This window comes from Leucoraja erinacea, unplaced genomic scaffold (genome assembly GCF_028641065.1).
Source record: "Leucoraja erinacea ecotype New England unplaced genomic scaffold, Leri_hhj_1 Leri_226S, whole genome shotgun sequence".
NCBI classification, from domain to species: Eukaryota; Metazoa; Chordata; class Chondrichthyes; order Rajiformes; family Rajidae; genus Leucoraja; species Leucoraja erinaceus.
Window position 1 is genome coordinate 48 of NW_026576127.1, and position 72,089 is coordinate 72,136.

At 49.1% G+C, this 72,089-nt stretch overlaps 1 protein-coding gene across 1 annotated transcript; it reads left to right on the forward strand.

Moving 5' to 3' along the window:
• Positions 1–1,212: 1,212 nt before the first annotated feature.
• Positions 1,213–54,836, forward strand: LOC129716394 (ubiquitin carboxyl-terminal hydrolase 25-like; the record flags this gene model as incomplete). Its single annotated transcript, XM_055666269.1, has 9 exons — positions 1,213–1,352; positions 11,747–11,860; positions 17,724–17,819; positions 31,838–32,016; positions 34,129–34,207; positions 35,471–35,550; positions 50,935–51,058; positions 52,156–52,351; positions 53,722–54,836. Coding segments are annotated over 9 exons (1,181 nt in total), but the record flags the coding sequence as incomplete, so codon positions are not given.
• Between the last annotated feature and the right edge of the window lie 17,253 nt (positions 54,837–72,089).

Here is a 72,089-nt window from a genome sequence, read left to right on the forward strand (position 1 = left end):
TTTGTGCCACCAAAATGGTAACTGTGGCTGACCTAATTTGTAACCCCTCTCAGTTTCTTATTTGCCTCTGTACTCCCAATGTGAATTTAGTAATTTTTAAAAATCAATGTAGTTAAGTGCACATCGTCGATTTATTAAGGCCTTTTATACTTTTGGTGTTCACCGGGTAAATTACCTCTGTGTTTATAAATATTTCCCTCTTTTTCTCTGGTTGCTCAGGTTTCCCCTCCCGCTACTCCAGCGATGTAAGGATTGTAACTTCATTGTACTCTCTAGAAATTTAGGAGATTGAGAAGGGGATCTCTATAGGGAAACGTACAAAATTCTTAAGGATTGGACAGGCTAGATGCAGGAAGATTGTTCCGATGTTAGGGAAGTCCAGGACAAGGGGTCACAGCTTAAGGATAAGGGGGAAATCCTTTAAAACCGAGATGAGAAGAACTTTTTTCACACAGAGAGTGGTGAATCTCTGGAACTCTCTGCCACAGAGGGTAGTTGAGGCCAGTTCATTGGCTATATTTAAGAGGGAGTTAGATGTGGCCCTTGTGGCTAAGGGGATTAGGGGGTATGGAGAGAAGGCAGGTACGGGATACTGAGTTGGATGATCAGCCATGATCATATTGAATGGCGGTACAGGCTCGAAGGGCCGAATGGCCTACTCCTGCACCTAATTTCTATGTTTCTATGTTTCTATGTAAGTTACTTGGCTTCTGTAAATTGTTAATCGTCCCTGGTGTGTGTAGGACCAGGCTAGTGAACGGGGTGATAGGGGGAATAAGACCATAAGATCATAAGACGGTGGACAAAAATGCTGGAGAAACTCAGCAGGTGAGGCAGCATCTATGGAGCGAAGGAATAGGTGACGTTTTCGACCCGAAACGTCACCTATTCCTTCGCTCCATAGATGCTGCCTCACCCGCTGAGTTTCTCCAGCATTGTCTACCTTCTGTTTTTCCAGTTCGTTCTTAACCACACATAGGTCAGCCACCATCGAATGGCAGAGCAAACCCGATGGGCCAAATGGCCTAATTCTGCTCCGATGTCTTACGACATCGGAGCAGAATTAGGCCATTTGGCCCATCGGGTTTGGTCCGCCATTCGATGGTGGCTGACCTATTTGCAACCCCGTTCTCCCGCCTTCTCCCCGTAACCTTTCGCCGCCGCTACTAAACCAGAACGCACGTTGTCTACATGACTGGTCTTGTGTTACAGCGCACGCAAAGGAGCTGAAATACCTGGAGCAGCCCACGGCACACCATCCCTCCAAACTCTGTGAGGAGGACACGGCAAGAAGCGTCTCCAAAGCCGCCACGGAGTGCGAGGAGCAGGGTCCAGAGGCCGCTCTGCAAGCGGTATGACTTGCACCAAGACAACCTTTTTTTTCTTTTTTTTTTTTTTTTAAATAATAATTTCTTGCTACCAAAATAAATGAATGTCACCCAGATGATGCCAAGCCATCCCTCGATTATCATTTGCAAAGGGAAAGCCAGCCCTTCTCTCTCCTACCCACGGCCACTAACATTTCGAAAAACTCAAGGCGTATTTATACTATATACAGGAGTATGGTACTATTTACAAAATATACTATATCGAGCCCAGCAGAAAAAGCAGCGTTGGTTTCCCTTCCCTCCCCGGTCAAATGACCACTCTGTGATGTTAGAGTTGAACTTCGAAGATGATTCATTCCGTGGGACTTGCGTTTTAAATTGTACAAAGCGTTTGGGTGATACGGGCAAGGTCAGCGTGCGTTGTTCATCTGTAAGTGCCCTCCATCTTAATGGTTCATTGATCCATATCAATGGACGGTTCAGAATAACCACATTGCTATCCGACTGGGGTTACGAACAGGCAAGACTAGGTAAGGGCAGCCTGTTGTCTTTTCTCCGCCATAAGTGATCGGTGCAGAACTGGGCCATTCGGCCCATCAAGTCTACTCCGCCATTCAATCATGGCTGATCTATCTCTCCCTCCTAACTAACCCCATTCTCCTGCCTTCTCCCCATAACCCTTGACACCCGTACTTATCAAGAATCTACCTTATCTCTACCAGAAATAAATATCCACTGACTTGGCTTCCACAGCCTTCTGTGGCAAAGAATCCCACAGATTCACCACCCTCTTGACGAAATAAATTTCTCCTCATCTCCTTCCTAAAAGAACGTTCTTTAATTCTGAGGCTATGACTTCCTATTCCTAGACTCTCCCACTAGTTGAAACATCCTCTCCACATCCATAATAATTACGGATGAGGTGTTTCATGGGCCTGTCCCGCTTACGGGACTATTTTGGCGACTGCCGGCACCCGTCATAGATCGTTGCAGGTCGCCGAAAACTTTCCAACGTGTTGAAAACCCAGCGGCAACCAGAAAGACGCTACGACTCTTTGGGCGACTGCTCACCACCGTACAGGCGACATGTCGCGGGATGAAGCCTGTACGGTCGTGAGTAGTCGCCCGAAGAGTCGTACCTTGTTCTGGATTTTCATGTTGAACATTTTCAGCGACCTGCTACGACTATGCCGGGTGCCGGCAAGTTGCCGAAAAAGTCGCGTCAGTGGGACGGGCCCATTACTCAGCGTGTAGATTCAAGATCACAATTACTGGTGTAAACTTTATTTTAAATTCTGGATTTTACTAACAGTTTAACTTCCTTATTAGTTATCATGTTTGAAGTAGTTTTACAAATCATTGGGTCTGTACTGTGTGGTATAGACCGGTAATTAATGACTGTGCACCCCATCTTGTGAATGCTACATAAAGGTCCTTTACACATGATGCTGTTACTTGTCTTCTTTCTCCTCTGTGCTAGTTCCCCCCCCCCCTCAGTTCCCATCCCAGATTCCCCTTCTCCCAGAAGATGCCAAATTCCCCTCCTCCCTCAGGGGTCCTGCCTGTGTCAGCCGTAACCACCCGGTGGTTTTACCCAGAGCGGCTCTTCAGTGTGAAGAAGGGTCCCCTTTCCGAAACGTCACCTGTCCATGCTCTCCAGAGATGTTGCCTCACCCCACTGACAAAGACTTTGTGTCCATTTTTTTTTTTTTTTTTTTTTTTTTTTTTGCAAAGCCAACTTCTGTGGCCCCTTGCATCCAAACTCTCTTCAGGGAGGGGAGCTACATAGGGCTCTTAAAGATAGCGGAGTCGGGGGATATGGGGAGAAGGCAGGAACGGGGTACTGATTGGGGATGATCAGCCATGATCACATTGAATGGTGGTGCAGGCTCGAAGGGCCGAATGGCCTACTCCTGCACCTATTGTCTATTGTCTAATACATACAGTTGTCACCGCATACAATGACTGCCAGCCGACGGCCAAACCCGTGTTTCTGTTCCTGTATGTCAACGGGGCATCATAGTGGCGCAGCGGTAGAGTTGCTGCCTCACAGCACCAGAGGCCCCCGGTGTTCGATCCTGACTGCGGGTGCTGTCTGTGTGTGCAGTTTGTATGTTCTCCCTTTGACCGTGTGGGATCCTTCCCGCTGTCCCGCTTCCCTCCCACACTCCAAAGATGTGCAGGTTTGTAGGTTAATTGGCCCGAGTGTGCAGGGTAGAACTAGTGCGTGGGGTGGTCGCTGGTCGGGGAGAACGTACAAACTCCGTACAGACAGCAGCCGTGGTCAGGATCAAGCCCAGGTGTCTGGTGGTGCAAGGCAGCAGCTCTACCCGCTGCGCAACCGTACCGCCCTGTGTCATTCCCGTGCTTTTGATGTCCTTGATTTTTTTTTTAGACTATAGACTTATGCCAAAGGTAGGATTTTAAATTACCATGGAATTGAAACCAGTTTCAGTAAAAAGTCACCCCTGCCCTTTGATGACCCCGATCAGGAATCTGAATGTTCCCTGGTGTCTAGGGAGTAGATGAGATAGTGGGATAATGTGCGTGGAGTATGTGTGAGCGGGCGGTCAATGGTTTGCATGGAATCGGTGGGCCGAATGGCCTGTCTCCATGCTGATTCATGGGATGTCAGGACTTTCATATGAAGAAAGACTGGATAGACTCGGCTTGTACTCGCTAGCATTTAGAAGATTGAGAAGGGATCTTATAGAAACTTACAAAATTCTTCAGGGGTTGGACAGGCTAGATGCAGGAAGATTGCTCCCGATGTTGGGGAAGTCCAGGACAAGGGGTCACACAGTTTAAGGATAAGGGGGAAATCTTTTAGGACCGAGATGAGGAAAACATTTTTCACCCAGAGAGAGTGGTGAATCTCTGGAATTCTCTGCCACAGAAGGTAGTTGAGGCCACAGTTCATTGGCTATATTTAAGATGGAGTTAGATGTGGCCCTTGTGGCAAAAGGGATCAGGGGGTATGGAGAGAAGGCAGGTACAGGATACCGAGTTGGATGATCAGCCATGATCATATTGAATGGCGGTGCAGGCTCGAAGGGCCGAATGGCCTACTCCCGCACCTATTTTCCTATGTTTCTATGTATGTTTGAACAGGTGAAGCAGCTATTGAGGACTTTCCACACCTGAGCCTGGAAGACCGGATGTGGGCGAGAACCAAACTGGAATCGTACAGAATAGTGAAAGGCTTGGCTAGCGTGGATGTGGAGAGGATGTTTCCACTAGTGGGAGAGTCTAGGACGAGAGGTCACAGCCACAGAATTAAAGGACGCTCTTTTGGGAAGGAGATGGGGAGGAATTTCTTTAAATCAGAGGGTGGTGAATCTGTGGAATTCTTTGCCACAGAAGGCTGTGGAGGCCACGTCAGTGGGTAATAATACGGCAGAGATAGATAGATGTCAGGGGTTATGGGACGAAGGAGGGAGAATGGAGTTCTTCTTCTTGCGTTTGTGGACGCAGAAGCATGCAGCAGGGTGATGCCATCCGGCTCAACATCCGTAGGTGCCCGCCCTAAAATGCCTCTGTTTGTCGTCGTTCACCTGACTGAGGCCAATTGACAGGGGCTCACCACGGGGAGGTCGACATCACGAGCCCCAGAATGGGATTGAGAGGGGGGGGGGGGGGGGGGGATAGGTCAGCCGCGATTGAATGGCGAGGTAGATCTCATGGGCCGAATGGCCTCATTCTGCTCCCATCATTCCCGATGTTGGGGGAGTCCAGAACCAGGGGCCACACACAGTTTAAGAATAAGGGGTAAGCCATTTAGAACAGAGACGAGGAAACACTTCTTCTCACAGAGAGTGGTGAGTCTGTGGAATTCTCTGCCTCAGAGGGCGGTGGAGGCAGGTTCTCTGGATGCTTTCAAGAGAGAGCTAGATAGGGCTCTTAAAAATAGCGGAGTCGGGGGATATGGGGAGAAGGCAGGAACGGGGTACTGATTGGAGATGATCAGCCATGATCACATTGAATGGCAGTGCTTGCTCGAAGGGCCGAATGGCCTACTCCTGGACCTATTGTCTATTGTCTATTATCACTCATGAGCTTATTTATACACTGAATGAACTTGCTGAGGCGTTATTTATTAATTTACCAAAATGTAAAGTAGCAGCATTGCAGCTTAGAGTGGTGCAGTACTCCTGTATATAATATGCAGACGTATATAACATGTGGCTAAATCTTTAACATCACCCTTATCGCATGTTTCATGTTGAGTTCCAACCTGCAGTTCTGGTATCACTCATTCCAACTGCATTCTCCAAAAGTGGGCTTCAAATATTGGAACACCGTGGAACACCGACATTAAGGAGTTCGACGTTAATTTTCCACCACCAAAGAAGTGTCCAATATACATGCGGCAGGGCCCAAAACGACGTGTGTTTCAAAGAGGGCGGGGAGAGACAGGCGGACTTAGCAATTGTGCCGTTGATCTGATTTTTACCCCCACCGCATCCAACTAACCATGAGAAAAAGACAAAAAAAGTGCTGGCTTGGCTAGACAATACACAATAGGTGCAGGAGTAGGCCATTCGGCCCTTCGAGCCAGCACCGCCATTCAATGTGATCATGGCTGATCATCCCCAATCAGTACCCCGTTCCTGCTTTCTCCCCACATCCCCTGACTCTGCTATCTTTAAGAGCCCTATCCAGCTCTCTCTTGAAAGCATCCAGAGAACCGGCCTCCACCGCCCTCTGAGGCAGAGAATTCCACAGACTCACCACTCTCTCTCGGGTGATGGTGGATTGTGGGGTGAGGGATAGGGTGGATGTGTTTCTGCTAGTGGGAGAGTCTAGGACTAGAGGCCACAGCCTCAGAATTAAAGGATGTTCTTTTAGGAAGGAGATGAGGAAGAATTTATTTAGTCAGAGGGTGTTGAATACTTTGTCACAGGCTGTGGAGGCCCAGTCGGTAGATATTTTTAAGGCAGTGACCGATAGATTCTTGATCAGTACGGGCGTCAGGGGTTATGGAGAGAAGGCAGGAGGGTGGGGTTAGGAGGAAGAGATAGATCAGCTATGATTGATGGGCAGGGCAGGCTTGATGGGCCGAATGGCCTTATTCTGCTCCTGGCACTTACGACATGAATCTAATGTGCAGCATGCTCTTTGTGACTTTTTTTTTGTAAACCAGCATCTGCAGTTGCTTGTGTCTCCATTTGGCTATGACTGTTAGGGGGTGCTGAACAGCGCAGAAAGCACGTCAACTAGTCCCCGAATTTGAGGAAGGACATCCTTGCTATTGAGGGAGTGCAGCTTAGGTTTACAAGGTTAATTCCCGGGATGGCGGGACTGTCATATGCTGAGAGAAAGGAGCAGCTGGGCTTGTACACTCTGGAGTTTAGAAGGATGAGAGGTGATCTCATTGAAAACATATGAGATTGTTAAGGGTTTGGACACACTAGAGGCAGGAAACATGTTCCCGATGTTGGGGGAGTCCAGAACCAGGGGCCACACAGTTTAAGAATAAGGAGTAAGCCATTTAGAACGGAGACGAGGAAACACTTTTTCTCACCCAGAGTTGTGAATCTGTGGAATTCTCTGCCTCAGAGGGCCGTGGAGGCAGGTTCTCTGGATCCTTTCAAGAGAGAGCTAGATAGGGCTCTTAAAGATAGTGGAGTCAGGGGATATGGGGAGAAGGCAGGAACGGGGTACTGATTGGGGATGATCAGCCATGATCACATTGAATGGCGGTGCTGGCTCGAAGAGCCAAATGGCCTACTCCTGCACCTATTGTCTATTGTCTATAAACTTGCAATGAACTTGCATTTCATTCATGACTGTGTTTTGTTTTGTTCTGCTTTGTTCTTCACATAAATGGTGTAAAAGATCTATTGGTTGTTCTTATGTTTGTGTTCCAATCTCACTCATGAGCTTGTGGAGATCTGTGGAACAGCCTTCCCTCGGAAGAAACATTTCTCGCCAACATTGGTCAAGGAGGCTTTTGGCACATTGGCCTTCACCAGTCAAGAGTATTGAGTACAGGTATCAAAGTTGGGAGGTCAGGCTGCAGTGTGGCCGCATCTAGAGCATTGTTCCTGGTTTTTGGCCACCATGTTATGGGAAAGATATGGTCAAATTAGAAAGGGCGCAGAGAAGATTTGCGAGGACATTGCCTGGACTTGCCTGGAGGGCCTGAGCTACAGGGAGAGGTTGAGCAGACGAGGACTCTATTCCCTGGAGCGCAGTCTGATGAGGGGTGATCTCATAGAGGTGTATAAAAATCGTGAGAGGCTTCGACCGGTTAAACGCACAGAGTCTCTTGCCCAGAGTAGGGGAATCGAGAACCAGAGGACATAGTTTTAATGTGAAGGGGAAAGATTTAATAGGAGCGCGATGGGTAACTTTTTTTGCACAGAGGATGGTTGGTGTACGGAACGAGCTGCCGGAGGAGGCAGTTGAGTCAAATGCTATCGCAACATTTAAGAAACATTTGGACAGAAATATGGATAGGACAGGTTTAGAGGGATGTGGGCCAAATCCAAGCAGATGGGACTAATGTAGATGGGGCTTGTTGGTCGGTGTGGGCCAGTTGGCGGAAGGGCCTGTTTCCATGCTTTATGACTCTATATCTCTCATGTATTAATGTAGTTTAAATAGATCCCATCAGTGGATGGAGAATGGATTCAACCTTGTCTTTGGGAACTTTGGGCTTTGGGCTTATATCCAAGGTTAATTCCCGGGATGGCGGGACTGTCATCTGCTGAGAGAATGGAGCGGCTGGGCTTGTATACTCTGGAGTTTAAAAGGATGAGAAGGGATCTTATTGAAACATAGAAAATTATTAAAGGTTTGGGCACGCTAGCGGTAGGAAACATGTTCCCGATGTTGGGGGAGTCCAGAACCAGGGGCCACAGTTTAAGAAAAAGGGGTAAGCCATTTAGATGGGAGATGAGGAAACACTTTTTCACACAGAGAGTTGTGAGTCTGTGGAATTCTCTGCCTCTGTGGTCGGTTCTCTGGATACTTTCAAGGGAGAGCTAGATAGGGCTCTTAATGATAGCGGAGTCAGGGGATATTGTGAGAAGGCAGGAACAGGGTACTGATTGTGGATGATCAGCCATGATCACATTGAATGGCGGCGCTGGCTCGAAGGGCCGAATGGCCTACTCCTGCACCTATTGTCTATTGTCTAAACCAGTTTAGCGATATAGGGATGCAGATAATAGGGAATAAAGGATTGTTCTCCTACGCATGATTGCGAGGAACTCAATGAATGATATTCCAGCAAAGAGTTTGAGTTCAAGTTTAGTTTATTGTCAAAGCTTTTTGTTGCGTGCTACACAGTCAGCGGAAAGGCAATACATGATTACAATCGAGCCGTCCACAGTGTACAGATACATGATAGTAGGAATAACGTTTAGTGCAAGGTGAAGTCCGATCAAAGATGGTGCGAGGGTCTCCATTTAGGTTGATGGTATCTCAGGACCGCTCTCTAGTTGTTGGTCAGATGGTTCAGCTGTCTGATCAATACCGTGAATGTTTAGAGTGCCCAGGTATCGCGTTAGTCCCAGAGGTTGTGGAGGTACGCAGGGTTGTAGGTAGACGCAAGATGCTGGAGTAACTCAGCGGGTGAGGCAGCATCTATGGAGAGGAGGAATGGACGGCGTTTCGGGTCGACCCATCTTGTTTTTTGCAGCATTTGTCTTTTGGCTTTTCAATCCCCTTCCTTTCCCCTGCTCTTTCAGCCGAGGTTGGTTTCACTAGTGATGGGTCTCGACCCGAAAACGTCACCCCCGATAGACCTAACAATGACCTATTCTACTGATCCTGGTCGCCATCTCCTTTGATGTTTCATTTTCACACCTTACACCTCCTTGTCTCCTTGACTCCCTCTTCCCTGACCCTTGGTCCTGAAGGAGGATCTCGACCCGAAACTTCACCCGTTCCTTCTCTCCAGAGATGCTGCCTGTCCCGCTGAGTTACTCCAGCATGACAGCTTGAGCTGCAGTATTTTCTCCGTGCCACGGGGTGGCGCCGAGCTGCAAGCCATCAACCGTGCAGCATGTCGCATTTCTCTGCTCTTCCCTCTGCGCTGTGGGACGGGTTTATATCAGTGCCATGAATCTTAGTCGTAAAGTCACGCAGCAAGGAAACAGACCCCCTCAGCCCAACTCATCCATGTTGGGATAGAAACTTACAAAATTCTTAAGGGGTTGGACAGGCTAGATGCAGGAAGATTGTTCCCGATGTTGGGGAAGTCCAGAACAAGGGGTCACACAGTTTAAGGATAAGAGGGAAATCTTTTAGGACCGAGATGAGAAAATCATTTCTTACACAGAGAGTGGTGAATCTGTGGAATTCTCTGCCACAGAAGGTAGTTGAGGCACAGTTCATTGGCTATATTTAAGAGGTAGTTAGATGTGGCCCTTGTGGCTAAAGGGATCAGGGGGTATGGAGAGAAAGCAGGGATGGGATACTGAGTTGTATGATCAGCCATGATCATATCAAATGGCGGTGCAGGCTCGAAGGGCCGAATGGCCTACTCCTGCACCTATTTTCTATGTCTATGTTTTATGTGCCCATTTAAAAGCCCCTTAAACGTTCTTTCATAGAGTCAGTCGTACAGCGTGGAAACTGGCCTATCTTGCCCACGCCAGCCAACGTATCCCAGCTATTGTATCTGCCTTCATCTCCATCACCATCACCTCACTGAAACTTGCCGAATAGTGAAAGGCTTGGATAGAGTGAATGTGGAGAGGATGTTTCCACTAGTGGGAGAGTCTAGGACCAAAGATCAAGGCCTCATAATTAGAAGTTCCTTTAGGAAGGAGATGAGAAGGAATGTCTTTAGTCAGAGGGTGGTGAATCCGTGGAATTCTTTGCCACAGGCGCCTTTGGAGGCCAAGGCAGGGATTGACAGATTCTTGATTAGTACGGGGAGAAGGCAGGAGAATGGGGTCAGGAGGGAGAGATAGATCAGCCATGATTGAATGGCAGAATAGACCTGATGGACCGAATGGCCTAATTCTGATCCTATCACTTATGACATTATGGCCATCCCTGGCAGCGCATTCCTGGCACCCCCCCCCCCCCCCCCCTCTTGTCCAAACCAAATCTTGCCGCATACGTCGTCAAATTTTGCCTATCTCATCTTAAAACTTTGCGTGCCCTCTAGCGTTCCACCCTGGGAGAAAGGTTCTGTCCTGTATCTGCCTGTTATAATTTTATATATTCATTTCAGGTCTCCCCCGTTAACGTCTGATGCACCAGGGAAAATAATCCAAGTTTGTCTAACCTCTCCTTTAAGCTAAGGTAGACAAAAATGTTGGAGAAATTCAGCGTGTGAGGCAGGATCTATGGAGCGATGGGATAGGCGACGTTTTGGGTTGAGACCCTTCTTCAGACATTCTTCAAACGCCGTCTGTCCTTTCCCTCCACAGATGCAGCCTGACCCGCTGAGCTCCTCCAGCACTTTGTCTTTCAGCTGGGTAGAAAGTTACAAAACTGGGACACGTTGGGGGAGTGGGCAGATGCATGGCAGATGAAGTTTAATGCGGATAAATGTGAGGTTATCCACTTTGGTAGCAAAAACAGGAAGGCAGATTACTATCGAAATGGTGTCAAGTTGGGGAAAAGGGGAAGTACAACGAGATCTGGGGGTCCTTGTTCATCAGTCAATGAAAGTAAGCATGCAGGTACAGCAGGCAGTGAAGAAAGCTAATGGCATGTTGGGCTTTATAACAAGAGGAGTTGAGTATAGGAGCAAAGAGGTCCTTCTGCAGTTGAACAGGGTCCTAGTTAGACCACACCTGGAGTATTGTGTGCAGTTGTGGTCCCCTAATTTGAGGAAGGACATTCTTGCAATTGAGGGAGTGCAGTGTAGGTTCACAAGGTTAATTCTTGGGATGGCGGGACTGTCATATGCTGAGAGAATGGAGTGGCTGGGCTTGTATACTCTGGAGTTGAGAAGGATGAGAGGGAGGATCTCATTGTAACATATAAGATTGTTAAGGGCTTGGACACGCTAGAGGCAGGAAACATGTTCCCGATGTTGGGGGAATCCAGAACCAGGGGCCACAGTTTAAGAATAAGGAGTAAGAGATTAGATGCACTGTAGAAAGTTTACTATCAGGTTATCTCTGCCTCAGAGGGCGGTGGAGGCCGGTTCTCTGGGTACTTTCAAGAGAGAGCTAGATAGGGCTCTTAAAAATAGCGGAGTCAGGGGATATGGGGAGAAGGCAGGAACGGGGTACTGATTGGGGATGATCAGCGATGATCACATTGAATGGCGGTGCTGGCTCGAAGGGCCGAATGGCCTACTCCTGCACCTATTGTCTAAAGCTATGATGCGAACCCTTTGCTGGCCGACGGTTGTTCTTTTGCGACCCTCGGTCCCCACCCCACCCCTTGACCTGCGCTGTCCGCCCCTCTCACCTCCTTGTGTGTCCTTGGCCTTTCTCCTGTAGGGCCGTGACGCAGATCCCCTCAAGCCCGTCCCCAGCCAGCGTGTGGTTGAGGTGGAGATCCCCCACATAGGAAGGCTGGTGATTGAGTCAGAGGAAGGCGGGTATGACGACGAGGTACCGACCCAGTGCCTGGCCCCGTGCGTGCGCGCGTGTGTAACCGGAATGTGCAGCATGTGGCAGAGTCCGTGCATGGCACTCCCTCGCGGGCATGTCCTACCCACCGCCGCGCCAGAGTGCGGAACGAGCCTTGCGCTGGCCGACTTCCCAATGGCAATGTGCAGAGCGTGCGTTGTGCGTAATGCGGGGGGGGGGGGGGGCCGTGGATGTAGAGGGTGGGATAGTGCATGCAGGTTGGGCCATGCATAGGAGATACAATGCAGGCTGGACCATGCATAGGAGATACAATGCAGGCTGGACCATGCATAGGAGATACAATGCAGGCTGGGCCATGCATAGGAGATACAATGCAGGCTGGACCATGCATAGGAGATACAATGCAGGCTAGACCATGCATAGGAGATACAATGCAGGCTGGACCATGCATAGGAGATACAATGCAGGCTAGACCATGCATAGGAGATACAATGCAGGCTGGACCATGCATAGGAGATACAATGCAGGCTGGGCCATGCATAGGAGATACAATGCAGGCTGGACCATGCATAGGAGATACAATGCAGGCTGGGCCATGCATAGAAGATACAATACAGGCTGAACTGTCTATAGGTGGAACTACAGGTTTGACTGCGTTTACACTACATAAGGCAGGCTAGACTGTATAGGCCAAACAATACAGTCTGGACTGTGTATCAGCTATATTACAGGCTGGAATGTGTTTAAACTCCACAAGGCAGGCTGGACTGTCTAAAGGCCAAACAATGCATGCTGGAGCTGGAATAGAAGATAGACACAAAATGCTGGAGTAACTCAGCGGGACAGACTGAAGAAGGGTCTCGACCCGAAACGTCACCCATTCCTTCTCTCCAGTGATGCTGCTGAGTTACTCCAGCATGTTGTGTCTATCTTCGGTTTAAACCAGCATCTGCAGTTCCTTCCTACAACAATGGACTGGATATAGGCTCCACAATACAGATCGGAGCGTACATAGGCTATTCAGTATTGGCTGTAGAACACAGGGACAGCTCGCATGGACATAGTGAACATTATGCATCATGTATGCATGTAGGCTAAATGCAGGCTGGACTGTGTATATGCAAAGCATTGCAGACTGGACTATGCAGGTAGAGCAATGCAGGTCTGGACTGCATATTGACTGCTAAATACAGACTTGAACGTGCATATGCTACACTGTGTATAAGCAAAACAAATACAGGCTGGACAATGTGTGCAGGAATGAACTGCAGATGTTGGTTTAAATCAAAGGTAGACACAAAATGCTGGAGTAACTCAGCGGGTGTGGCAGCATCTGTGGAGCGAAGGAATAGGTGATGTTTCGGATCGAGACCCTTTATCAGTCTGAAGAAGGGTCTCGTCCCGAAACGTCACCTATTCCTTTGCTCCATAGATGTTGCCTGCAATACCGGTCGGGGGCGTGTATAGGCTACACCATACAGGCTGGACTATATGTAGGGTACACAATACACACTGGGGCAGCTACAGGCTGTGGACAGGGGTAGGCTGCTTGAATGTGGTGCATGCTGTGTGTGCATCATGTGTGTGTGTGCATGCATGGTTGTGTTCCGTACAGTCACGCATGGCAGCGTGGGTGGAACAGAGCAGAATGAATGGCAGCTGATGGCAGTGGGTGGGTGGATGAGAGAGCCCATGATACAGCGCAGAGCAAGACAGGGAGAGGGAGTGAGAGAGAGAGAGAACCTTCCACAGAGCAGATCAAAGAGGACTGTGTATAAGTTACAGAACATTGAGGGGACAGTGTATCTTTACTGAAGCTGTACCCTGACATGAAACCTTTTCTGTTCAAGGTGACACTGACCACAGGCGACATATTTCACTCTAATTCCAAGCAGGCATAACCTGTTATAAATTTCTGAAACACAAATTTCTCTTGACATTTATTTGACCACATATACGATAGTTTAATTTTTATTTGGCATGGAAAAATATTTCAGTGGATGTTGTCAGACAGAATCTTTAATTCTCTCCTACTTTTTTTTAATCTGCTGCAGCCGTACCATCCTTGCCCCAAATATCTTCCAGTGCACTGCGTACATTGACCCAGAAGGAACACTCCCATAGAGGGAGTGCAGAGAAGGTTCACCAGACTGATTCCTGGGATGTCAGGACTGTCTTATGAAGAAAGACTGGATAGACTCGGCTTGTACTAGCCAGAATTTAGGAGATTGAGAGGGGATCTTACAGAAACTTACAAAATTCTTAAGGGGTTGGACAGGCTAGATGCAGGAAGATTGTTCCCGATGTTGGGGAAGTCCAGGACAAGGGGTCACAGCTTAAGGATAAGGGGGAAATCCTTTAAAACCGAGATGAGAAGAACTTTTTTCACACACAGAGTGGTGAATCTCTGGAACTCTCTGCCACAGAGGGTAGTTGAGGCCAGTTCATTGGCTATATTTAAGAGGGAGTTAGATGTGGCCCTTGTGGCTAAGGGGATCAGGGGGTATGGAGAGAAGGCAGGTACGGGATACTGAGTTGGATGATCAGCCATGATCATATTGAATGGCGGTGCAGGCTCGAAGGGCCGAATGTCCTACTCCTGCACCTAATTTCTATGTTTCTAAGACAAGAGCACAAAATGCTGCAGTAACTCAGCGGGTCAGGCAGCATCTCTGGAGGGAAGGGATAGGCGACGTTTCGGGTCGAGACCCTTCTTTGTTATTCCCTTTAGTTCAGGCACTGAAGTCTCAAGCGGCAACAACCCGTTGCTTTACAGGTGGTCTCAGTGACGGCACCCCATGAAACTTACCCCCTTGCCCCTGGTACTGGTCCCAGCTGTAGTTTAGTTTAGAGATACAGCGTGGAAAAATGCCCTTCGTCCCGCCGAGCCCACGCCGACCGGCGATCCCCGCACACTAACGCCATCCGAACACACACCGGGGACAATTTACAATTTCACCAAGCCAGTTGACCTGCAAAACCTGGCACGTCTTTGGAGCGCGGGAGGAAACCGGAGCACCCGGCGAAAACCCACGCAGGTCACGGGGAGAACGTGCAAACTCCGTGCAGACAGCACCCGTAATCGGGATCGAACCCGGATCTCTGGCGCGGTGAGGCAGCAACTCTCCCGCTGTGCCCCCGTTGGACGATCACAGTCTATGATAGCTCCCTCCGCTGGTCTAATAGTCTCCCTCCATCAGTTGTCTGGGCTCAGTGAGGAAGAAAGAATCACTCAGCATACATTACCCAACATCTTCCCAGCAAACATATTGATTAGTAGGACTGGATGTTACAATCCTTAAGGTTTTTCACTACAATTGACATTTGGTATCCCTGGGGGTGACCACTCGGTGATTTTGCTACCAATCAGTTGTGTACCTCAACGTCACTGGGTGTTTCGGCCTTTTATCACAAGACACCCTCAGACGAGGCAGGCCCACCGCAGGGTGATCAGACCTGGGTGTGTGTCTTATTGTTAGCCTCTAGATGGTCACGTGGCAGCCCAGGCAGCATCTTTTCTCTTCAGCCACAGCCAGTGACTGCTCCATTCAGCTTTTTCCTTCAACATTAAACAAGAGAGAGACATATATCGAATCTGGGGGGGGGGGAATGCCAGATTTCCCTTTGATGCCATTATCTGGGGGTAATTCTCCAACTTGCTGCTCCACTCCACAATCAGTCTGACGAAGGGTCCCTATCCGAAACGTCACCTATCCATAAGGTCATAAGGAATAGTACAATTAGGCCATTCGGCCCATCAAGTCCACTCTGCCATTCAATCATGGCTGATCCATCTCTCCCTCCTAACCCCATTCTCCTGCCTTCTCCCCATAACCCCTGACACCCGCACTAATCAAGAATCTATCTATCTCTGCCTTGAAAATATCCACTGACTTGGCCTCCACAGCCGTCTGAGGCAAAGAATCCCACAGATTCACCACCCGATGACGAAATAAATTTCTCCTCATCTCCTTCGTAAAGGAACATCCTTTAATTATCCATGTTCTCCAGAGATGCTGCCTGACCCGCTGAGTTACTCCAGCACTTTGTCTCTCTTTATTTTTCCTTTTAAGAATACATCATCCCTCTTTGGGTCAGCTCAGGGAGTAGATCGGGTTAGAGTGCAGAGAGGATTAGGGAGCCAGACATTTGTTTGGACTATTAACTCCGCACTTGAGACACGCTGCACAAAAGCTAAAGTACTATTATCTCCTAGCTGGCCTGAGTAACTGGTTTTGATGCTGCACGTTGTAGGTGTAAGCTGTGAACGCAGTTTCAGGGTTGTGGGGGGGTTGGGAATATAATTGATAGTGAGGGGGAAAAAGATTTGCAGGGGTCTGAACAAGAGGGTTACCCAACACCTCCGCTCAGTTCGCAATAACCAATCTGATCTCCCGGTGGTTCAGCACTTCAACTCCCCCTCCCATTCCCAATCCGACCTTTCTGTCCTGGGCCTCCTCCATGGCCAGAGTGAGTCCCACCGCAAATTGGAGGAGCAGCACCTCATATTTCGCTTGGGCAGTTTACACCCCAGCGGTATGAACATTGACTTCTCCAATTTCAGGTAGTCCCTGCTTTCTCCCTCTTTCCCCTCCCCTTCCCAGCTCTCCCACAGCCCACGGTCTCCGCCTCTTCCTTTCCTATTCCCACCCCCACATCAGTCTGAAGAAGGGTCTCGACCCGAAACGTCGCATTTTCCTTCGCTCCATAGATGCTGCCTCACCCGCTGAGTTTCTCCAGCATTTTTGTCTACCTTCGATTTTTCCAGCATCTGCAGTTCTTTCTTAAACAAAGTGATAGGAGATATTTGTTCAGACAGACAGGTTGGGCTGTCTGATCTTCAGCTATTATGTTATTTTGTCCACCTCTTGTGATCTGCTAGCTGATAGCTTAGACATACACATCTTATTGAGGTGTATAAAATCATGAGAGGGTAGATGCACAGAGTCTCTTGCCCAGAGTAGGTGAATCGAGGACCAGAGGACGCGGGTTTAAGGTGAAGGGGAATTTATTTATAGTAATCTGAGAGGTAAAATCATTTGGCGATTTTTTCGGCGATTGTCGGCATCATTGGCTGACGTTTCAGGTCACCGAAATGTCGCAGCGTGATTTTTCGAATGTCTCAACGTTTCTTTTGTCACCGCTAGATCTCAAAATGTTCAAAATCTTTTGGGGACACTGATATGTCGGCGAAAAAAACCCGGCAAGTGGGACCGGCCGTTTACATTACCACACCTAGGGTGTTGGGTGTGTGGAACGAGCTGCAGTGTCGTTCCACTGAGTGCGTAGTTGAGGCTGGGACTATCCCCAACGTTTCAGAAGCAGGTGGACAGGACAGGTTTGGAGGGATTTGGGCCAAACGCGGGCAGGTGGGACTGGTGTAGCTGGGACATGTTTGCCGGCGTGGACAACTCTGGCCGAAGGGCCTGTTTCCACACTGTATCGCTCTATGACGAAGGAGAGAACCTGATTCAGTGCGAGGTGCGGGCTTTGGTAGAGTGCATGATTGCTCGCATGTTAACGGGACATTCCTGCACTTCACGTCTCCGGCCAAGCTTGTCGCCCATTTCAAGCCTGAATAAAAATCGAGTCGGTCACCCTCCACGCTTCTGTGCATGCTCTAGTTTCTAATAAGCCTTTTAATTATTCCTTTATTGACCGGCAAAGCATACAAAAACCATCGCACTATTCGCCGCTTCCGACTTCGTCGCAATTAAAATCAATTTGATAAATCTGCTTTTTTTTTAAATTAAATCTCATGCTCTTTGTGAATGAATATCTTTTTTTTTTTTTTTGGAACTTGTTGGAATGTTGGAAAATGCATGTGTTTTTGAATAGCTGTGTCCATAACCTGACCTCTCACCCTGAGACCCCTTGTCGGCAGGTCATGTTGACCCCAGCCATGCAGGCCATTATCATGGCCATAGGGAAAGCCAGGAATGTGTATGAGAGACATGGGCCAGAGGCGGGCTTCTTTAAGGTACTCCCTTTTATATTTCATTCTCTGTGGTTAAAACGCTGCTGCCTGCTCTTGCCTGCCTACCTTCCACAGCAATATTGAACCTAGCATTGTGCATTTTTGTCATACTGATCTCTCTCTCTTCAGGCTTGCTACTCACTCCCTTCTCCCTAATCTTTTAAAATCTTATAATGCCTTGCTCATTTTTTCCTCAACTATTATTTCTGCCATTCTGCCACTCTCTAATTTTCCCCCTTCCTCAACCTCCCATATTTTCCCCCTCCCTCTCTTATATTTTACCTCCCTCTCTCCCATTCCCCTTCCCTATTTTACCCCTTCCTCTCCCCCTCCCTTATTTCACGCTCCTTAAATACCCCCTCTCTTACTTTAACCCTCGCTCCCTTATTATTCCACCCCTCTCTTATTTTAACCCTCTCTCCTTCATTTTTTCTCTTTTCCATCTTTTTTTTCCCATCCTCGTTTAATTTACCCCTCAATGGGTTTTACCCCTCCCTCCCTTATTTTTACCCACTCCCTCTATTATTTTCTCCTCATTTTTTCTCATTCGTTTTTCTCATCCCAAACGTATTTTACCCCCCCTCCTTTATTTTACACATCCCCCCCTCCACCATTCCCCCCCCTTCCTCCATCATTCCCCCCTGCCTCCTTCATTCCCCCCCTCCCTCCTTCATTCCCTCCCCCCCCCTCCCTCCTTCATTCCCCCCTCCCTCCTTCATTCCCCCCCTCCCTCCTTCATTCCCCCCCTCCCTCCTTCATTCCCTCCTCCCTCCTTCATTTTCCCCCTCCCTCCTTCATTCCCCCCCTCCCTCCTTCCCTCCATTTCCCCCCTCTCTCGCTTTACGTTTCCATCCTTTCCCTCTTCCCCGTGTTCTGTTCTCAGCCCCGCCATCTCCCTCACCTTCTCCCTTCCACCACACCGTCTTGTCCTCCCCTCCTGTATCACTGCTGCGTCATTCATTGACCCTTACAGTAAACCCAGGGCGTGCAGGAAGGAACTGCAGGTGAAGGAACTGAAACCGAAGATGGACACAAAAAGCCGGAGTAGCTCAGCGGGACAGGCAGCATCTCTGGAGAGAAGGAATGGGCGACGTTCAGAGTCGAGACTGGGGTCGGGGTATGAAGAAGGGTCTCGACCCGAAACGTCGCCCATTCCTTCTCTCCAGAGTAAACCGGTAGCGTCTGGGTGGTGAGGGTGTGATAGACTGCAGAGGCAGGGAAGCAGCCACAAGAACCAGGAACTCCCTGCAGACTCCCCAAGAGACTACTCTTCAGCGGGTGGTTGCCGGGCTGAAGGGACGTTTATAAGTTGGAGGATTTGCCCCACTAGGTGGGAGTGGCAGACGCAGGCAGAGACACCAACCCCACCCAGGGCTAATAGCGGGATATTAAACATTACACGAGTCGCTGAATCGTAACTAAAACACAAACTCATGCATGAATGTGTGCAGCACGGTGGCGCAACAGTCGAGTTGCTGCTTCACAGCGCCAGAGACCCGGTATCCGATCCTGACCACGGGCGCTGTCTGTACAGAGTTTGTACGTTCTCCCCGTGACCCGTGTGGGTTTTCTGCCGGAGCTCCAGTTTCCTCCCACACTCCAGACGGGCAGGTTTTGTCGGCTAATTGGCTTTGTTAAAATTGTACATTTTTCTTAGTATTTGTGGGATAGTATTAATTTACGGGGATCGCTGGTCAGCACGGACTCGGTGGGCCGAAGGGCCTGTTTCCGCGCTGTATCTCTAAACTAAACTAAATTAATCTCACAGGGTCAGGCAACATCTAGTTTAGTTTAGAGACACCGTGCGGAAACAGGCCCTTCGGCCCACCGAGTCCGTGCCGACCAGCGATCCCCACACATTAACACTATAACACTATCCTACACACACCAGGGTCAAGTTTTACATTTTCCAAACCGATTAACCTACAAACCTGCACGCCTTTGGAGTGTGGGAGGAAACCGAAGATCTCGGAGAAAACCCGCGCAGGTCACGGGGAGAACGTGCGAGCTCCCTACAGACAGCACCCGCGGTCGGGATCGAACCCAGATCTCCGGCACTGCTAGCGCTGTACGGCAGCAACTCTACCGCTGCTCCCCCCCCCCCGTGCCACCCTCATCTGTGCAGGGAAATGGACAGGCAACATTTTGGGTCGGGGCGCTTGTTCAGACTGATGGAGTCGGGTGGGGAGAAAGATGGAAGAGAGAGTTACACGTACGCTCCTGCCGGCACCCGGGTGACTAGTGGCCCAAAGAGTCGTACCTTGTTCTGGTCGCCGCTGGATTTTCAACATGTTGAACGTTTACGGCGACCTGTAACGACCTATGACGGGTGTCGGCAGTCGCCAATAAAGTTGCGTAAGTGGGACAGGCCCGTTAGGAGTAGGACAAAGCCTGGTAATGATCGGTGAATGAAAGTGAAGGGAGCAGGGGGGAAGGGGGTGGGATACGAGTAGAAGGGGAAGGGGAGGTGATGGTGGGAGAAGGGAGATAAAATGGGGGGGCTCGGTGATGGGAGGGGTCACGGACAAGTGTAAAGATAAGCTAAAGGGACGGGGAAATGGCAGATAACAGGTCATTGGAGAATTCAATCACCAAAAAAAGACGCAGAGCGCTGGAGTAACTCAGCGGGTCAGGCAGCATCTGTGGAGAACATGGATAGGTGACGTTTCACAGAGTGCTGGAGTAACTCAGCGGGTCAGGCAGCATCTGTGGAGCTCAGGGATAGGTGACGTTTCACAGAGCGCTGGAGTAACTCAGCGGGTCAGGCAGCATCTAAAGCGCTAAGGAAATAGGCAACGTTTTGGGCCGAAACCCTTGCGGGTTTCGGCCCAAAACGTTGCCTATTTCCAGAAGGATTTCGGCCCGAAACGTTGCCTATTTCCTTAGCTCCATAGATGCTGCTGCACCATAACTCAGTGGGTCAGGCAGCATCTGGAGAACATGGATAGGTGACGTTTCACAGAGTGCTGGAGTAACTCAGCGGGTCAGGCAGCATCTGTGGAGAACGTGGATAGGTGACGTTTCACAGAGTGCTGGAGTAACTCAGCGGGTCAGGCAGCATCTATGGCGCTAAGGAAATGGGCAACGTTTTGGGCCGAAACCCATAAAACGTTAACTATTTCCAGAAGGATTTCGGCCCGAAACGTTGCCTATTTCCTTAGCTCCATAGGTGCTCCATAGATGGGCAGAGATTAAAGCAGGTGTATGGCAGAGTTGAAAATTGTGAAGCCAGGGGAAGGGATGGTCTTGATTCACGATTAGTCCGGGTGTCGGGAGTTACGGGGAGAAGGCAGGAGAGGGGCTGAGAGGGAGAGGTGATTGAATGGCAGAATAGACTGGATGGGCCGAACGGCCTACTTCTGCTCCTAGGACGTGTGAATGTAAGAGGTGATGAAGGGGAGAAATAGAAGTTAGTCCAATTTGGGCACGGGGAGGGGGGGGATTGGATTGGGGGCAGAGGGAGGAGTGGGGAAGGGGGGACAGGAGAGAGGTTCCGTCAAATGCTCATGTTGGTTTGGAAGCTACCCAAGTGGAAGATGAGGTGCAGTGTGTGCGGGACCTCACTCCAGCAATGTCGAAGGCCAAGGACACGAGTACCTTTTCACCAGGATCGTCACACTTTAGACTTTCCTTGGGACGCTCTTTCAGGAAGGAGATGAGAATGTCTTTAAGGCAGACAAAAATGCTGGAGAAACTCAGCGGGTGCGGCAGCATCTATGGAGCGAAGGAAATAGGCGACGTTTCGGGCCGAAACTCCTTCTTCAGACTGATGTGGGGAGGATGTTTCCACTAGTGGGAGAGTCTAGGACCAGAGGTCACGGCCTCAGAATTAACGGAAGTTCCTTTAGGAAGGAGATGAGGAGGAACTTCTTTAATCAGAGGGCGGTGAATCTGTGGAATTCTTTGCCACGGAAGGCTGTGGAGGCCAAGTCAGTGGATATATTTAAGGCAGAGATAGATAGATTCTTGATTAGTACGGGGTGTCAGGGGTTATGTGATGAAGGCAGGAGAATGGGGTTAGGAGAGGTAGAACAGCCATGATTGAATGGCGGAGTAGACTTGATGGGCCGAATGGCCTAATTTGGCTCCTATCACACATGACCTTATGACCTTCCTTCATTAACTCACTCTTTCTTGCATTCCTATCCCCTTTCTCTCTCGCTCTCTCTCTGTCTCTCTCGCTCTCTCTCTCTCCCTCCCTCTCTCCCTCTCGTCTCGCCGGCCCCCACCCACACGCAAATTGGAGCAATTAGTATGATGAACGATTGCCCTCGATGCATTATTGATCAGCCTGAATATAGACATCAAAATGTTGGAACATTAACTGGAGGGTGCCTAATGTTCCAGGAACGATAAATTCCGCCACTTGCCCTTGCACTCAACGCTGACTTTTTTGCGTTTTTGGCGCGATCAATAATTTGTGGGGTTTAAAAGCAAAGAGGCAATGCACGATTTACGAGTTCACTATTGCTCTTAGATTACGTTAGGCGACTTCGACGAATACTAATCTGTCGTCGTGGTCAATAATTCATCTACCTGCGGCACTTCTGATTCCGAGTTTCACGCAAAGTATTTGTTCGATTGTGTGTGTGGGTCACAAAATGTTTTCAGGAGATAGTGGTTCGTAGATTCTCTCCAGTAGGTCCCTTCCTTAAACATAGAAACATAGAAATTAGGTGCAGGAGTAGGCCATTCGGCCCTTCGAGCCTGCACCGCCATTCAATATGATCATGGCTGATCATCCAACTCAGTATCCCGTACCTGCCTTCTCTTCATACCCTCTGATCCCCTTAGCCACAAGGGCCACATCTAACTCCCTCTTAAATATAGCCAATGAACTGGCCTCGACTACCCTCTGCGGCAGAGAGTTCCAGAGATTCACCACTCTCTGTGTGAAAAAAGTTCTTCTCATCTCGGTTTTAAAGGATTTCCCCCTTATCCTTAAGCTGTGACCCCTTGTCCTGGACTTCCCCAACATCGGGAGCAATCTTCCTGCATCTAGCCTGTCCAACCCCTTAAGAATTTTGTAAGTTTCTATAAGATCCCCTCTCAATCTCCTAAATTCTAGAGAGTATAAACCAAGTCTATCCAGTCTTTCTTCATAAGGCAGTCCTGACATCCCAGGAATCAGTCTGGTGAATCTTCTCTGCACTCCCTCTATGGCAATAATGTCCTTCCTCAGATTTGGAGACCACCTTCATCTTCATTGCTGAAGTCCATCGGTTTGTGTGGTACCACGCCTTAGTCCTCAGCTTTGGAATCACCAAGTGCCCCCAAGATAGATAGGGAGTTAAGCACAAGGCAACACATTGTCACAGCGGTAGAGTTGCTGCCTTACAGCGCCAGAGACCCGGGTTCGATCCTGACTACGGGTGCTGTCTGCAAGGCCTTTGCACGTCCTTCCCGTGGCCCTCGTGGGTTTTCCCCAGGTGCTCCGGTTTCCTCACACACTGCAAAGACGTGCAGGTTTGTAGGTGAATTGACTTGTAGGTAAAATTGTAAATTGTCCCTCGTGTGTGTAGGATAGTGCAAGTGGGCTCGGTGGGCCGAAGGGCCTGTTTCCATGCCGTGCCTCGAGAGTTTAAATGGCAACCTCGATGCAGTTTACAACAACTTAATTCCAATTTAATTTGCAGTCAAGAGAGAGCTAGATGGGGCTCTAACAGATAGCAGTCAGGGGATATGGGGAGAAGGCAGGAACGGGGTACTGATTGGGGATGATCGGCCATGATCACATTGAATGGCGGTGCTGGCTCGAAGGGCCGAATGGCCTACTCCTGCACCTATTGTCTATTGTCTATTACAGGGAGTGTGTGGCGCTAGTGTGGAATGATTGATGTATGGTCGGCATACACTCTGTGGGCCGAATGGCCTGTGCCCATGCTGTATCTCTGAACTAAACCCTGGTTTGAGAAAATGTGTTGGAAAGGACTGCAGATGCTGGTTTACACCGAAGATAGACACACATTGCTGGAGTAACTCAGCGGGACAGGCGGCATCTCTGGAGAGCAGGAACGGGTGAAGTTTCGGGTCGGGATCCTTCTTCAGGACCGAGGGTCAGGGGAGAGGGAGTCACGGAGATAAGGAGGGGTAAGGTGCGAAGACAGGCGGCATTCTTAAGGGGTTGAACAGGCTAGATGCAGGAAGATTGTTCCCGATGTTGGGGAAGTCCAGGACAAGGGGTCACAGCTTAAGGATAAGGGGGAACTCCTTTAAAACCGAGATGAGAAGAACTTTTTTCACACAGAGAGTGGTGAATCTCTGGAACTCTCTGCCACAGAGGGTAGTTGAGGCCACAGTTCATTGGCTATATTTAAGAGGGAGTTAGATGTGGCCCTTGTGGCTAAAGGGGATCAGGGGGTATGGAGAGAAGGCAGGTACGGGATACTGAGTTGGATGATCAGCCATGATCATATTGAATGGCGGTGCAGGCTCGAAGGGCCGAATGGCCTACTCCTGCACCTAATTTCTATGTTTCTATCTCCGGAGAGAAAGAATTATCGGGTCCGCAGAAGGGCCTCGACCTGAAACGTCACCTATTCCTTTTGTTTTTCCATAGAAGCTGCCTGTCCCGCTGAGTTACTCCGGCGTCTTTGTGTCTTATCTTCGCTGTAAACCAGCATCTGCAGTTCCTTCCTCTGCCTCTTCCAACGAAGCCCTTGCTTGCTATAAAATTCTGAACCTTCCGAAATACATTATGCATGCATGCATCCACTTGGGCCTTCATAACTGGTGGCTCCCTTGCTCAGACTTCTATCAGATTCAGTTGAAAAGTCATTTTTGTTTCCAGGCACACGTCTATGCCAGCAGACTTCAATCCTGTCAAAACAGGATGTATTTAAACTGAAATCCAAGAATATACACCTCTATACGCCGACAAACTAAACCAATCTGGGGTCCCATCCAGGAGACGTTGATTAATAACTGCCCTTGATGGATGTTTGACTGAAGGTCTTTGATTCTAAGAGGCAGGCAAAAGTTGACTGGGCATCAAAATAACAAAATGCTTCAGACACTGAGTGGATGTGGAGAGAATGTCTCCCCTAGTGGGAGAGTCCGGGACCAGAGGCCGCAGCCTCAGAATTAAAGGACGTTCCTTTGGGAAGGAGATGAGGAGGAATTTCTTTAGTCAGAGGGTGGTGAATCTGTGGAATCAATAGGCAATAGGTGCAGGAGTAGGACATTCGGCCCTTCGAGCCAGCACCGCCATTCAATGTGATCATGGCTGATCATCCCTAATCAGTACCCCGTTCCTGCCTTCTCCCCATATCCCCTGACTCCGCTATTTTTAAGAGCCCTATCTAGCTCTCTCTTGAAAGCATCCAGAGAATCTGCCTCCACCGCCCTCTGAGGCAGAGAATTTCACAGACTCACCACTCTCTGTGAGAAAAAAATGTTTCCTCGTCTCCGTTCTAAATGGCTTACTCCTTATTCTTAAACTGTGTGGCCCCTGGTTCTGGACTCCCCCAACATCGGGAACATGTTTCCTGCCTTTAGCTTGTCCAAGCTCTTAACAATCTTATATGTTTCAATGATATATCCTCTCATCCTTCTAAACTCCAGAGTGTACAAGCCCAGCTGCTCCATTCTCTCAGCATATGACAGTCCCGCCATCCCGGGAATTCTTTGCCACAGACGGCTGTGGAGGCCACAAGTCAGCGGATATTTTCAAGGCAGAGATTGATAGGTTCTTGATTAGTACAGGTGCCAGGGGTTACGGGGAGAAGGCAGGAGAATGGAGTTAGCAGGGAGAGATAGATCGGCCATGATTGAATGGCGGAGTAGACTTGATGGGCCGAGTTGCCTAATTCTGCCCCTATCACGTGACCTTATACCCGGGTAAGGCAATATCTGTGGAAAGAGAAAGAGAATGAATGTTTACGGCTGAACATCATTTGTCAGACTGTAAAAGATAGAGAGCAGGTTTGTTTTAGTTTAAAGATACAGCATGGAAACAGGCCCTTCGGCCCACGGAAGTCATGCGAGGAATAGATTGGGCAGATGCACATTCTCTTGCCCAGAGTAGGTGAATTTGAGGACAAAGGGTTTAAGGTGAAGTGGAAAAGATTTAATAGGAACCTGAGGGGCAACTCTTTCACACAAAGGGTGGTGGGTGTATGGGACAAGCTGCTGGAGGAGGTCATAGAAACATAGAAATTAGGTGCAGGAGTAGAGGCCATTCGGCCCTTCGAGCCTGCGCCGCCATTCAATATGATCATAGCTGATCATCCAACTTAGTATCCCGTACCTGCCTTCTCTCCATACCCTCTGATCCCCTTAGCCACAAGGGCCACACCTAACTCCCTCATAAATATAGCCAATGAACTGGCCTCGACTACCCTCTGTGGCAGAGAGTTCCAGAGATTCACCACTCTCTGTGTGAAAAATGTTCTTCTCATCTCGGTTTTAAAGGATTTCCCCCTTATCCTTAAGCTGTGACCCCTTGTCCTGGACTTCCCCAACATCGGGAACAATCTTCCTGCATCTATCCTGTCCAACCCCTTAAGAATTTTGTAAGTTTCTATAGATCCCCTCTCAATCTCCTAAATTCTAGAGAGTATAAACCAAGTCTATCCAGTCTTTCTTCATAAGACAGTCCTGACATCCCAGGAATCAGTCTGGTGAACCTTCTCTGCACTCCCTCTATGGCAATAATGTCCTTCCTCAGATTTGGAGACCAAAACTGCACGCAATACTCCAGGTGTGGTCTCACCAAGACCCTGTACAACTGCAGTAGAACCTCCCTGCTCCTATACTCAAATCCTTTTGCTATGAAAGCTAACATACCATTCGCTGTGGTCGTTGTGGAAGGGACTATCCCAAAGTTTAAGGAACAGTTAGACATGGATGGGACAGGTTTGGCGGGATGTGGGCCAAATGCGGGCGGGTGGGACTAGTGTAGCTGGGACATGTTGGTTGGTTGGGATTGTTTCCACCCTGTATCACTCCATGGCTCCACGCCGACCATCGATCACCCATTCACACCAGTTCAATGTTATCCCACTTCCTCATCCTCTCTGCCATTCACTGCGTACAGATACAGGATAAAGGGAATAACGTTTAGTGCAAGGTAAATAGTCCGAGGGTGACCAATGCGGTAGAGAGAAGGACCGCTCTCTAGTTGGTGGTAGGGGTGGTTCACTTGCCCGATAACAGCTGGGAAGAAACTGTCCCTGAATCTGGAGGTGTGCGTTGTCACACTTCTGTGCCTTTTGCCCGGCGGGAGAGGGGAGAAGAGGGAGTGGCCGGGACGATCGTGCCGGTGGCTTTGTCGAGGCAGCCTGAGGTGGAAATCGAGTCACTGAAAGGGAGACACAAAACGCTGGAGTAACTCAGCGCGACAGGCAGCGTCTCTGGAGAGGAGGAACGGGCAAAGTTTCGGGTCAAGACCCTTCTTCAGACTGAATGGAAGAGAGGATGGTTTGTGCGTCCAAGTTACCAGCGTACAGGTCACTCGAAGTGTACAGCATAATTCAAGCACGGCAGCCCAACCTGCCTGCTCTGATAAACATTTATTATCATTTTGAGTAACCATATTGTTCAGACCCCTTCAAATCTCCCCCCCCCATCTCAATTATATCTCCAAACTCCCTAAATCTGCTGTTAAATGATTCATTCAAAGCTTACACCTACAAGATAAACTGGCCACTAAACCCAACTAGTCAGTAACAGTACTTTAGCTTTTGTGTAGCGTGTCTCAAGTGCGGAGTTAGGAATTCAAAGAGATGTCTGGCTCCCTAATCTTATCTGCACTCTAACCCGATCTACTCCCTGAGCCTAACTGAGGAAGGATTAATTTAACATAGAAACGTAGAAAATCGGTGCAGCAGGCAGCATTCGAGCCAGCACCGCCATTCAATGTGATCATCACTGATCATCCACAATCAGTATCCCGTTCCTGCCTTCTCCCCATATCCCTTGATTCCGCTAGCCCTAAGAGCTCTATCGAACTCTCATTTGAATACATCCAGTGGATCGGCCTCCACTGCCATCTGAGGCGGAGAGTTCCACAGATTCACAACTCTCTGGGTGAAAACGTTTTCCCTCATCTCAGTTGTAAATGGTCTACCCCTTATTCTTAAACTGTGTGGCCCCTGGTTCTGGACTCCCCCAACACTGGGAATATGTTTCTTGCCTCTAGCGTGTTCAATCCCTTAATAATTGTATATGTTTCTGTGTCATTCCCTCTCATCCTTCTAAATGCCAGAGCCCAGCCGCTCCATTCTTTCATCATATGACAGTCCCGCCATCCCGGGAATTAACTTTGTGAACCTACGCTGCACTCCCTCAATAGCAAGAATGTCCCTTCCTCAAATTAGGGGACCAAAACTGCACACAATACTCCAGGTGTGGTCTCACTAGGGCCTTATACAACTGCAGAAGGACCTCTTTGCTCCTATACTCAACTCCTCTTGTTATAAAGGCCAACATGCCATTAGCTTTCATCACTGCCTGCTGTACCTGCATGTTTACATGTTCTAGAGTAACTCAGCAAGTCAGACAGGACATCAGTTCTGGTTAGGTGACCTTTTGGGTCAGGATCTTCCTCAGACTGATTGACCTAGCTTCAATCAGTCTGAAGATAGATTTCGACCAGAAATGTCACCTATATCCATGTTCTCCAGAGATGCTGCCTGACCCGCTGAGTTACTCCAGCACTCTGTGAAACGTCACCTATCCATGTTCTCCACAGATGCTGCCTGACCCACTGAGTTATGGTGCAGCAGCATCTATGGAGCTAAGGAAATAGGCAACGTTTCGGGCCGAAATCCTTCTGGAAATAGGCAACGTTTTGGGCCGAAACCCTTACGGGTTTCGGCCCAAAACGTTGCCTATTTCCTTAGCGCCTTAGATGCTGCCTGACCCGCTGAGTTACTCCAGCACTCTGTGAAACGTCACCTATCCATGTTCTCCACAGATGCTGCCTGACCCGCTGAGTTACTCCAGCGCTCTGTGAAACGTCACCTATCCATGTTCTCCACAGATGCTGCCTGACCCGCTGAGTTACTCCAGCACTCTGTGAAACGTCACCTATCCATGTTCTCCACAGATGCTGCCTGACCCGCTGAGTTACTCCAGCACTCTGTGAAACGTCACCTATCCATGTTTCTCCACAGATGCTGCCTGACCTGCTGAGTTACTCCAGCACTCTGTGCCCTTTTGTGTAAAACCAGCACCTGGAGCGCAGGAGGATGAGGGGGTGATCTTATAGAGGTGTACAAAACCACGAGAGGAATAGATCGGGTAGATACACAGAGTCTCTTGCCAAGAGTAGGTGAATCGAGAACCAGTGGACATAGGTTTGAGGTGAGAGGGGGGGGAAGATTTAATAGGAATCTGAGGGGTAACTTTTCCACACTAAGGATGGTGGGTGTATGGAACAAGCTGCCAGAGGAGATAGTTGAGGCTGGGACTATCCCAACGTTTAAGAAACATTTAGATAGGCACATGGGTATGACAGGTTTAGAGGGATATGGGTTGGCCGGCATGGGCAAGCTGGGCCGAAGGGCCTGTTTCCACACTGTGTGATTCTGTGACTGTGACCCTGTTACTCTATGTCTCCGTGACTGTGTGACTTTGTGTCTGTGTCTCTCTGTATCACTGTGACACTGTGTCTCTGTGACTCTGTGTCTCTGTGACTGTGTCTCTGTGACTGTGTCTCTGTGACTGTGTCTCTGTGACTGTGTCTCTGTGACTGTGACTGTGTCTCTGTGACTGTGTCTCTGTGACTGTGACTGTGTCTCTGTGACTGTGACTGTGTCTCTGTGACTGTGTCTCTGTGTGTCTCTGTGACTGTGTCTCTGTGACTGTGTCTCTGTGTGTCTCTGTGACTGTGTCTCTGTGTGTCTCTGTGACTGTGTCTCTGTGACTGTGTCTCTGTGACTGTGTCTCTGTGACTGTGTCTCTGTGTCTCTGTGACTGTGTCTCTGTGACTCTGTCTCTGTGTCTGTGACTGTGTCTCTGTGACTGTGTCTCTGTGTCTCTGTCTGTGTCTCTGTGTCTGTGTCTCTGTGTGACTGTGTCTCTGTGTCTGTGTCTCTGTGTCTGTGTCTCTGTGACTGTGTCTCTGTGTCTGTGACTGTGTCTCTGTGACTGTGTCTCTGTCTCTGTGTCTGTGACTGTGTCTCTGTGACTGTGTCTCTGTGTCTGTGTCTCTGTGACTGTGTGTCTGTGTGTGTCTCTGTGTGTCTGTGACTGTGTCTCTGTGACTGTGTCTCTGTGTCTCTGTGTCTGTGTCTCTGTGACTGTGTCTCTGTGTCTCTGTGTCTCTGTCTCTGTGTCTCTGTGACTGTGTGTCTCTGTGTCTCTGTGTCTCTGTGTCTCTGTGACTGTGTCTCTGTGACTGTGTCTGTGTCTCTGTGTCTCTGTGACTGTGTCTCTGTGACTGTGTCTCTGTGTCTCTGTGACTGTGTCTCTGTGACTGTGTCTCTGTGACTGTGTCTCTGTTGTCTGTGTCTGTCTCTGTCTCTGTCTCTGTGATTCTGTGTCTCTGTGACTGTGTCTCTGTGTCTGTGTCTCTGTGACTGTGTGTCTGTGTCTGTGTCTCTGTGTCTCTGTGACTGTGTCTCTGTGACTCTGTCTCTGTGTCTCTGTGACTGTGTCTCTGTGACTGTGTGACTGTGTCTCTGTGTCTGTGTCTCTGTGACTGTGTCTCTGTGACTGTGTCTCTGTGTCTCTGTCTCTCTGACTGTCTCTGTGTCTCTGTGACTGTGTCTCTGTGTCTCTGACTGTCTCTGTGACTGTGTGTCTGTGTCTCTGTGACTGTGTCTCTTCTGTGTGACTGTGTCTCTGTGACTGTGTCTCTGTGACTCTGATTCTCTGTGACTGTGTCTCTGTGACTGTGTCTCTGTGACTGTGTCTCTGTGTCTGTGTCTCTGTGACTGTGTCTCTGTGTCTCTGTCTCTGTGTGTCTCTGTGTCTCTGTGACTGTGTCTCTGTGTCTCTGTGTGACTGTGTCTCTGTGACTGTGTGTCTGTGTCTCTGTGACTGTGTCTCTGTCTGTGTGACTGTGTCTCTGTGACTGTGTCTCTGTGACTGTGTCTCTGTGACTGTGTCTCTGTGACTGTGTCTCTGTGTCTGTGTCTCTGTGACTGTCTCTGTGTGTCTCTGTGTCTGTGTGTCTGTGACTGTGTCTCTGTGACTGTGTCTCTGTGACTGTGTCTCTGTGACTGTGTCTCTGTGACTGTGTCTCTGTGTCTCTGTGACTCTGTGTCTCTGTGACTGTGTCTCTGTGGCTGTGTCTCTGTGTCTCTGTGTCTCTGTGTCTCTGTGACTGTGTCTCTGTGACTGTGTCTCTGTGTCTCTGACTGTGTCTCTGTGACTGTGTCTCTGTGACTGTGTCTCTGTGACTGTGTCTCTGTGTGTCTGTGTCTCTGTGACTGTGTCTCTGTGTCTCTGTGTCTCTGTGTCTGTGTCTCTGTGACTGTGTGTCTGTGACTGTCTCTGTGTCTCTGTGACTGTGTCTCTGTGACTGTGTCTCTGTGACTGTGTCTCTGTGACTGTGTCTCTGTGTCTCTGTCTCTGTGACTGTGTCTCTGTGACTGTGTCTCTGTGACTGTGTCTCTGTGACTGTGTCTCTGTGACTGTGTCTCTGTGTCTCTGTGACTGTGTGTCTCTGTGACTGTGTCTCTGACTGTGTCTCTGTGTCTGTGTCTCTGTGTCTGTGTCTCTGTGACTGTGTCTCTGTGACTGTGTCTCTGTGTCTGTGTCTCTGTGTCTCTGTGTCTCTGTGTCTGTGTCTCTGTGACTGTGTCTCTGTGACTGTGTCTCTGTGTCTGTGTCTCTGTGTCTCTGTCTCTGTGTCTATGTGACTGTGTCTCTGTGACTGTCTCTGTCTCTGTGACTGTGTCTCTGTGACTGTGTCTCTGTGACTGTGACTGTGTCTCTGTGACTGTGACTGTGTCTCTGTGACTGTGTCTCTGTGACTGTGTCTCTGTGACTGTTGTGACTGTGTCTCTGTGACTGTGTCTGTGTCTCTGTGACTGTGACGTTCTGAACGCATGTATTTCCTCTGCCTGCAGGCATTTACAGCGGAGTATTCGCGCCTGGTCAGACTGGCACAGGAGGACACCACCCTGGACAACGACAACCGGCTAAAGCACGTGGTGGTTTACCTGCTCCACAATGAAGCGCCGAAGAAGATCATAGAGAGGACGCTGCTCGAGCAGTTTGCTGATCGGAACCTCACGTTTGATGAAAGGTATTTTTTTTAAAGGGTGGTTTTTTTTTCCAGAGGTACAGCGCGGAAACATAGAAACATAGAAATTAGGTGCAGGAGTAGAGGCCATTCGGCCCTTCGAGCCTGCACCGCCATTCAATACGATCATGGCTGATCATCCAACTCAGTATCCCGTACCTGCCTTCTCTCCATACCCCCTGATCCCTTTAGCCACAAGAATAGAATAGAATAGAATAGTTTCTTTATTGTCATTGTAACATGAACCATGTACAACGAAATTTAAAATGTCAGCCAGTCAGTGCAGCATTCAAACATTTCTAAAAGCTAGCGATACATACAATTTAAAATAATAAAGATAAACAACTAAATAAATATCACGAACAAAGCAGGCATACACACCCAACCCTCCATCCTTCTGTCGATTCCACAGTTACCACAGTCCCTTAGTCTGTATCGCCCCTGCGTTCCTTGGCGGCTACATTTAGAGCTTTTATAGCAGTGGGGTAAAAACTGTTTTTTAGTCTATTTGTCCTTGTCCTTGTAGATCTGTACCGTCTGCCTGACAAGGGCCACATCTAACTCCCTCTTAAATATAGCCAATGAACTGTGGCCTCAACTACCTTCTGTGGCAGAGAATTCCAGAGATTCACCACTCTCTGCGTGAAAAATCTTTTCCTCATCTCGGTCCTAAAGGATATCCCCTTTATCCTTAAACTGTGTGACCCCTTGCCCTGGACTCCCCCAACATCGGGAACCATTTTCCTGCATCTAGACTGAGCAACCCCTTGACAGGCCCACCTCGACCAGCGATCGCCCCCGTACACTAGCACTATCGCCCACATCCTATTCTTTTCACTGTACCTCGATACACGTGACAATAAACTGAACTAAATGAGACTAGGAACAATTTACAGAAGCCAATTACCCCACAAATCGTCACGTCTTTGGAGTGCGGGAGGAAACCGGAGCACCCGGAGAAAACCCCATGGGGAGAACGTACAGATCATTGTCGGTGAAGTCATGGTGGCGCAGCGGTAGAGTTGTTGCCTCGCTGCTCCAACCACCCAGGATCGATGCTGACTACGGATGCTGACTATGTGGAGTTTGCACGTTCTCCCCGTGACCACGTGGTTTTTCTCCGGGTGCTCCGGTTTCCTCCCACATTCCAAAGACGTGCAGGTTAATTTGTAGGTTAATTGGCTTCTGTAAATTGGCCCAAGTGTGTGTCGGTTAGAACTAGTATACGGGATGATCGCTGGTCGACGTGGGCCAAAAGGCCTGCTTATATGCTTTATCTCATGGAAACGTAGAATATAGGTGCAGAAGTAGGCCATTCGGCCCTTCGAGCCTGCACCGCCATTCAATATGATCATGGCTGATCATCCAACTTGACCACCCATCTCGAAATAAAACATAATATTTACCATGGAGTAATGGATGACATTTTGGGTCGAGACCCTTCTTCAGATGGATTCACTCATTCCTTCTCTCCAGCGATGCCACTGCTGAGTTACGGGCCTGTCCCACTTAGGATAGGCTGTCGCTGAGGTGTCGCCTGTATGGTCGTGAGTAGTGAATAGACAATAGCTAATAGGTGCAGGAGTAGACCATTCAGCCCTTCGAGCCAGCACCGCCATTCAATGTGATCATGGCTGATCATCCCCAATCAGTACCCCGTTCCTGCCTTCTCCCCATATCCCCGAGTCCCGAACCAGGGGCCACACAGTCTCAGAATAAAAGGGAGGCCATTTAAGACTGAGGTGAGAAAAAACTTTTTCACCCAGAGAGTTGTGAATTTGTGGAATTCCCTGCCACAGAGGGCAGTGGAGGCCAAATCACTGGATGGATTTAAGAGAGAGTTTGATAGAGCTCTAGGGGCTGGTGGAATCAAGGGATATGGGGAGAAGGCAGGCACGGGTTATTGATTGGGGACGATCAGCCGTGATCACGATGAATGGCGGTGCTGGCTCGAAGGGCCGAATGCACCTATTCTCTATGTTTCTATAATATTTACCATGTTCACCTGCATGACAGCGAGCTGCTTTGTGATATCTTTGAGGCAGAAGTGTATGTAACTTTGATTTTGCCGTTTTGATTTTGAGACTTATCCATTCCGTGATTGATCTGTTCCAGATGCCGCAGTGTGATGAAAATTGCCCGGGCCAAACTCGAGTTAATCAAACCTAAGGAAGTCAACATGGAGGAGTACGAGGTCAGTGTGTTGGTGTGGATTGAAAGTTAATTATCGTATAGAAAATAGACGCCATTAATTGTGACCGCGTGGGTTTTCTCCGGGCGCTCCGGTTTCCTCCCGCATTCCATGGACGTGCAGGTTTGTCGGCCAATTAGAAACATAGAAATTAGGTGCAGGAGTAGGCCATTCGGCCCTTCGAGCCTGCACCGCCATTCAATATGATCATGGCTCATCATCCAACTCAGTATCCCGTACCTGCCGTCTCTCCATACCCTCTGATCCCTCTTAACTCCCTCTTAAATATAGCCAATGAACTGGCCTCGACTACCCTCTGCGGCAGAGAGTTCCAGAGATTCACCACTCTCTGTGTGAAAAAAGTTCTTCTCATCTCAGTTTTAAAGGATTTCCCCCTTATCCTTAAGCTGTGACTCCTTATCCTGGACTTCCCCAACATCGGGAGCAATCTTCCTGCATCTAGCCTGTCCAACCCCTTAAGAATTTTGTAAGTTTCTATAAGATCCCCTCTCAATCTCCTAAATTCTAGAGAGTATAAACCAAGTCTATCCAGTCTTTCTTCATAAGACAGTCCTGACATCTCAGGAATCAGTCTGGTGAACCTTCTCTGCACTCCCTCTATGGCAATAATGTCCTTCCACGGATTTGGAGACCAAAACTGTACGCAATACTCCAGGTGTGGTCTCACTAGGGCTCTGTACAACTACAGAAGGACCTCTTTGCTCCTATATTAAATTCCACTTGTTATAAAGGCGAACATGCCATTCGCTTTCTTCACTGTCTGCATGGTTACTTTCATAGACTGATGTACAAGGACCCCCAGATCCCGTTGTACTTCCCCTTTTCCCAACGACGCCATTTAGATAGTACTGAATTATTGTCAAGTCACAGTAACAAATTCTTCATTTGCATACCCTAGGTATACAAACAGTCACCACATAAAGGGCATTGACAAAGTTACAAATTCCCCCCCCCCCCCCCCCCCGCACCAGGACCCCCTTTGTTCTACCCCCCTCCCTCACGGCAGACCCCCCCCACACCGGATCCTCCTTTATTCCCGGGCAGCGGCGTCCTCACTTCCACGTGGTCCGTCCTCGTCCCTCGGTCAGCGCCATCATCGACCGCCGCGCTGACCTCTCCGGATGTCCCCGTGGCGCCGACCCCAGCCCCAGCCTGGTACAACGTTTATTGGTGAATCGACTTAAGGGAAGTTGCAGGAGGCAACAGAATGTAACGCAACGCACTCGTGTTTTGGTTTTGTTTCAGAGGTGGCACCGTGAATACCGAAGATTTCGAGAAACCACCGTCTGTATAATGATCGGCCTGGAGATGTTCCAGAAGAAATGGTAAGACAGTGATTATATCAGGCAGGAGTAGGCCATTTGGCCCTTCGAGCCAGCACCGCCATTCAATGTGATAATGGCTGATCATCCTACTAAATCTTGTCCCTGTCACGATAAATCCAGCTGATACAAACCTCTCTCACCAGATAGAGACTGATCCTCTTCTTAAACCTCACTCTCCCCTCTCCTTTTGATTACTTGAGCGCAGAGATCAAATAGGTTTTGGAATAGAAACATAGAAAACATAGAAACATAGGCAATAGGTGCAGGAGTAGGCCATTCAGCCCTTCGAGCCTGCACCGACATTCAATATGATCATGCCTGATTATCCAACTCAGCATCCCGTACCTGCCTTCTCTCCATACCCCCTGATCCCTTTAGCCACAAGGGCCACATCTAACTCCCTCTTAAATATAGCCAATGAACTGGCCTCAACTACCTTCTGTGGCAGAGAATTCCACAGATTCACCACTCTCTGTGTGAAAAATGTTTTCCCCATCTCGGTCCTAAAAGATTTCCCCCTTATCCTCAAAATGTGACCCCTTGTTCTGGACTTCCCCAACACCGGGAACAATCTTCCTGCATCTAGCCTGTCCAACCCCTTAAGAATGTTGTAAGTTTCTATAAGATCCCCCCTCAATCTTCTAAATTCTAGCGAGTACAAGCCGAGTCTATCCAGTCTTTCTTCATATGAAAGTCCTGACATCCCAGGAATCAGTCTGGTGAACCTTCTCTGTACTCCCTCTATGGCAAGAATGTCTTTCCTCAGATTAGGACAGTGGGAGAATGTATGACGAGAGGCGGGTGAGGCTGTTATGAAGACACAAGCAACTGCAGGCGCTGGAATCTTGAGCAGAACACAAAGTGCTGGAGGAACTCCAGTGGGCGGCACAGTGTCGCAGCGGTAGAGTTGCTGCCTCACAGCGCCAGAGACCCGTGTTCGACCCTGACTGCCAGCGCTGTCTGTGCGGAGTTTGTACGTGGGTTTTCTCTGAGATCTTTGATTTCCTCCCACACTTCAAAAACGTGCCGGCTTGTTGCTTAATTGGCTCGATAAATGGAAATTGTCCCTAGTGTGTGTTGGGTAGCATTAGTGTACGGGATGGCTGGTCGCTTCAGTTTAGTTTATTGCCACGTGTACCGAGGTACAGTGAAAAGCTTTTGTTGCTTGCTAACCAGACAGGGCTATTAAAGATAGCGGAGTCAGGGGATATGGGGAGAAGGCAGGTACGGGGTACTGATTGGGGGTGATCAGCCGTGATCACATTGAATGGCGGTGCTGGCTCGAAGGGCCGAATGGTCTACTCCTGCACCTATTGTCTATTGACTTGAACCCGACGGACGTTTGAGCTGGCGCTGCCGTGGAGCGGGAATCTGTGGCGATGGTTAGAGTCGTCTCGTGGTCTAGCGGGACCACACAGCCCGAGCTGAAGCCTGGCTGGGCAGCAGGAAGACTGTCTCAAGGCGATGAGAACCGTGAAGAATTGTAACGCCTCAATTGTGGGATTTCAACCGCATGCTGACATATCCTCACCAAATACCTCACATTTCATGGCGATAGTATCACTGCCCACTAATTACTGAAACTGAGCTGGGGGGGGGGGGGGGGGTTTGTCCATTCCGAAAAATGAAACTGCAAGAAAGTTATGAACTTCATGGGAGGTCACGATAGCACAGCGGTAGAGTTGCTGCCTTACAGAGAATGCAGCGCCGGAGACCCGGGTTCGATACCGACTACGGGCGCTGTCTGTACGGGGGTTTGTACGTTCTCCCCGTGACCTGCGTGGGTTTTCTCCGAGATCTTCGGTTTCCTCCCACACTCCAAAGACGTGCAGGTTTGTAGGTTAATTGGCTCGGTGCATGTGTAAATTGTGCGTAGTGTGTGTGGGATAGTGTTAATGTGCTGGTCGGCACAGACTCGGTGGGCCGAAGGGCCTGATTCCGCGCTGTATCCCCCTCGGTGGACCCAACTTGGCAGGTTTGGTCGGCAGCTGCATAGCGACTGAAATGTGAGCAGGTACTCAAGACTTCTCCAGACTAAAGAAGGGTCTCGGCCCGAAACGTCACCTATTGCTTGTCTCCAGAGATGCTGTCTGACCCGCTGAGTTACTCCAGCTTTTAGTGTCTACAAGGAGAGGTTGGACAGACATGAATGGTCTTCCCTGGACACACTGGAGATTGAGGGGAGAGAGGGGAGATTGAAGTCGAGAAAATGATGTTTGAGACAAAGTTGTGATCAGTTTAGACTTTAGAGGCTACAGTGCGGAAACAGGCCATTCGGCCCACCGCAACCTCGCTGACCACACTAACACCATCCTACACACAGCAGGGCCAGTTTACAATTTTTACCGAAGCCAATTAGCCGGCAAACCCGCAGGTCTTTGGAGTGTGGGAGGAAACCGGAGCACCCAGAGAAAACCCACGCAGGTCACGGGGAGAAGGTACAGGCAGCACCCGTGGTCAGGACTGAACCCGGGTGTCTGGCGCTGTGGGGCAGCGACTCTGCCGCTGCGCCACCATGCCGCTGTAATGAGTTCTCGACGTGAGTGATCGTAGAGTGAGCAGATTGGTGGTGGTTCAGCTCCACCCCATGGCACGTTGTATGACCATGTGGATGTAGTTAGTGAACTCAGCAATGAGCCCGATTGGATTTATAATAATAATATATAATAATAATCTTATTTATATAGCACATTTTTAGTCAACTTGCATTGACCCCAAAGTGCTTCACATAATTACATTACATTTACACACAGGCAAAGGTGGGTGAAGTGTCTTGCCCCAAGGACACAACGACAGTATGCACTCCAAGCGGGATTCGAACCGGCTACCTTCCGGTCGCCAGCCGAACACTTAGCCCATTGCGCCATCTGTCGTCCCTAATAGGTAGTTGAGGCCACAGTTCATTGGCTATATTTAAGAGGGAGTTAGATGTGGCCCTTGTGGCTAAAGGGATCAGGGGGTATGGAGAGAAGGCAGGTACAGGATATTGAGTTGGATGATCAGCCATGATCATATTGAATGGCGGTGCAGGCTCGAAGGGCCGAATGGCCTCTACTCCTGCACCTATTGTCTATGTTTCAATAATGCGGCCACATATCTGCAACTTTCCACATTGTCTGCTAGATGCCACTGCTGCAGTAATACCGGGATAACAAGGCTAGAGTTGTCAGGCAAACCTTCAGACTACCGCCAGGATGTGATGGTCTAGTCCCATAACCTCGCCACATTCACTGCTCGTCTTGGATTCTTTATCTATATATTACTAAAACTCTGTTCTTGTCCGGTTTTGGCTTCCTGTGCTGCGGTTTCCGAGAGTACGGCGCCACCTACAGCCGTCATTTTTGGCCACCTCGCTCAGAGCCCCCCTCCGCCGCATGTGTGCCGAGAATCTTTCCCGTCGATGAAAATTGACAGAGATATTAATGTTTTTACAACATTCCCCATTCTCTCTGCTGCCCCTGCTGGAGTTAGTGTGTGTGATGCTGCATGCCGCCTACCCCCCCCCCCCCCCCCAACTGCACGTTGGGGGAACAGACCCAACGGGTCTGCACTTGGTCTAGTATCATATAGAATCCAGTTCAATAGAAGCCTCTATCTCTCTGTCTGTCTCTCTCTTTAACACTTTCTCTATTTCTCTCTATCTTTTTCTTTGTCTCTTCCTATTTCTTTATATCTCTCTCTCTTTCTTTTTCTATCTTTCTTTGTCTATCTCTTTCTCGCTCCATACCTTTCTCTCCTTATCTCTATCGCTTTCTCTCCTTTTCTCTCCCTATCTCTCTCTATCTCTATCTCTCTCTCTCTATCTATCTCTATATATCTCCCTCTGTCTCTTTCTCTATATATATTTTCTCTATATATAGATAGAGATATATTCAGTATCTCTGTATCTCTCTTTCTACATGTCTATCTGTCTCTCCATCTCTCTCTCTATATATATCTCTCTTTCTACCCTTTCTCTATATCTCTCTTTCTACATGTCTATCTCTATATCCTTCTCTCTCTCTCTCTCTCTATCTATCTCTATCCTCTCTCTCTCTCTCTATCTCCCTCTCTCTATCTCTATCTCTAAACCCTTCTCTATCTCTCTCTCTCTCCATCTCTATCTCTGTATCCTCTCCTGTCTCTCTATCTCTATCCTCTCTCTTTCTCTCTCTCTCTATCTCTATATCCTTCTCTCTCTCTATCTCTAAACCCTTCCCTCTTGCTCTGTCTCTCCATCTCTATCTCTCTATCTCTGTATCCTCTCTCCTTCTCTCTCTCCCCCTCTCCCCCTCTCACACCAACATGTGGCTGAACACTGAGATCATCCACTTCTGTGTGAAGATATCCACAAATGCCGCCTCCTTGCCTTGGGCGTCTCCAACACTGACCGTCCCCATTGCTAGGGACCGGCGACGATCACAATCCCCTCGTCCCGTGCGAGCTGTCTAACTTCCCCTCCACGGGAGACTCAACGTGACAGTGCTCCAGGGCATTGGCGTTGCAATGTATTTCTCTGGAACAAGGTTCAACTGCAGTTCAGTGCTGCCTGCAGAAAGCCTCCACTGTGTGCCGGGTATATCCATCGCTGAGCAAGCACGGAGAGGCTCGGCCCAGTTTATAATGGGCACCAACTCTCAATGCCTGACTAATCATCATTTGCATTAATTGGTTATTAAAATAACTCACTCATAATGCATCTGTTGTCCCCATCCAGAACTTCCAATCAACCTTTCTTTCTTATTTCTCTGGCCCATTTTCACTGTTGCAGTTTTACAACTTCAAACATTTAGTCCCTTAATATTTCTTTCTGGTCTTACAGCAAATGTTCACTGTTTCCCTGACTTTCAGTTTCCTTTGCCTCTGCTCTGCCTCAGAGGGCGGTGGAGGCCAGTTCTCTGGATACTTTCAAGAGAGAGTTAGATAGGGCTCTTAAAGATAGCGGAGTCAGGGGATATGGCCCATTCTCCTGCCTTCTGCCCCATAACCTCTGACACCCGTACTAATCAAGAATCTATCTATCTATCTAGGATGCAAGTTGAATCAGGAGTTAAAATTGGCATGTAGTAAAAGTAATGCTGTGGTTGCTATGGGAGATTTCAACATGCAGGTAGACTGGGAAAATCGGGTTGGTACTGGACCCCAAGAAAGAGACTTTGTGTAGTGCCTTCGTGTTGGATTCTTAGACCAGCTTGTATTGGAACCTACCAGGGAGAAGGCAATTCTGGATTCAGTGGTATGTAACGAACCGGATTTGACAAAAGGAACTTGAGGTTAAGGAGCCATTAGGAGGTAGTGACCATAATATGGCCAGGTTTAATCTACAATTGGAGAGGGAGAAGGGTAGATCGGAGGACTCACTGTTACAGTTGAACAAAGGGGACTATGGGGAGATGAGGGAGGAGCTGGCCAAAGTTGACTGGAAAGATACACTAGCAGGGATGACAGTGGAACAACAATGGCAGGCATTTCTATGAATAACACAGAAGGTGCAGGATCAGTTCATTCCGAGGAGGAAGGAAGATTCCAAGGGGACAAAGGGGCGACAAGGGACGTCAGGGACAGTATAAAAATAAAAGAGAAGTACAACGTAGCAAAGATGAGCGGGAAGCAAGAGGATTGGGTAATGTTTAAAGAGCAACAGAAGATAACTAAAAAGACAATACGGGGAGAAAAGATGAGGTACGAAGGTAAGCTAGCCAAGAATATAAAGCAGGTTACTAAAAGGTTCTTTAGGTCTGCAAAGAGGAAAAAATTAGTTAAGACCAAAGTTGGACCCTTGAAGACTGATAAAGGTGAATTTATTATGGGGAGCAAGGAGATGAGTTGAACAGGTACTTTGGATCTGTCTTCACTAAGGAGGACACAAACAATCTTCCTGATGTAGTTGTGGCCAGAGGATCTGGGGTGACGGAGGAACTGAAGGAAATCCACGTTAGGCAGGAAATGGTGTTGGATAGACTGATGGGACTGAGGCTGATAAATCCCCAGGGCCTGATGGTCTGCATCCCAGGGTACTTAAGGAAGTGGCTCTAGAAATCGTGGATGCATTGGTGATCATTTTCCAATGTTCCATACATTCAGGATCAGTTCCTGTGGAGCTAATGTTATCCCACTTTTTAAGAAAGGCGGGAAAGAGAAAACAGGGAATTACAGACCAGTTAGCCCGATATCGGTGGTGGGGAAGATGCTGGAGTCAATTCTAAAATATGAAATAACGGCACATTTGGATAGCAGTAACAGGATTGGTCCGAGTCAGCATGGGGTACTGATTGGGGATGATCAGCCATGATCGCAGTGAATGGCGGTGCTGGCTCGAAGGTGCAAATAGCCTACTCCTGCACCTATTGCCTATTGTCTATTAAAAATATCCGCTGACTTGGCCTCCACAGTCTTCTGCGACAAAGAATTGTACAGATTCCTAAAGGAACGTCTTGTAATTTTGAGACCGTGACTTCTGGTCCCAGACTCTCCCATTAGTGAAAATATCCTCCCCACATCCACTCTATCCAAGCCCTTTCACTATTCGGTGTAACTCGGTTTGGTCCTCCAAATATCTATTTCCTAGAAGGGTAATTCTTGGCTATGTTAGTGTCTTGGCCATAGGTGGTGTCGAACCCAGTGCACATGAAACAGATGCTTCACATCTGTATCGTTTCTTGGCCCCGCTCGTTGCTCTCCTGTCTCTCCTCCAAGCAGCAATTCAAAGAAGTGGCCGAGTCGCCAAGTTGGCCTGGCACGGAACCAGTAGGAGAGGTCCTCTCCTCCCTCTATCGTGGGGGGGGCTGAATTGTGCAGCGTCTGCATTTACCAGCCTTGTTTAATCTGCCCGGCAACGCGGCGGGTTGCAGGGGGTTTTAGGTCGTGTCCCAAAGTGCTTGCCTTTCCAGCTGAGCCTGCCGGGGCCCCAGTGTTTTTACAAGCGAGCCGCTGTGAGGAGGAATTTAAGCTGCTCCGCTGGCTTGGCCTCCCTCCCGTCCGTCCCGGCTCCCAGTTCTGAGAATAGTCTCTGAACATTTTGACAGCTGCCGGCCTCGTTTGATGTGTTACAGAGAGGCCCAACACAGTGCAGCCTTCCAACCAAGGACGGGTGCTTTACATGTCTGCACCGGCCCTCCCCCTCAAAACTCCCCTTCTCTCTCCCTCTCTCCCTCCCTTGCTCTCACTCTCACTCCCTCCCTCTCTCCCTCCCTCTTTCCCTCTCCCTCTCTCCCTCCCTTGCTCTCCCTCCCTCACTCTCACTCCCTCTCACTCCCTCCCCTCCCTCTCTCTCCCTCTCCTTCTCCCTCCCTCCCCTCTTTCCCTCTCCCACTCCCTCTCCTCCCTCTCACTCCCTCTCTCTCCCTCCCTCTCTCTATCTCCTCTCCTCCCTCTCTCTCCCTCCCTCTCCCTCCCTCTTTCCCTCTCCCACTCCCTCCCTCCCTCTCACTCCCTCTCTCTCCCTCCCTCTCCATCTCTCCCTCCATTGCTCTCTCTCTCCCTCACTCCCCTCTTATTCCCTCACCCCTCTCCCTCCCTCTCACTCCCTATCTCTCTCCCTTCCTCTCTCTTCCCTCTGCCCTCTTTCCCTCCCTCCCCTCCCTCACTCCCTCTCTCTCCCTTCCTCTCCCTCTGCCTCTCTCCCTCACCATCCCTATCCCCCCTCCCTCCCTCTCCCTCACTCTGCAACAAAAAGCTTTTCACTGTACCTCGGTACACGTGACAATAAACTAAACTGAAGTAATCCCCTATAGTAGGTATCAGATGCAGCCTTGCACCTGCAGGGTCGGGGGGGTGGGGGGGGGGGGGGGGGGGTATCATCGTCAGTAGGCCGGACTCCAGGGGGACAAGCCTGCCGTAATTTTCGCCAGCTCGACACTTTGGGAATCATTTCAAAGTAGAAATCTAGATTGCATCTCTGAACCGGTTCCCACAAACAGCCCTGTGTGTGTTCACAGCTGTCTAGTGTATCCTGCGCAGATTTTTTACAGATGATGCCTTGGCCCCGTTTAGAGAAAGAAAGAATCCAGCCATCAATGGAGGCTCTTGTTTCAGTTGTCCCTCGCCTGGTTCTCAGTGCACCGGGCCCGGTTGTTTTTGGCTGGCGGAACCGTACTTTCAACGGCTGCCTTTATAGAAACATAGAAATTAGGTGCAGGAGTAGAGGCCATTCGGCCCTTCGAGCCTGCACCGCCATTCAATATGATCATGGCTGATCATCCAACTCAGCATCCCGTACCTGCCTTCTCTCCATACCCCCTGATCCCCTTAGCCACAAGGGCCACATCTAACTCCCTCTTAAATATAGCCAATGAACTGGCCTCAACTACCCTCTGTGGCAGAGAGTTCCAGAGATTCACCACTCTCTGTGTGAAAAAAAGTTCTTCTCATCTCGGTTTTAAAGGATTTCCCCCTTATCCTTAAGCTGTGACCCCTTGTCCTGGACTTCCCCAACATCGGGAACAATCTTCCTGCATCTTTACAAAATTCTTAAGGGGTTGGACACGCTAGATGCAGGTCTCGCTGCATCTCCCCCTTTCCCAATCTGCCACCATTTAGATAATAGTCTGCTTTTCTGTTTTTGCCACCAAAATGGATAACCTCACATTTATCCACATTATACTGCATCTGCTAAACATTTGCCCACTCACCCAGCCTATCCAAGTCACCTTGCAGTCTCCTAGCATCCTCCTCACAGCTAACACTGCCCCCCAGCTTAGTGTCATCCGCAAACTTGGAGATATTGCCTTCAATTCCCTCACCCAGATCATTAATATATATTATCAGCGGCACGACCCATAGAAACGTAGAAACATAGAAAATAGGTGCAGGAGAAGGCCATTCGGCCCTTCGAGCCAGCACCGCCATTCATTGTGATCATGGCTGATCGTCCCCTATCAATAACCCGTGCCTGCCTTCTCCCCATACCCCTTGACTCCACTAGCCCCTAGAGCTCTATCTAATCCCCCTGTCCCACTTAGGAAACCTGAACGGAAACCTCTGGAGACTTTGCGCCCCACCCAAGGTTTCCGTGTTGTTCCCGGAGGTTTTTGTCAGTCCCCCTACCTGCTTCCACTACCAGCAACCTCCAGCAACCACCTGCAACCTCCGGGAACCGCACGGAAACCTTGGGTGGGGCGCAAAGTCTCCAGAGGTTTCCTTTCGGGTTTCCGAAGTGGGACAGGGGCTTTACTCTCTCGTAAATCCATCCAGTGACTTGGGCTCCACTGCCCTCTGTGGCAGGGAATTCCATAAATTCACAACTCTTTGCAGAGGCAATGTTCGACCCCGAGAGGTGTGCCGTGCTTTACCCCGTCGTCTTGTACCATCAGTGCAAGGCTGGGGTCGGGTGGAGACAACAGACAATAGGTGTAGGAGTAGGCCATTCGGCCCTTCGAGCCAGCACCGCCATTCAATGTGATCATGGGTGATCATGCCTTCTCCCCATATCCCCTGACTCCGCTATCTTTAAGAGCCCTATCTAGATGGATGGATGGCCTAGATGGGTGGTGTTGGCACCGAAAGGCAGGGAGAGACGGAAAGTGGACACTTTGAATAACTCAGCGGGACAGGCAGCATCTCTGGACAGGAAGAATGGGGTGACATTTCGGGTCGAGACCCTTATTCACACTCAGTAATTCACACCAACGTCATATATATACCTTTCTAAATCACCGTCTACCTCTCTCATTTCTCTTTCCCCTTCACCTCGACCCGAAACATAATCCATTCCTTCTCGCCAGAGATGCTGCCTGTCCCGCTGAGTTACTCCAGCAGTTTGTGTCTATCTTCGGTGTAAACCAGCATCTGCAGTTCCTTCCTACACACGTGGGAAGTGCAACTGATCTATCTACCCCTGTTCCTCTCTAGTTAGTATTTTCTTCTGATGGATGTTAGATAACGCACTATGAGTGTTTGTCGGCCTGTACTGGCTGGAGTTTAGAAGGACGAGGGGGAACCTCATTGAAATTTGCCGATTAGTGAAAAGCCTGGATACAGTGAATGTGAATCTAGGGCCAGAGGTCACAGCCTCAGAATTAAAGGTCGTACCTTTGGAGAGGAGATGAGGAATTTCGAGACCCTTCATCAAACCACCGTGGGAGATAGATGCAGGGTGCTGGAGTCACTCAGCGGGCCAGGCAGCATCTCTGGTGAAGAGGAGTAGTCTGATGAAGGCTCTCGACCCGCAAAACGTCACCCATTCCCTTCTCCCCAGAGATGCTGCCTGACCCTCTGACTTACTCCAGCACTTTGTGTCTATTCTCACCCGGGAGTGAATCCCCGCGATCACGGGGAGAACGTGCAGACTCCACACAGACAGCGGGATGGAACTCGGGACTCTGGCGCTGCCAGGCAGCAGCTCTACCCGCTGCGCGACCAACCGTCCCCTTGGATGAAACTCATTGAAGAAAATAAACCTCTCAGGCATCTGAGCGATCTTTGTGGAAAATATTGGAGACGTGTTATCTTTGGCACTTTATTGAAGGAAATATTCCTGGTGCTTCACCGGAGAAAGTTGTGTCAGGACATTGTGCAGAAGTGTTATAATTGGGCTGTAACATTAAGTTTCCTTGAGGTGAGATGGGGAATGTGACACTTTGCTGGCAGATAGGCAGGTTCTTGCTCCGCGCTGCAAGCTTTGGCTATGAGGTGATTCAGACACAGAGTAGTAGCACGTGGAAACAGGCCCTTCGGCCCAACTCGCCCACACCGACCAACAATGTCCCAGCTACAGTAGTCCCACCTGCCTGCACTTGGTCCATATCCCTCCAAACCTGTCCTATCCATATACCTGTCCAACAGTTTCTTAAATGATGGGATGGTCCCTGCCTCAACTACCTCCTCTGGCAGCTTGTTCCATACACCCACCACCCTCTGTGTGAAAAAGTTGCCCCTCGGATTCCTATTAATCCTTTCCCCCCTCACGTTAAACCTAGGTCCTCTGGTCCTCGATTCCCCTACTCTGGGCAAGAGACTCTGTGCATCTACCTGATCTATTCCTCTCATGATTTTGTACACCTCTATAAGATCACCCCTCATCCTCCTGCGCTCCAAGGATTAGAGACCCAGCCTGCTCAACCCCTCCCTATAGGTCACACCCTCTAGTCCTGGCAACATCCTTGTAAATCTTTTCTGAACCCTTTCAAGCTTGGCAATATCTTTCCTACAACATAGAAACATAGAAAATAGGTGCAGGAGTAGGCCATTCGGCCCTTCGAGTTATGAACTGCCATTCAATATGATCATGGCTGATCATCCAACTCAGTATCCTGTATCTGCCTTCTCTCCATACCCCCCGATCCCTTTAGCCACAAGGGCCACATCTAACTCCATCTTAAATATAGCCAATGAACTGTGGCCTCAACTACTTTCTGTGGCAGAGAATTCCACAGATTTACCACTCTCTGTGTGAAAAAAAAAATTCTCATCATGGTCCTAAAAGACTCCCCCCTTATCCTTAAACTGTGACCCCTTGTCCTGGACTTCCCCAACATTTGGAACAATCTTCCTGCATCTAGCCTGTCCAACCGCTTCAAGAATTTTGTAAGTTTCTATAAGATCCCCCCTCAATCTTCTAAATGCTAGCAAGTACAAGCCGAGTCTATCCAGTCTTTCTTCATATGAAAGACCTGACATCCCGGGAATCAGTCTGGTGAACTTTCTCTGTACTCCCTCTATGGCAAGAATGGCTTTCCGCAGATTAGGAGACCAAAACTGTACCCAATACTCCAGGTGTGGTCTCACCAAGACCCTGTACAACTGCAGTAGAACCTCCCTGCTCCTATACTCAAACCCTTTTGCTATGAATGCTAACATACCATGTGTGCCCAGAACTGAACACAATACTCAAAATGCGGTCCACGCCGACCAACATGTCCCAGCTGCACTAGTCCCACCTGCCTGCCTTTGGGTCATATCCCTCCAAACCTGTCCTGTGCATGGACCTGCCCCAATCTCTTTTAAATATTGTGGGAGGTATTAGCTGCAGGTCGAGGTTGGTCTGACTTGGATTGTTTTTACTGGAACACTGAGGTTGTAGGGTGACCTGATAGCAGGGGCGGAAAACCCGGGAGGGTGGGGGGGGGGGGGGGGGGGTACAGAGGGGACACGTCCCCTCCATGTTTTGAGCGGTGGGGGACATCCCCCAAGTTTTTGTATTCCGAATTTAAAAATCCGGTGAAATCTCCGCTTTTCGCGAGACAGTGGAGGTGGGGCTGATGATCGAGGGCACCGATTGGAGGAGAGACGTCAGTCAGCAGGCAATGGGGGAGGGACATGATTCAGCGCAATGATTGGAGGAGGGAGGAGGAGGGGGGGGGGGGGGGGACTGAGGATAGAGCGCGGTGAGGAGGAGGGAGACGTGGCAGATCTGCGCTTCATCCGCAGCCAGGATGATCCCGGCCGCGGCTGTCCGACGCTGTCCTGTCCCCTCCTGAGTTCCTCCCCCACGGGTGGTCAGAGAGGTCGGCAGTAGATATCCTCCACTATATCTTTGGTCGGCAGTCAGACGGGTCAGCGCAGAGAAACAGCGCTAAACCCAGCTCAACTCTGCCTGTCCCGCCAGGTGAGCCTACAGCCCTCCCTGGACTTGCGGGAAATATGGCCAGCGCGGAGTAGCAGCGCTGGTATCCCGTCAGTCCAGAGAGGGCTGTAGGTTAACCCGGTGAGACAGGCAGAGTTAAGCTGCATTTAGCGCTGGATTGAGCCTCCGAAGCCTCGCGCGCGTGTGTGTGAGCGTGTGCATGCGCGTGTGGCCGCCAAGAAATTGTGTGTCCCCCGGTCCCCTCCATGTTTTGACAGCGGTTTCCGTCTCTGCCTGATAGAACCCGATATTGTTTTGTGGGCCTTGGACTTGGTTTTAATCTGCATTTTTAGTATAGTTTAGATTAGAGATACAGGCCCTTTGGCCCACCAAGTCCGCGCCGACCAGCGATCAAGTCCAGTCAAGTCAAGTCTATTCGTCACATACACATACGAGACGTGCAGTGAAATGAAAAGTGGCAATGCTCGCGAACTGTGCAGAAAAACAAACAAACTAACTACAAACAGAATGGAACAGAATCACATATAACATATATGGTGGGAGGGAAGAAAAAGGAAAAAAACAGCAATTTTAAAAAGACATCACACAACAGTAGATTGGTTCAGTAAAGTTAGTCCCTGGTGAGATAGGAGTTTACAGTCTGAATGGCATGTGGGAAGAAACTCCCTCTCATCCTCTCCGTTCTCACAGCATGGCAACGGAGGCGTTTGCCTGACCGTAGCACCTGGAACAGTCCATTGCTGGGGTGGAAGGGGTCTCCCATGATCTTGTTGGCACTGGAGTACACTCCGTACACTAAAACCATCCGACACGCTAGGGACAATTTATCGAAGCCAATTTACTCGCTGCCCTGCACGTCATTGCAGTGTGGGATGAACCCGGAGCACCCGGAGCCAACCCACGGGGAGAACGTGCAAACTCCGCATAGACAGCACCCGTAGTCAGGATCGAACCCGGGTCTCTGGCGCTGTGAGGCAGCAACTCTACCGCCCCCTACCTGTTATACTTGACTATGGATTTGCTCACATATCGATTGAGTGTCCTCACTGCACATGACAGTAATTAATCGCTACCGATAATTAGTCGGAAGGAACTGCAGATGCTGGTTTACACCGAAGGCAGACACAACGTGCTGGAGTAACTCAGCGGGTCAGGCAGCATCTCTGGAGAGAAGGAATGGGGGGACATTTTGGATGGAGTGAATTTGTAGAGGGGGTTTCCACTAGTGGGAGAGTCTCGGACCAGAAGCCACAGCCTCAGAATAAAAGGACGTACCTTCAGCAGTGAGATGAGGAGGGGTTTCAAGACCCTTCATCAAACTACCGAAGAGAGACGCAAAATGCTGGAGTGTTTAAGAAGGAACTGCAGATGCTGGAAAATCGAAGGTACACAAAAATGCTGGAGAAACTCAGCGGGCGCAGCAGCATCTATGGAACGAAAAGGAAATAGGCAACGTTTCAGGCCGAAACCCTGAAGGAAATAGGTAACGTTTCGGGCCGAAACCCTTCCGGGTTTCGGCCCGAAACGTTGCCTATTTCCTTCGCTCCATAGATGCTGCTGCACCCGCTGAGTTTCTCCAGCATTTTTGTGTACCTACAAAATGCTAGAGTATCTCTGTGGATCAGGCAGCATCCCTGGAGTAAAAAGAATTCCGAATTAAAGGGCGCTCTTTCAGAAAAGAGGTGAGAAGGAACTTCTTTAGTCAGATGATAGTTAATCTGTGGGAACTCATTGCCGCAGAAGGCTGTGGAGGCCAAGTCAGTGAATATTTGTTTATGCAGAGATAGACAAATTTCAAGGGTTATGGGGAGAAGGCAGGAGGCAGAGATCAGCCATGATTGAATGGCGGAGCGCACGCGATGGGCCGAATGGCCTAATTCTACCACTGTAACTTGTGAACTTGTGAAAAGGAGTCGTCTGATGAAGGGTCTCGACCCATTCCTTCTATCCAGAGATCCTGCTTGTCCCGCTGAGTTACTCCAACATTTTGTGTCTACCAATAATCAAGATTCAAGATTCAAGATTTAATTTATTTGTCATTTGGACCCCTTGAGGTCCAAACGAAATGACGTTTCTGCAGCCATACATTACAAACAAATAGACCCAAGACACAACAACACAACATAATTTACATAAACATCCATCACATCGCTGTGATGGAAGGCCAAAAAAACTTATCTCTCCACTGCCCCCCCCCCCCCCCCCCGATGTCAAAGTCAAAGCCCCCGGCAGGCAATGGCGATTGTCCCGCGGCCATTAAAGCCACGCCGGGTCTTGGTGTTAAAGCCCCCGGCGTGCGCTCGCAGAGTCCCGCGGCCATTCCAAGCCGCGCGGGGCGGTGCTGTAAGGCCCCGCTCCAGGAGCTCTTCGACCCCGCAACTCGGGCGGGAGAAGTCGCGTTGCGGGAGCCCTGAAAAGCGGTCTCCCTCCAGGGACCCGCGGACTCCCGGTGCCGCCGTCCGCCAGACCCTCATTTGGAGCCTCCAAATCTCCGAAGGTCGGGCCGCAGCAGCAGCAGCGCTCCACCACCGCTCCACCCGCTCCGGACTCGGCCAGCTCCGCGACGGTGAGGTGAGTCGTCGGCACCAGAGCCCCCGGTCTTCCTGTTGGAGGCCGCTCCACGTTGCAGCCCCAACGACAACGGAGACCCGACAAAGAAAAGGTCGGGTCTCCCGCCTATAATGAGTTCCTTTCAGCGTTCCTAATCCTTACGGGCGGGGAGTTCCAGATTTAGTTCCATAATGAAGCATTTTGTTCCACACTGTACAGGCTTGGAGGAGTTCTTTATGATGTCTCCACTTATCTAGAAGTTCCAAGGCCATTTCTTGATGCCGGGGTGCGCTGCATAAAGTAATGAGGACCCTTCCATTTTGTTTTCTCAGCTACAGTGAAGCTTTGATTTACCTTATCCACGCCTACCAATACAACAAGGAGCTCCTGTCCAAAGGAATGTACCGGGGACATGATGAGGAGCTGATGTCCCACTACCGGCGAGAGTGCTTGCTTGTAAGTAGATCTTCTCAGCAAGGTTAAGTTCGGCACGGTGGCGCAGCGGTAGAGTTGCTGCCTCACGGCGCCAGAGGCCCGGGTTCGATCCTGACTACGGGTACGGAGTTTGTACTTTCTCCCCGTGACCTGCGTGGGTTTTCTCCGAGATCTTCGGCTTCTCCCCCCCCCCCACACTACAAAGACGTACAGGTTTGCAGGTTAATCGGATTGGTATAAAAAATGTACTCAAATTGTCCCTAGGAACAATTGACTCAGGAACAGCTGTTTCCCCTCTGTTATAGACAATAGGTGCAGGAGTAGGCCATTCGGCCCTTCGAGCCAGCACCATTCAAATCCACCTCTGCACAGACTCAACAGGAGTATAGGAGCAAAAAGGTCAATATACACAATAGACAATAGGTGCAGGAGTAGGCCATTCGGCTCGAAGGGCCGAATGGCCTACTCCTGCACCTATTGTATATTGTCTATTGTGGCCCTTCGAGCCAGCACCGCCATTCAATGTGATCATGGCTGATCATCCCCAATGAGTACCCCGTTCCAGCCTTCTCCCCATATCCCCTGACTCCGCTATTTTTAAGAGCCCTATCTAACCCTCTCTTGAAAGTATCCATAGAACCTGCCTCCGCCGCCCTCTGAGGCAGAGAATTCCACAGACTCACAACTCTCTGTGAGAAAAAGTGTTTCCACGTCTCCGTTCTAAATGGCTTCCCCCTTATTCTCAAACAGTGTGGCCCCTGGTTCTGGACACCCCCAACATCGGGAATGTGCGGGGATCGCTGGTGGGCGTGGACTCAGGGGGCCTGTTTCTGCGCTGTATCTCTGAACTAATTGTCAATTTTAATTGTCATTGTCAGTGTACAGTACAGAGACAATGAAATGCATTTCGTTGTCTCTGTACTGTACACTGACAATGACAATTAAAATTGAATCTGAATCTGAACTAAACTAAAACTAAGCGTTAGAAGCCAATGCAACTTGCACACAAAGTCACAATCGCTCAACTTAAAAAAAAAACACTGTTGCAAAGTTCTTTGGGATGATGGTCAAGGTTCGGGGTCGGCCATTGTGACGCTCTCTGTATCTCTGCTTGGCAGAAACTCAACGAGCACTCGGCGTCTCTCTTCGAGTCGGGCGATGGGCAGGAAGTGGAAGAGGGACTGGCAACCATGAACGAGCTTGTGGTGCCCTGCCTCCCCCTGCTGCTGGCCGAGGAGACGGAGGAGAAAGACATCGTGGCGGTGGAGGACATGAGGAACCGCTGGTGTTCGTACCTGGGGCAAGAAATGGAACGTAAGTGCTGGTCGGGCTGCAGAATGAGGCCGTTCAGCCCATCGAACCTCGGGTTCCCTGGCGCTGTGAGGCTGTTATGGGCCTGTCCCACTTAGGCGACTTTCTCGGCGACTGCCGGCACCCGCCACAGGTCGCCGGAAATTTTCAACGTGTTGAAAACCAAGCGGGGACCGGAAAGACGCGATGACTCTTTGGGCGACTGAGGAGAGGACTCACGGCCATACAGGCGACATGTCTCTTCCAGGGAGATGCTAAATGCATTTCGTTGTCTCTGTACTGTACACTGACAATGACAATTAAAGTTGAATCTGAATCGGAATGTCGCGGGGTGACAATAGACAATAGGTGCAGGAGTAGGCCATTCGGCCCTTCAAGCCAGCACCGCCATTCAATGTGATCATGGGTGATCATCCCCAATCAGTACCCCGTTCCTGCCTTCTCCCCATATCCCCTTTTAAGAGCTCTCTCTTGAAAGTATCCAGAGAACCCGCCTCCACCGCCCTCTGAGGCAGAGAATGCCACAGACTCGCCACTCTCTGTGAGAAAAAGTGTTTCCTCGTCTCCGTTCTAAATGGCTTACTCCTTATTCTTAAACTGTGTGGCCCCTAGTTCTGGACTCCCCCAACATCGGGAACATGTTTCCTGCCTCTAACAGGTCCAAGCCCTTAACAATCTTATATGTTTCAATGAGATCTCCTCTTAATCTTCTAAACTCCAGAGTGTACAAGTCCAACCGCTCCATTCTCTCAGCAGATGACAGTCCCGCCATCCCGGGAATTAACCTTGTAAACCTACGCTGCACTCCCTCAATAGCAAGAATGTCCTTCCTCAAATTAGGGGACCAAAACTGCACACAATACTCCAGGTATGGTCTCACTAGGGCTCTGTACAACTGCAGAAGGACCTCTTTGCTCCTATATTCGATTCCTCCTGTTATAAAGGCCAACATGCCATTCGCTTTCTTCACTGGCTGCTGCACCTGCATGCTTACTTTCATAGACTGATGTACAAGGACCCCCAGATCCCGTTGTACTTCCCCTTTTCCCAACTTGACGCCATTTAAATAATAATCTGCCTTCCTGTTTTTGCTACCAAAGTGGACAACCTCACATTTATCCGCATTAAACTTCATCTGCCACGCATCTGCCCACTCCCCCAACCTGTCCCAAGTCTCTGCATTCTCATAGCATCCTCCTCACAGTTCACGCTGCCACCCAGCTTTGTGTCATCTGCAAATTTGCTAAAGTTACTTTGAATCCCTTCATCCAATTCATCGATGTATATTGTAAATAGCGGGGGTCCCAGCACCGAGCCTCACGGTACCCCACTAGTCACTGCCTGACGGTTCCTCGTTTGTTTTTTTTTTGCAGCCAGCCTACAAGAGAAGCTGACCGACTTCCTGCCAAAGTTGCTGGACTGCTCGACGGAGATCAAAGCCTTCTGCGAACCGCCAAGACTCCCCTCCTTCTCCACGCACGAACTGTGTGAGCGCTACGCCCGCGCCATGGCGTCTCTCAGTCGAACGCCCGCCGACGGCAGATGAAAAAGAAAACGGCGCCATTTAAAAAAAAAAAAAAAATCTTCTGGGAGGTCGTCTGGGAGGACTCACTCCGCCGACGGACCAGGACTTCCTCCATCTTTGGTTTTCGATTTTACTTTTTCTCCCGAAATATATATATATATAAAAAAAAAAACCCTTGCCGTCCTGTCACAGGGTTTGCTTGCTGCTATGAGTTTTAACCCCGTTTTTACAGAATTTAAAAAGAATTGAGTTGTCGCGGCATCGCCACCAGGAACCTTTTGGCATCTGTTTTACTGACATTGAACGAAAGCCCACGTGCATGAAGCTTGGGATGCAACAGCTCGACACAACGCAGGATGAGGTGCGAGGGGGGGGACAAAACTGATGCTCCAGAGTATTGAACTTTCCGTGACAAAGAGCGAGAGATGCAACGACCTCTCTTTCTTTCTCTCTCTGTCTCTCTCTCTCTCTCACTCTCTCTCTCTTTCTCTCTCTGTCTCTCTCTCTCTCTCTCTCTCTCTTCTCTCTCTCCCTCTCTCAAACCTTCATCTGCCCACCGGGACTCTGTTAAGGAGTTAGCGCCTCGAGTTACCGATTACTTCCCCAGTACCAGGGTCTCTCTCTCTCGTCTGCTGTATCTTAGCTATCCTTTACGAAAGAGGGAACATACAAGAGGTTTAGGCTCCCACCCTTATCGTCCCATCCTCCACGCCCCCCCCCATCCCGATAATGGCATCGCGACGCTTGTGAAGGAACTGAAAGAATAAAATTTTATTTATGGCTATTTTTAGATGTAATGGTGAACCCTCTGCTATTTTGTGTATGCATTTTTGTTTTTTTGCCCCTCTCCCCATCCGAGATATTTTTGTTAGTTTCGATTTGAAAATAAGACTCCAGGCCGCTTTGGATACTCTGGGACATTGTTGTAACAGAGCAAGAAATAAAATTCTGCTCTTTGTCAAGATTCTTTGAACGTTAGCGGCGCGGGCGAGCTCGCAGCGGCGACACAGCGGTTTGAGTCGCTGCCTCACAGCGCCAGAGACCCGGGGTTTGCGATCCCGACCGCGGGCCGCTTGTCTGTACGGAGTTTGTACGTTCTCCCCGTGACCCGTGTGGGTTTCCTCCGGCTGTTCCGGTTTCCTCCCACACTCCCCAACAACGTACAGGCTTGCAGGTTAGTTTGCTTCGGTAAAATTGTAAATTGTGCCGCAGTGTGCGTTGGGCGGTGTTAGCGTGCGAGGATCGCTGGGCGGCGTGGAGCCGGTGGGCCGAAGGGCCTGTTTCCCTGCTGTATCTCTCTAATTAACTAGTGTGAAAGGATGATCGCTGGTCGGCGTGGGCCGAAGGCCTTGTTTCCGCCCTGTACCTCTAAAAATAAGAGAGATTCACCAAACACTTTCTCAATAACGAAGGGGACAAAGGTCTATAATACGCTGAGACGGAGTTGGTGAGCAAGTCTTCTCCCTGGCGGGGAACACTAGAGATGGCACGGTGGCGCAGTGGTAGAGTTGCTGCCTTTCAGTGCCAGAGACAAGGGTTCGATCCTGACCTCGGGTGCGGTCTGTCTGTGTGCGTGTGCAGTTCGCACGTTCTCACCCTGACCACCACGGTGGCACGGTGGTGCAGAGATAGAGTTGCTGCCTTTCAGTGCTTATAGCGCCACAGATGCAGGTTCGATCCTGACTACGGGTGCTGTCTATATAGACAACAGGTGCAGGAGTAGGCCATTCGGCCCTTCGAGCCAGCACCGCCATTCAATGTGATCATGGCTGATCATCCCCAATCAGTACCCCGTTCCTACCTTCTCCCCATATCCCCTGACTCCACTATCTTTAAGAACCCTATCTAGCTCCCTCTTGAAAGTACCCAGAGAACCCGCCTCCACCGCCCACTGAGGCAGAGAATTCCTCAGACTCACCACTCTCTGTGTGAAAAAGTGTTTCCTCATCTCCGTTCTAAATGGCTGACCCCTGATTCTTCAAGAGATACAGAGTTTGTACGTTCTCGCTGTGACCTGTGTGGGTTTTCTGTGGGTGCTCCGGTTTCCTCCCACACTCCCAACAACATACAGGCTTGTAGGTTAGTTTGCTTCGGAGAAATTGTAAATTGTCCCAAAGTGTGTGTAGGAGCAGTGTTAATGTGTGGGGATCGCTGGTCAGCATGGACCCGGTGGGCTGAAGGGCCTGTTGCCACGCTGTATCTCAAAAAATAAGAGTTTCACCAAACTTTCTCGATAACTAAGGAGACAAAAGTCTTTAAGATGCTGAGACGGGGTTTTTGAGCAAGTCTTCTCACTTGCCGATACATTTGTCACCAATGTGTTCAATAAGGATTGGGAGAAGCACAAGAGAACAGCAGTTTAGGACAGTCCTACAGCATGTGGAACGCAGAGACACTTAGAGCAACTCATTAGGCACACGGAACTGCACATGCTGGAATCTTGCACAGAATGCACCATTGTCCTCCACGTGACCTGCGTTGGGATTTCTCCGAGATCTTCGGTTTCCTCCCACACTCCAAAGACGTACAGGCTTGTATGTTAATTGGCTTGGTGTATGTGTAAATGGTCCCTGGTGTGTGTCGGACAGTGTTAATGTGCGGAGATCACCAGTTCTCTGGATGCTTTCAAGAGAGAGCCAGATAGGGCTCTGAGAAGATAGCGGAGTCAGGGGATATGGGGAGAAGGCAGGGCCAGGGTACTGATTGTGGATGATCATACTGAATGGTGGGAGCTGGCTCGAAGGGCCGAATGGCCTACTCCTGCACCTATTGTCTATTGTCTAGGCATTGAAAGTGTTGTCTGCAATACAATAATAATGACATTTAGGTGACCAGTTATTGCACGGCACATGTCTAATATTGCAATTGAAGTTACACAAAATTGCTGGAGAAACTCAGCGGGTGCAGCAGCATCTACGGAGCGAAGGAAATAGGCAACGTTTCGGCCCGAAACCCTTCTTCAGACTGATGGGGGGTGGGGGGGGAGAAGGAAGGAAATGGGGAGGAGGAGGAGCCCGAGGGCGGGCGGATGGGAGGGTGGGAGGAGACAGCTAGAGGGTTAAGGAAGGGGTGGAGACAGCAAGGGCTAGCAAAATTGGGAGAATTTAATGTTAATGCCATCCGGACGCAAGGTCCCCAGGTGCTGTTCCTCCAATTTCCGCTGTTGCTCACTCTGGCAATGGAGGAGACCCAGGACAGAGAGGTCAGATTAGGAATGGGAGGGGGAGTTGAAGTGCTGAGCCACCGGGAGGTCACCATATAACATATAACAATTTACAGCACGGAAACAGGCCATCTCGACCCTTCTAGTCCATGCCGAACACATATTCTCCCCTAATCCCATATACCTGCGCTCAGACCATAACCTTCCATTCCCTTCCCGTCCATATAACTATCCAATTTATTTTTAAATGATAAAAACAAACCTGCCTCCACCACCTTCACTGGAAGCTCATTCCACACAGCCACCACTCTCTGAGTAAAGAAGTTCCCCCTCATGTTACCCCTAAACTTCAGTCCCTTAATTCTCAAGTCATGTCCCCTTGTTTGAATCTTCCCTACTCTCAGTGGGAAAAGCTTTTCCACGTCAACTCTGTCTATCCCTCTCATCGTTTAAAAAACCTCTATCAAGTCCCCCCTTAACCTTCTGCGCTCCAAAGAATAAAGCCCTAACTTGTTCAACCGTTCTCTGTACCTTAGTTGCTGAAACCCAGGCAACATTCTAGTAAATCTCCTCTGTACTCTCTATTTTGTTGACATCCTTCCTATAATTAGGCGACCAAAATTGTACACCATACTCCAGAATTGGCCTCACCAATGCCTTGTACAATTTTAACATTACATCCCAACTTCTATACTCAATGCTCTGATTTATAAAGGCCAGCACGCCAAAAGCTTTCTTTACCACCCTATCTACACGAGATTCCACTTTCAGGGAACTGTGCACAGTTATTCCCAGATCCCTCTGTTCACCTACATTCTTCAATTTCCTACCATTTACCATGTATTTACCAGGTCAGGTGGGTTATTGCGGACTGAGCGGAGGTGTTCGGCGAAACGATCGCCCAACCTACGCTTAGTCTCCCCGATGTAAATCAGCTGTTGAGTGGAAAAGTCCAGGGTGTTGGGGATGTGCAGAAATTGGGGAGTGGGGGCAGAGGGGGGTCAGTCGACCCCATGACAGAAGGGGGAGGGGTTGTACAGTTTGATAGCCACAGGGAAGAAGGATCTGTGGCGTTCTGTGCTGCATCTTGGTGGAACCCGTCTGTTGCTGAAGGTGCTCCTCAGGTTGACCAGTGTGTGTCACGGAGCAGGGTGAGCTGTATTGTCCAGGATGCTCCGCAGTTTTGAGGAGCGGACATCCTCCCCTCCAAGACCAACCTCCAGTGAATCCAACTCCAACTCCACCCACTTCAACTCAGCAGCGTAGAATATGGCAACTGGCCACCACCACATTGTTCAAGTTCAAGTGAGTTTATTGTCATGTGTCCCTGTATAGGACAATGAAATTCTTGCTTTGCTTCAGCACACAGAACATAGTAGGCATTTACTACAAAACAGATCAGTGTGTCCATATACCATTATATAAATATATACACACATGAATAAATAAACTGGTAAAGTGCAAATAACAGAAAATGGGTTATTGATAATCAGAGTTTTGTCCGAGCCAGGTTTAATAGCCTGATGGCTGTGGGGAAGTAGCTATTCCTGAACCTGGTTGTTGCAGTCTTCAGGCTCCTGTACCTTCTACCTGAAGGTAGCAGGGAGATGAGTGGGTGGCCAGGATGGTGTGTGGGTACTTGATGATACTGCCAGTCTTTTTGAGGCAGCGACTGCGATAAATCCCCTCGATGGAAGGGAGGTCAGAGCCGATGATGGACTGGGCAGTGTTTACTACTTTTTGTAGTCTTTTCCGCTCCAGACCGCTCAAGTTGCCGAACCAAGCCACGATGCAACTGGTCAGCATGCTCTCGACTGTGCACCTGTAGAAGTTAGAGAGAGTCCTCATTGACAAACCGACTCTCCGCACTCCCCACTGTACATTGTTAAATTGTTCCAAGCGTGTAGGATAGTGCCAGAGGGTGCTGGGTGATCGCTGGTCGGCACGGACTCGGCGGGCCGAAGGGCCTGTTTACTGCGCTGCACCTCCAGTGTCTTAAAAGGTTGCTGACTCCCAAACGGGGTGATTGGACTGAAGGAATATGGACCTGAAGCAGGAAGATATTCGGTGTTCAAGAAGGAACTGCAGATGCTGGAAGATCGAAGGTACACAAAATTGCTGGAGAAACTCAGCGGGTGCAGCAGCATCTATGGAGCAAAGGAAATAGGCGACGTTTCGGGCCGAAACCCTTCTTCAGACTGATGGGGGTGGGAGATATTCCTTTTCCAGAGATGCTGCCTGTCCCACTGAGTTACTCCAGCATTTTGTGTCTATCTTCGCAGGAAGATATGATCCCATCTTCAGCTCACTCTGTACCTCTGTGTGGTCTGAAGAGGGAAGAAGTGATTTTGAGACTCTAATGACTTGACTCCATCCAAGGACCCAAGCAGTCTTCCCAGGTGAGACAGTGGTTCACCTGCACCTCCTCCAACCTCATCTATTGCATCCGCTGCTCTAGGTGTCAGCTGATCTACATCGGTGAGACCAAGCGTAGGCTTGGCGATCGCTTCGCCCAACACCTCCACTCGGTTCGCAATAACCAACCTGATCTCCCGGTGGCTCAGCACTTCAACTCCCCCTCCCATTCCCGATCCGACCTTTCTGTCCTGGGCCTCCTCCATGGCCAGAGTGAGTCCCACCGCAAATTGGAGGAGCAGCGCCTCATATTTCGCTTGGGCAGTTTACACCCCAGCGGTATGAACATTGACTTCTCCAATTTCAGGTAGTCCCTGCTTTCTCCCTCCTTCCCCTCCCCTTCCCAGCTCTCCCACAGCCCACTGTCTCCGCCTCTCCCTTTTTTCTTCCCGACCCCCCCCCCCCCCCCCAACCCCACATCAGTCTGAAGAAGGGTCTCGACCCTATTCCTTCGCTCCATAGATGCTGCCTCACCTGCTGAGTTTCTCCAACATTTTTGTCTACCTTTGAGACTCTAATGAGGTCTGTCAGTGGAATAGCCAAGTTAAATCCCTATTGGGGGGGGGGGGGTCAACAGAAGACGTGGGTCTCCAGGAATTAGCAGGGCTGGTGAAACACAACTTTAATGTATCCCATGCACAGATACAGCACATGGGTCACTTCCTTCACTCCAGCGATCTGTGCAAGATCTATGCAGGAGATTAAATCAGCAGTTCGGGTGGTCTCGGCAATAAATATTTAATTTCCAAGCGACCTGCGTTGCAGGAAGTATTCTGCCTTCACGTGATGTTCGATTGTTGACACAGAACTCCATTTCCCCCCGTGGAAATCTTATCTTTAATGAGCAGACTTGTCAGGGTCTGTCATCATTCTCTCTCTGAGTTATCCTCAGGTTCTTGCCACAGTTCCCGACTGTTTTCCTTCGTGAGTTCAGATCAAGCACACATCACGAGTTGTTTTTAGACATTGAGGCTTGTGTTGCAAAAGGGCCTGAGCTACAGGGAGAGGTTGAGCAATAGACAACAGGTGCAGGAGTAGGCCATTTGGCCCTTCGAGGCCAGCACCGCCATTCAATGTGATCATGGCTGATCATCCCCAATCAGTATCCCGTTCCTGCCTTCTCCCCATATCCCCTGACTCCGCTATCTTTATGAGCCCTATCTATCTCTCTCTTGAAACCATCCAGAGAACCTGCCTCCACCGTCCTCTGAGACAGAGAATTCCACAGACTCACAACTCTCTATGTGAAAAAGTGTTTCCTCAACTTCGTTCTAAATGGCTTACCCCTTATTCTTAATTAGCGGGCTGGGACTCTATTCCTTGGAGCGCAGAAGATGAGGGGTGATCCTATAGAGGTGTCCAATATCATGGGAGGAATAGATCGGGCAGACGCTCAGATTCTCTTGCCCAGAGTAGGCAAATTGGTGGAACAGCAGCTGAGATTTCGCTTCCAACCCAGCGGTATGATGCATTTCGTTGTCTCTGTACTGTACACTGACAATGACAATTAAAATTGAATCTGAATCTGAATCTGATGTTGATTTCTCTAACATCAAGTAACCCTTACTTTGCCTCTCCCTCCCTACCCCGAGTCATCCTGCTAGTTTCACTGTTCGTATCCCTTCATTATCACCTTCTCCACAGCCAACAATGGACCATTGTGGGCTCCACCTTTCCTTGGCCTTCGGTGCCGGCTCTGATTTGTTGTGCACCTTTTGATATCTCTAGTTTCCCTCTCCCCCTGACTCCAAGTCTTGAAGAAGAGTCTCGACCCGAAAAGTCACCTCCTCCTCTTCTCCAGAGATGCTGCCTGACCCGCTGAGTTACTCCAGCATCCTGCGCCTATCCTCGGTTTCAGCTTAGTTTATTGTCACGTGTACCAAGGTACAGCGAAAAGCTTATGTTGCGTGCTAACCAGTCAGCGGAAATATAATACATGATGACAATCGAGTATATAGATACATCGATCGTTTCGCCGAACACCTCCGCTCAGTCCGCAATAACCAACCTGACCTCCCGGTGGCTCAGCACTTCAATTCTCCCAATTTTGCTAGCCCTTGCTGTCTCCTCCCCTTCCTTAACCCTCTAGCTGTCTCCTCCCACCCTCCCATCCGCCCGCCCTCGGGCCCCTCCTCCTCCCCTTTTCCTTCCTTCCCCCCCCCCTCCCCCCATCAGTCTGAAGAAGGGTTTCGGCCCGAAACGTCGCCTATTTCCTTCGCTCCATAGATGCTGCTGCACCCACTGAGTTTCTCCAGCAATTTTGTGTACCTTCATATAGATACATTGAATTGAATTGAATTTCTTTGTCATTCAAAAACATGTTTGAACGAAATGTCATTACCATTGCAGTCACATAGAAACATAGAAAATAGGTGCAGAACTGTCACAACAGTTAAAAAGCAACAAAACACCCAATTAACACAATTTAACTTGAACACCCATCACAGTGACTCTCCTCCAGGCACCTCCTCACTGTGATGGAAGGTAAAAAAAGTTTTATCTATTCCTTGCTTCTTCTCCCGCGGTCAGGCAGTTAAACTGCTGTCACGAGGTGATCGAGGCTCCCGTTATTGAAGCCCCTGCCGGGCGATGGAAGATGTCACGGCCGATTTTAAGCCGTTCCGGGCGATGAAAGGCCCCGCGAACTGGCCAATTCGGGGCGGACGAAGCTGCTGTTGCAGGAGTTCCCGAAAATCGGTCGCCAAACCACAGGGCCCGTGGCCGAAGCCTCCGAAAGTCGAGGCTCAGCCACAATCGCAGCGCCACCACAGCCTCCGAAAGTCAGCCAGCTCCGCCATGGTAAGTCCACAGGCTCTGCGACCGTTGCCCTCAAGGTCGATCCCCGTTAGAGGCCGCCTGCTCCTCGACGTTAGGCCGCGGCGCGAACCGATATACGTCACGGAAAAAGAGATTCTAAAAAGTTTCCCACCTCCCCACATAAGACACAAAGAAAAATAGGAAAACAAATATATATCTAACATTAACAATAAGACGAAGAAAGACAGACGGACTGCAGGCGAGACGCAGCACCGCCACAATACAAAAGGGGAATGACGTTTTGTGCAAGGTAAAGCCAGCAAAGTCCGGTCAAGGATAGTCCGATTGCAACCAGCATCTGCAGTTCCTCCTGACACAGTCCACCAACACGTTCCCGCCCCAGGGGACAGTTGCAGGTCAGGACAGCTTTGCTTGAAGAGTGGCAGAGGGGAGGACACAATTTCCCATTGTGGACACAGCCCAGACCATCGCACAAACCAACCTCCCTTCCATTGACTCCATCTCCACCTTACGCTGCCTCGGCAAGGCCAGCAGCATCATCAAGGACCAGTCTCATCCCGGCCACTCCCTCTTCTCCCCTCTCCCATCGGGCAAGAGGTACAGAAGTGTGAAAACGCACACCTCCAGATTCAGGGACAGTTTCTTCCCGGCTGTTATCAGGCAACTGAACCGTCCCACCACAACCAGAGAGCGGTCCTGAACTACTATCTACCTCATTGGTGACCCTCGGACTATCTTTGATCGGACTTTGCTGGCTTTACCTTGCACTAAACGTTATTTCCTTGATCATGTATCTACACTGTGGACGGCTCGATAGTAATCATGTGTTGTCTTTTCGCTGACTGGTTAGCACACAACACAAGCTTTTCACTGTACCTTGGTACACTTGACAATAAACTAGACTGAGCTGAGATTGATGCTGCCTTACTGAAGTTTCTCTGCTGAGTAGATAGCTCAGAATGTGCGCTACAGATATACCGAGCTACATCTGAAGCAAATCAGAAATCGATTTTCAGTTTCGACCCACGATGAAAGTAAAAGGAGGTTCCTTGTTCCATGAAGATAGACACAATAGACAATAGGTGCAGGAGTAGACCATTCGGCCCTTCGAGCCAGCACCGCCATTCAATGTGATCATGGCTGATCATCCAACTTCTTGCCATAGAGGGAGTACAGAGAAGGTTCACCAGACTGATTCCTGGGATGTCAGGACTTTCATATGAAGAAAGACTGGATAGACTCGGCTTGTACTCACTAGAATTTAGTAGGTTGAGGGTGGATCTTATAGAAACTTACAAAATTCTTAAGGGGTTGGACAGGCTAGATGCAGGAAGATTGTTCCCGATGTTGGGGAAGTCCAGAACAAGGGGTCACAGTTTAAGGATAAGGGGGAAATCTTTTAGGACTGAGATGAGAAAAACATTTTTGGAATCTCTGGAATTCTCTGCCACAGAAGGTAGTTGAGGCCAGTTCATTGGCTATATTTAAGAGGGGGTTAGATGTGGCTAAGGGGATCAGGGGGTATAGAGAGAAGGCAGGTAAGGGATACTGAGTTGGATGATCAGCCATGATCCTATTGAATGGCGGTTCAGGCTCGAAGGGCCGAATGGCCTACTCCTGCACCTATTATCTATGTTTCTATGTTCTAAATGCCTTACCCCTTATTCTTAAACTGTGGCCCCCGGTTCTGGACTCCCCCAAACATTGGGAACATATTTCCTGCCTCTAGCGTGTCCAAACCCTTAATAATCTTCTATGTTTCAAAATGCTGGAGTAACTCAGCGGGACAGGCAGCATCTCTGGAGAGAAAGGATAGGTGACGTTTCGGGTCGAGACCCTTCTTCAAAGGAATGGGTGATGACCCGGAACGTCACCCATCCCTTCTCTCCAGAGATGCCGCCTGTCCCGCTGAGTTACTCCAGCATGTTGTGCCTGCCTTCGGTTTAGACCAGCACCTGCAGTTCCTTCCTACAACATTCCTAGTTGTTTCATGAGTTGGCCGCTGAGAGCTGTAATTAATTATTGAGTCTGGGAGCAGCACTGGGATTATTACAGGGTTATAAAGTCAGGGGAGACCACAGCACATCATCTCACACTGCAGAAGAACAACAGATACCCTGGAGTGCGTTACCCAGCCCCGAATCTAATCGAGGGGGTTGTGCTGTTTATATAGACACACTTAGCTGGGAGGGGGTTGGTGGCTAGAATTTAATTACGTGGGCTTTGAGAGGGTGTTTAGACATAGAATAACAAAAATCTCAGAACGTGGGATAGAGGCTGGAATCCAATCGAGGGGGAGGGGGGAAGGTAAAAATGTAGAGGAACGAACTGCAGGTGCTGGTTTAGGGCCGAATGTCCTACTCCTGCACCTATTGTTTAAACCGAAGCTCGATGTAAATTGCTAGAGTACCTCAGATTCAGATTCAGATTCAAATTCAAACAAATACAGAGACAACGAAATGAAGTTAGCATCTCACCCAGAAGAGCAAACACAATAATGGAACAGTAATATATATATATATATATGTATATACAAATGTACGCACATCACACAGAGGGTGGCGTGTATCTGAAACAAGCTGCCAGAGGGTGTGGTAGAGGTTGGGAACTATTTGTGCTATTTAAAAGACATTTGTACAAATTCATGGATCGGAAAGGTTTAGAGAGATACTAGACCGAGTGCTCCCTCAACGCAAGATTCCACCACTCACCCGATCCCCCAATGCAAGATTCCACCACTCACCCGATCCCCCTAGAGCGTGTAGGATAGTGTTACTGTGCGGGGATCGCAGGTCAGTGCGGACTCGATGGGCTGAAGTGCCTGTTTCCCCGCTGCAGCTCTAAAGTCTAAAGTAAACTAGTCACATTTGCTCTTGTTTGGCCCAAGTCCCACTTAAACGATCCTGTCTCGACCCGACACCTCACCCGTTCCTTCTCTCCAGAGACGCTGCCCGTCCCGTTGAGTTACTCCAGCATTTTGTGTCTATCTTCGATCGAAACCAGCATCTGCAGTTCCTTTCTGCACATGCATACACCTGTGGAATTCTCTGCCACAGAAGGTAGTTGAGGCCACAGTTCATTGGCTATATTTAAGAGGGAGTTAGATGTGGCCCTTGTGGCTAAAGGGATCAGGGGGTATGGAGAGGCAGGTACAGGATACTGAGTTGGATGATCAGCCATGATCACATTGAGTGGTGGTGCAGGCTCGAAGGGCCGAATGGCCTACTCCTGCACCTATTTTCTATGTTTCTATGTCTTATAAATCCTGTTATAGTCTCAGCCTCCACGACCTCCACTGGCAGCTCGTTCCATACACCCACCCATACTGTGTGAAAAAGTTGCCCCTCAAGTTCTAATTAAGGAATAACGATGTTAGGGCTACAAATATACGAGAGGTGATTGGAATCATAGGGAAGATGCGCTGAAGAGAATCATTTCCTCTTGTGTGTCGGTATTCTAGATAGTCTCTAGCAGAGTTCAAAGGCAGCATTGCATGACTACGTACTTCCATTATTGATTAGGCTGCACTTATCGGAGAAGTCATTGGAACATTCGATGTGTCGGGCTGACCCAACGGAACCAAACGACTCATCATCCTTGCGCGATTTTGAACTCTTCGTTGCTATTTTTCTTATTAGTTTAGTTTAGAGATGCAGCACGGAAACAGGCCCTTCGGCCCATCGAGTCCGCGCCTACCAGCGATCCCCGCGCACTAGCACCATCCTACACACACCAGGGACAATTCGCAATATTATTTTCAACCAAAGCTGATTAGCTGTCAAACCTGCACGTCTTTGGAGTGCGGAAGGAAACCGGGGCACCCGGGGAAAACCCACGCAGGTCGCGGGGAGAACGCACAAACTCCGTATAGACAGCACTTATATAACCATATAACAATTACAGCACGGAAACAGACCATCTCGACCCTTCTAGTCTGTGCCGAACACGTATTCTCCCCTAGTCCCATATACCTGCGTTCAGACCATAACCCTCCATACCTTTCCCGTCCATATAACTAATCAACGTAGTAACTGAGCCTGAACTAGGCCCGATTATTATTGTACCTCTCCACAGGATGCGAGTCCCAGATCAATTATGCAGGAACTTATCAGTCTATTTGGCAACTGACCCCAGGTAAGTTCTAATCAATAAATTAACTTATCAATGTATTTGGTAAGTGACCTAGGTAAGTTCCATATAAACCATATAACAATTACAGCACAAAAACAGGCCATCTCGGCCCTTCTAGTCCGTGCCGAACACTAATCCCATCTACACCTAGTCCCATCTACCTGCACTCAGACCATAACCCTCATTCCTTTCCCGTCCATATAACTATCCAATTTATTTTTAAATGATAAAAACGAACCTGCTCCACCACCTTCACTGGAAGCTCATTCCACACAGCCACCACTCTCTGAGTAAAGAAGTTCCCCCTCATGTTACCCCTAAACTTCTGTCCCTTAATTCTCAAGTCATGTCCCTTGTTTGAATCTTCCCAACTCTCAGTGGGAAAAGCTTATCCACATCAACTCTGTCTATCCGTCTCATCATTTTAAAGACCTCTATCAAGTCCCCCCTTAACATTCTGCGCTCCAAAGAATAAAGCCCTAACTTGTTCAACCTTTCTCTGTAACTTAGTTGCTGAAACCCAGGTAACATTCTAGTAAATCTCCTCTGTACTCTCTCTATTTAGTTGACATCCTTCCTATAATTAGGCGACCAAAATTGTACACCATACTCCAGAATTGGCCTCACCAATGCCTTGTACAATTTTAACATTACATCCCAATTTTCCCAACTTTCCCAACCTGTAGTCAGGATCGAACCCGGGTCCCTGACGCTGTGAGGCAGCAACTTGCCTTCCTCTTAGTTTTCTTTGACTTCGGTCATTAGACAATAGACAATAGGCGCAGGAGTGGGCCATTTGGCCCTTCGATCCAGCACCGCCATTCAATGGCCTACCCCTTATTCTTAAACTGTGTGTGGCCCCTGGTTCTGGACTCCCCCAACATCAGGAACATGTTTCCTGCCTCTAGCGTGTCCAAACCCTTAATAATGTTATATGTTTCCATAAGATACCCTCTCATCCTTCTAAACTCCAGAGTGTACAAGCCCAGCCGCTCCATTCTCTCAGGATATGACAATCCCACCATCCCAGGAATTAACCTTGTAAACCTACGCTGCACTCCTCAATAGCAAGAATGTCCTTCCTCAAATTAGGGGACCAAAACTGCACACAATACTCCAGGTGTGGTCTCACTAGGGCTCTGTACAACTGCAGAAGGACATCTTTGCTCCTACACTCGACTCCCCTTGTTATAAAGGCCAACATGCCATTCGCTTTCTTCACTGCCTGCTGTACCTACATGCTTAGTTTCATAGGTACACAAAAAAGCTGGAGAAACTCAGCGGGTGCAGCAGCATCTATGGAGTGAAGGAAATAGGCAACGTTTCGGGCCGAAACCCTTCAGGAAGGAAATAGGCAACGTTTCGGGCCGAAATCCTTCAGGAAGGAAATAGGTAACGTTTCGGGCCGAAATCCTTCCGGGTTTCGGCCCGAAACGTTGCCTATTTCCTTCGCTCCATAGATGCTGCTGCACCCGCTGAGTTTCTCCAGCTTTTTTGTGTACCTTCGATTTTCCAGCATCTGCAGTTCCTTCTTAAAGTGCTTACTCTCATAGACTGATGAACAAGGACCCCCAGATCCCGTTGTACTTCCCCTTTTCCCAACTTGACACCATTTAGATAATAATAGTCGTGTGGGAATCAGAATCCATCCAATCTCCTCTGTGCTTCAAACCCTTGCCTCTCTCAGCACCGGCGACCCAGGTTCAATCCTGACCACGGGCGCTGCCTGTACGGAGTTTGCACGTTCTCCCCATGACTCGCGTGGGTTTTCCCCGGGTGCTCCGGTTTCCTCCCACACTCCAAAGACGCGCAGGTTTGTAGGTTAATTGGCTTCTGTAAAGTTGTCCCTTAGTTTGGTCTAGTTTAGAGATACAGCACGGAAACAGGCCCTTCAGCCCAGCGAGTCCGTGCCAACCAGCGATCCCCGCACATGAACACTATCCTGCACACACTAGGGTCAATTTGATATTTAGACAATAGACAATAGGTGCAGGAGTAGGCCATTCGGCGCTTGGAGCCTGCACCGCCATTCAATATGCTCATGGCTGATCATCCAACTAAGTATCCTGTACCTGCCTTCTCTCCATACCCGCTGATCCCTTTAGCTACAAGGGCCACATCTAAATCCCTCTTAAATATAGAAACATAGAAATTAGGTGCAGGAGTAGGCCATTCGGCCCTTCGAGCCTGCACCACCATTCAATATGATCATGGCTGATCATCCAACTCAGTATCTTGTACCTGCCTTCTCTCCATACCCCCTGATCCCTTTAGCCACAAGGGCCACATATAACTCCCTCTTAAATATAGCCAATGAACTGGCCTCAACTACCCCCTGTGGCAGAGAGTTCCAGAGATTCACCACTCTCTGTGTGAAAAATGTTTTTCTCATCTCGGTCCTAAAAGATTTCCCCCTTATCCTTAAACTGTGACCCCTTGTTCTGGACTTCCCCAACATCAGGAACAATCTTCCTGCATCTAGCCTGTCCAACCGCTTAAGAATTTTGTAAGTTTCTGTAAGATCCCCCCTCAATCTTCTAAATTCTAGCGAGTACAAACCGAGTCTATCCAGTCTTTCCTCATATGAAAGTCCTGACATCCCAGGAATCAGTCTGGTGAACCTGCTCTGTACTCCCTCTACGGCAAGAATGTCTTTCCTCAGATTAGGAGACCAAAACTGTACGCAATACTCCAGGTGTGGTCTCACCAAGACCCTGTACAACTGCAGTAGAAGCTCCTTGCTCCTATACTCAAATCATTTTGCTATGAATGCTAACATACCATTCGCCTTCTTCACTGACTTTTGCACCTGCATGCCTACTTTCAATGACTGGTGTACCATGACACCCAGGTCTCGTTGCATCTCCCCCTTTCCCAATCGGCCACCATTCAGATAATGATCAACTTTCCTGTTTTTGCCACCAAAGTGGACAACCTCACATTTATCCACATTATTCTGCATCTGCCATGCATTTGCCCACTCACCCAGCCTATCCAAGTCACCTTGCAGCCTCCTAGCATCCTCCTCACAGCTAACACTGCTCCCCAGCTTTGTGTCATCTGCAAACTTGGAGATGTTGCATTCAATTCCCTCGTCCGAATCATTAATATATATCGTAAATAGCTGGGGTCCCAGAACTGAGCCTTGCGGTACCCCACTAGTCACTGCCTGCCATTGTGAAAAGGACCCGTTTACTCCTACTCTTTGCTTCCTGTCTGCCAGCCAGTTCTCTATCCACATCAATACTGAACCCCCAATACCGTGTGCTTTAAGTTTGTATACTAATCTCTTATGAGGGACCTCGTCGAAAACCTTCTGGAAGTCCAGGTACACCACATCCACTGGTTCTCCCCTATCCACGCTACTAGTTACATCCTCGAAAAATTCTATAAGATTAGTCAGACATGATTTACCCTTCATAAATGCATGCTGACTTTGACCAATGATTTCGCCACTTTCCAAATGTGCTGCTATCCCATCTTTAATAACTGATTCTAGCAGTTTCCCCACTACCGACGTTAGACTAACTGTTCTGTAATTCCCTGTTTTCTCTCTCCCTCCCTTTTTAAAAAGTGGTGTTACATTAGCTACCCTCCAATCCTCAGGAACTACTCCAGAATCTAAAGAGTTTTGAAAAATTATCACTAATGCATCCACTATTTCCTGGGGATTTATCGGCCTTTAATCCATTCAATTTACCTAACACCACTTCCCGGCTAACCTGGATTTCACTCAGTTCCTCCATCTCATTTGACCCCCGGTCCCCTGCTATTTCCGGCAGATTATTTATGTTTTCCTTAGTGAAGACAGAACCAAAGTAGTTATTCAATTGGTCTGCCATATCCTTGTTCCCCATGATCAACTCACCTGTTTCTGGCTGCAAGGGACCTACATTTGTTTTAACTAATCTTTTTCTCTTCACATATCTATAAAAGCTTGTGCAGTCAATTTTTATGTTCCCTGCCAGTTTTCATTCATAATCTATTTTCCCTTTCCTAATTAAGCCCTTTGTCCTCCTCTGCTGGTCTCTGAATTTCTCCCAGTCCTCTGGTAGGCTGCTTTTTCTGGCTAATTTGTACGCTTCATCTTTTGTTTTGATACTATCCCTGATTTCCCTTGTTATCCACGGATGCACTACCTTCCCTGATTTATTTTTTTGCCAAACTGGGATGAACAATTTATTGTAGTTCATCCATGTAGTCTTTAAATGCCTTCCATTGCATATCCACCGTCAACCCATTAAGAATCTATCGCCAGTCTATCTTGGCCAATTCACGTCTCATACCCTCAAAGTTACCTTTCTTTAAGTTCAGGACTCTTGTTTCTGAATTAACAATGTCACTCTTGATCCTAATGAAGAACTCAACCATGTTATGGTCACTCTTGCCCAAGGGGTCATGCACAACAAGACTACTAACTAACCCTTCCTCATTACTCAATACCCAGTCTAAAATAGCCTGCTCTCTCGTTGGTTCCTCTATATGTTGGTTTAGAAAACTATCCCGCATACATTCCAAGAAATCCTCTTCCTCAGCACCCCTGCCAATTTGATTCACCCAATCTATAAGTAGATTGAAGTCACCCATTATAACCGTTTTACCTTTGTCGCACGCATTTCTAATTTCCTGTTTGATGCCATCCACAACTCCACTACTACTGTTAGATGGCCTGTACACAACACCCACCAGCGTTTTCTGCCCCTTAGTGTTTCGCAGCTCTACCCATATCGATTCCACATCCTCAAAGCTAATGTCCTTCCTTTCTATTGCGTTAATCTCCTCTCTAACCAGCAACACTACCCCACCTCCTTTTCCTTTCTGTCTATCCCTCCTGAATATTGAATATCCCTGGATGTTCAGCTCCCAGCCTTGGTCACCCTGGAGCCATGTCTCCGTGATCCCAACTATATCATAGTCATTAATAGCTATCTGCACATTCAACTCATCCACCTTATTACGAATGCTCCTTGCAATGAGACACAAAGCCTTCAGGCTTGTTTTTACAACACTCTTACCCCTTATACTATTATGTTGAAAAGTGGCCCTTTTTGATTTCTGCCCTGGATTTGCCGGCCTGCCACTTTTACTTTTCACCTTGCTACCTATTGCTTCTACCCTCATTTTACACCCCTCTGTCTCTACGCTCACACATTTAAGAAACCCTTTCCCTTTAACTCCATCCTACACTATCCCATTTGACACCTTACCCCCCTTATTCAGTTTAAAACCACCCGTGTAGCAGTGGCAAACCTGCCTGCCAGAAAGCTGGTCCCACACCTGTTAAGATGCAACCCGTCCCTTTTGTACAGTTCCCCCTTACCCCAAAACAGATCCCAGTGATCTAAGAATCTAAATCCCTGCTCCGTGCACCAGTTCCTCAGCCACACGATGATCATGGCTGATCATCCCCAATCAGTACCCCGTTCCTGCCTTCTCCCCCCATATCCCCTGATTCCACTATCTTTAAGAGCCCTATCTAACCCTCTCTTGAAAGCATCCAGAGAACCGGCCTCCACCGCCCTCTGAGGCAGAGAATTCCACAGACTCACAACTCTCTGGGTGAAAAGGTGTTTCCTCGTCTCGGTTCTAAATGGGTTACCCCTGATCTCGTTGTACCCCCAGATCCCGTTGTGCTTCCCCTTTTCCCAACTTGACACCATTCAGATAATAATCTGTCTTCCCGTTTTTGCCACCAAAGTGGATAACCTCATATTTATCCACATTAAACT